This window comes from Cajanus cajan, chromosome 7, assembly GCF_000230855.2.
Source record: "Cajanus cajan strain Asha chromosome 7, NIPB_CcT2T_4, whole genome shotgun sequence".
NCBI classification, from domain to species: domain Eukaryota; kingdom Viridiplantae; phylum Streptophyta; class Magnoliopsida; order Fabales; family Fabaceae; genus Cajanus; species Cajanus cajan.
This window is the reverse complement of record NC_138523.1, coordinates 3156331-3227938: the sequence shown is the minus strand read 5'-3', so window position 1 is coordinate 3227938 and position 71608 is coordinate 3156331. Positions and strand designations below refer to the sequence as shown.

The 71608-nt window shown below is 33.0% G+C and overlaps 7 protein-coding genes across 11 annotated transcripts; 2 read left to right on the top strand and 5 right to left on the bottom strand.

The window, feature by feature from the left end:
- Nucleotides 1-5219: 5219 nt before the first annotated feature.
- Nucleotides 5220-15033, bottom strand: LOC109818688 (Core-2/I-branching beta-1,6-N-acetylglucosaminyltransferase family protein). The gene is made up of 4 exons (XM_020384220.3): nucleotides 14215-15033; nucleotides 12900-12975; nucleotides 12672-12787; nucleotides 5220-6237 (listed from the first exon to the last, which is right to left on the bottom strand). The coding sequence occupies exons 1-4, from the start codon at nucleotides 14861-14863 to the stop codon at nucleotides 5726-5728; spliced, it is 1353 nt and encodes a 450-aa protein (XP_020239809.1). The 5' UTR covers nucleotides 14864-15033; the 3' UTR covers nucleotides 5220-5725.
- A 9965-nt stretch (nucleotides 15034-24998) lies between these two features.
- LOC109814790 (uncharacterized) lies at nucleotides 24999-36142 on the top strand. 2 transcript variants are annotated; one of them, XM_020379307.3, is made up of 3 exons: nucleotides 24999-25251; nucleotides 33807-34198; nucleotides 34876-36142. In XM_020379307.3, exons 1-3 carry the CDS (start codon nucleotides 25220-25222, stop codon nucleotides 35922-35924), a joined length of 1473 nt encoding a protein of 490 aa, XP_020234896.1. In that variant the 5' UTR covers nucleotides 24999-25219; the 3' UTR covers nucleotides 35925-36142. The 2 variants fall into 2 exon arrangements, with proteins under 2 accessions (XP_020234896.1, XP_020234889.1); XM_020379300.3 differs by having other exon boundaries at nucleotides 25001-25251; nucleotides 34870-36142.
- Nucleotides 36143-36735: 593 nt separating this feature from the next.
- On the bottom strand, nucleotides 36736-40348 carry LOC145949612 (uncharacterized). Its single transcript, XM_083060095.1, has 3 exons — nucleotides 39883-40348; nucleotides 38182-39420; nucleotides 36736-36848 (listed from the first exon to the last, which is right to left on the bottom strand). Exons 1-3 carry the CDS (start codon nucleotides 40346-40348, stop codon nucleotides 36736-36738), a joined length of 1818 nt encoding a protein of 605 aa, XP_082916221.1.
- Nucleotides 40349-44462: 4114 nt separating this feature from the next.
- Nucleotides 44463-47559, top strand: LOC109791609 (hydroxyethylthiazole kinase family protein). Its single transcript, XM_020350923.3, has 2 exons — nucleotides 44463-44973; nucleotides 46704-47559. The coding sequence occupies exons 1-2, from the start codon at nucleotides 44533-44535 to the stop codon at nucleotides 47094-47096; spliced, it is 834 nt and encodes a 277-aa protein (XP_020206512.1). The 5' UTR covers nucleotides 44463-44532; the 3' UTR covers nucleotides 47097-47559.
- Nucleotides 47560-47823: 264 nt separating this feature from the next.
- On the bottom strand, nucleotides 47824-48799 carry LOC109805101 (dirigent protein 16). The gene has a single exon (XM_020367069.3). The coding sequence runs from the start codon at nucleotides 48778-48780 to the stop codon at nucleotides 48010-48012; it is 771 nt and encodes a 256-aa protein (XP_020222658.2). The 5' UTR covers nucleotides 48781-48799; the 3' UTR covers nucleotides 47824-48009.
- A 2293-nt stretch (nucleotides 48800-51092) lies between these two features.
- Nucleotides 51093-52546, bottom strand: LOC109805201 (dirigent protein 16). The gene has a single exon (XM_020367214.3). The coding sequence runs from the start codon at nucleotides 52048-52050 to the stop codon at nucleotides 51319-51321; it is 732 nt and encodes a 243-aa protein (XP_020222803.1). The 5' UTR covers nucleotides 52051-52546; the 3' UTR covers nucleotides 51093-51318.
- A 2107-nt stretch (nucleotides 52547-54653) lies between these two features.
- On the bottom strand, nucleotides 54654-63415 carry LOC109795510 (Serinc-domain containing serine and sphingolipid biosynthesis protein). Of its 4 annotated transcripts, none has more exons than XM_029269121.2 (13): nucleotides 63165-63388; nucleotides 62369-62607; nucleotides 60530-60606; nucleotides 59756-59915; nucleotides 59408-59432; nucleotides 59229-59318; nucleotides 58178-58349; nucleotides 57662-57710; nucleotides 56657-56766; nucleotides 56040-56111; nucleotides 55376-55509; nucleotides 55188-55261; nucleotides 54654-54938 (listed from the first exon to the last, which is right to left on the bottom strand). In XM_029269121.2, the coding sequence occupies exons 2-13, from the start codon at nucleotides 62604-62606 to the stop codon at nucleotides 54847-54849; spliced, it is 1293 nt and encodes a 430-aa protein (XP_029124954.1). In that variant the 5' UTR covers nucleotide 62607; nucleotides 63165-63388; the 3' UTR covers nucleotides 54654-54846. The 4 variants fall into 4 exon arrangements, 2 of the variants coding, with proteins under 2 accessions (XP_029124954.1, XP_020210629.1); XM_020355040.3 differs by having other exon boundaries at nucleotides 56657-56726; nucleotides 57662-57735; nucleotides 63165-63383; XR_003802920.2 differs by having other exon boundaries at nucleotides 54870-54938; nucleotides 56040-56074; nucleotides 63165-63415.
- Nucleotides 63416-71608: the final 8193 nt, after the last annotated feature.

The following is a 71608-nucleotide window of genomic DNA, read 5'->3' as shown; positions in this document are numbered from 1 at the left end:
TTAATACAAATTAAAAATATAAATAATATATACGTATATAATATGCTTGTAATTGATATCACAAAATAATATATGAAATATCTACATAGATATTATATTATTAAATATATAATTTAAAATTAATAATATACTATAAAAGTTATTTAAATTGTATATATTACAAACAAATACATTAGAACAAGTAATTATTGTTATGTTTAATAAGACTCTTTGCTCTTCCATTAAAAAATTTAATTCTCATTCTTATTTTTGTGGTTTGTGGTCCCTTAAAAAAAATTGTGGTTGAATTAGTTTGACCTACCGGTTCATTGGTCAAACTGAAAAATTGACTGATTTAATCTGGTTTGGATTGAATGGATAACCGATTCAACTTAAAATTCAGACCAACTGAACCATTGATTCCCTATTCAATCAGTCCTACCGGCCGGTCCAATTCGATTTTTAAAACACTGCTTGAAACAGTGTTTATTTAATGGACATGTCATGCAAAAATGGTAAAAAAAAAAAAAAAAAGCAACTAGAGACAAAAGAAAAATTGCAGGAACAAAAGTTTAAAAAAAATTGTGACTAAAAATGAAAAACGTGTATATTACACGGTCCAAAAAGATATTTATAAAAAGAAATACATATATCAAAATAAAAATTTATTCATTTTACATTTACTAAAACCATATCTAAGCTCATAAATAATATATACATATTTTCATATAAAAAACAATAATAACAATTCTTGGAGATTAAGAAATATTAAATATTTGTGTAAAATATGATCTTTCCATTAATTATATATAAATTTTCCTTATGAATTTTTACTTATAAGTAATTTATAGTTTTTAGGAATGGATTCTTTTAGATTTTTCCTTGTATTATTTTTGATGAAAATTTTTATCATTAAAATCTCAAATATTTTTATAGTATACAAAAAAATAATTTTTAATGATAAGTATTGTTTTTATTATAGAGTATATGTCATTATTAAACAAATTTTTTTTTTTAGTGTTTTTGTTAGTCTTTAAATCTTTTCTCTCTTATTTTGAGTTAAAGACAGATTTTATGAAGAAAAAAATATATATGAAAAAATTCAAATATATATATATATAGGGAGCATATCAAGTGAAAGAAAATTTATTATGAAAGATGAGATGGTTAAAATATAACCCTTGGATTAATTTCTTCTCACTTGATTAAACCCAAATTTTCTCTCACTTGATAATCTAAGAGTTATATTTTAACCCTCTCAACTATCATAATAAATTTCCTCTTACTTTATATGCTCCATATATATATATATATATATATATATATATATATAGATATATTCAATAAATATAACAACAATATCAATTCTTTGTAATAAAACTAAAGGCATTACTGAGATCTTATCTTTCACCAGTTGCATCTCGAAAGAGAAAACAAAAATGCAGTTCCCTCAACTATTTTTGTTCATTTTTATGTTGTTTGTAGTTTCTTGAAATGTTTGTGAATCCCAAAATTGTATCAATCCACCTAAGACAATCACTGTTAGCAAGTCAGGCAACGCAAATTTCGAAACAATTCAAAGTGCCATCGACTCTGTTTCTGAACAAAACTCTCAATGGATTCACATTCAAATTTCTCCCGGTGTTTACAAGTAAAATTAATTTCCCAAATCTTAATATAAGTCTTTCTAATATTTTATGATGAAATTATTAGATAAAAATTGTTTTGAAAAAAGAACTTTTATCTAAGAAATTAAATAAGAACATTTTTGTAGGAAATTTTTGAATTATTCATGCATGTTCTTTTCTTTGTATGCTTGTGTTAAGTTTAATGTGAATTGTTTGATCTTCAACATTTTTTTGTCACATTTTATTTTTTGTTAATAAGCCTATGCATCATGTACTTTGTGAAATTGATCAGAGAACAGGTGCTAATTCTGAGGAATAAACCATGCATTTATCTAGAAGGAGCTGGTAGCAAATTCACGAGCATCGAATGGGGTGATCATCTTAATGCCACTTTCTATTCCAAAGCAAATAATACTATTGCAAATGGCATTACTTTCACGGTATGGATGCTTTTGAAATATTTGTTTACTACATCAATATTATAAGTGTCTTGTAAGAAAAAAAAATTGGTTTCAAATAATTTATATTTTAATTTCTTAATATAATATTAATTATCTTATTTTATTTATACTCCATATAATATTGTTTAAAAAGTTGTTATTATGTTATATCATCTTTAGTAATATAATTTGTAATAACCATTCTCTTTTATTTATTTATTAACTTTTTATAATTTGTTCAAAAAGAATCCTTAAATAATATTTATTATGAGACCGAGAGACTAGTATAATCATTATTTATATTAAACAAAAATATCGTATTTTGTATTTTTTTTATTCTCAGAATACACTCAACACGCCCTTATCAGATGAAATTCCAATCACACAAGCTATAGCAGCTCGAATTCAAGCAGATAAATGTGTTTTCTTTAATTGTGCTTTTCTAGGGGTGCAAGACACCTTGTATGATCAATATGGTCGTCATTACTACCATAACTGCTACATTCAAGGTGGGTTTGATTTCATATATGGGAGTGGTCAATCAATCTTTGAGGTACGATAAAATTAACTTCATTTGATATTCTTTTAATAATTTTTTGAGAAAAGTTGGCAACACACTCTATAATATACTCTTTTAGATATACTTTTTAATATTTACTAAAATTTATTAAAAAAATATATATTTTTGTGGGTCTCACTTTTTAATGAATCTCTCTCTTAATTTTTATAATTTTTAATAAATTTCATCCGATAATAAAGTATGTATTACAAAAAGTGAGTTTCTAATATTACTATAATTTATTTACTATTTTAAAAGTGTATGTTCAATTTAACTTATATGGAGAAATGATTTCTTTTTAGAGGATTATTCTTCAAAGTTGAGACTCGCCTAACATACACAAAGTTTACTTTACTAGTATTGAACCTAAGTAGTAATTGATTGTAAACTTGTTATGAAAATATAGGCAAGTCAAATATATTTTTCAACTGGAAAATACGGTCCTAAAAGGAATGGGTGTTTTACGGCACAAGAAAGGGAGTCAGCAAATGATAGTAGTGGATTTGTTTTCAAAAATTGTAACGTGAGGTAACACCTGAGGGCTGGAATGCTTGGAACTTTGTTGGTCATGAGTAAGATTTTTAAATTTTGTTAAATTTGGATTTAGCTCCTTAAAATGATGTATTATAGAAGATAAAGTATAGTTATAATCATTATTTTTCTTAAGTTTGGATTTTAATAATACACGTTCATGTATATTATACCAATAATAAGCTTTCAATCTACCAATAATTATACTTTATCTTGTATATTATACCCCATCCACTCTGAGTCTGAATAAGATTTTTTTTCTTCTAAATCTATCTTCTATTTTAGATGACATAGTTCGTTGATTAACATTATTTTATACCTTTATGTGCAAAATAAACTTAACTACAGAGAAACCATCACGTTTGTGGAGGAAGGAAACAAAGGACCCGGGGCAAATAAGTCCAAACGTGTAAAATGGATGAAGCACTTAAGTGGACCCGCACTTGATCAATTTTTGGATATCTCTTTTATTGATAAAGAAGGGTGGATTTCAAAATTACCATTGAAGATCTTCATTTGATTGATTGTCGTATTTTGGTTGTCATATTAGTTTACTCACACCTTTTGATATTCGCTTTGGTTGTACTATCTATTACTGAATTAATAAAGATTAATTTCTTGTTAATTATTGTTTATAATTCATTGGTGAGGGTTATAATAATAATAATTTTAATATACATTAATATTTGGTAGGATAGTTTGTTGATTATCTTTAATAAGGTTTTATCTCTAAATCATTTTTTTTCCATCTACAAGACACAAATTGAGACCTTACTTAAAGAACTTGAAATCAATTTCCTTCCTACTAACAATATTTTGATTTAGATATAACAATATAGGTATTATTTGTGTTAATATTTTAAATAAAAGTAGGTATTTTTCAACATAATATCTCCATTACCAATATTATATTTATATTAGTGAATAGCAAATTACTAGTGTGTTAGGATTTCATTTGGGAAAGGGCACATCCCGTAACACCTTGCAAGCTAGGGATAAAGTTTAGTTGACTTATAGTACAAATTAGACTAACCACAATTAAGTGTAACCATGACTAGCTATATTATATTTAAACTAATTAACTTTAATTAAATGTCTACAAATTTAGTTAGTTGTCTAGAAGTTTATAGAGCAAGCTAAGTTAATCCTAATTTAAGAATAATCTAGATTACCTTTAATTAACTTCAACTACCTAACTTAATCATTACAACTACTAGACTAATGATTACTTTTAACAAATTTTTTGAAATGTCACTATCAAAGTCATGTGACTTAATTTGTAGCTTGGATAACAAGAATGGCATGGTTTGGACATCCAAACCACTTGCATGAGCAAGTGGACATCCAAACTTATGGGCCATAAAAAGATTTAGGTCATCCAAACTCAAGTAAGTCTAACAAGACTTTACTAGTTACACATCCCCTAATCTACTAATTACTCTCTCAAGTAATATAAGGACAGAATTACCTACACTACTTGGCCCAAAATATATGGATAAAAATATCATAATACAATTACTACTAAAATGAATTACAAATAAAAAATGTATAACAACAATAAAAATCCTTTAAGGTAGAATAGGCCTCCAAAGATAGGATACCTTATAAAATAAGGGTAAATACCCTACAATTCTTCAAACCAACTTTATCAACATTCACCCTTCTTGGACTTGATACACATCACAACTATACAATATGCATAACTCATCTCCTTGAGTGTCAATCCGCAGCACTGGGCTTATTTATCTCAACTCATCAAAGTATTCATCACAATATACATCATCACATCTCAACCATTTAACACATCAACTTAATAATATCCCAAAACAACTCATCATACAACATCATAGTATTAGCCTATCTAACTTCATCACAGAATCCATCAAAATCATTCAATGATATTTCAACATAACTCTTTGCACATCATTATAAATATTAGTACAACAGATTTCATAATCTTACACATAATTATCCCCAATCGAGTGTAAATGTAACCAATTTAGTATTAGAATGTTCAATAAAGATGAAATGAGAGTAAATGCAGCATGTATATGTATTATACTCATCAGTTTCTATCTCCCCTACCAAAGAAACCAAAATTTATCTTATTAGTTATAAAGTTGTAACTTAACAACTTCATCACATCATCTAAACCCAATATGTTCTCGTGGTTTTAGACACCAGTAACAGAGCATACCTGTGTAAACATTTAAAGCACTTGAAGCTAGCACCTTGGCACATAATTGTAAACACAGAACAGAAAGAATTCCCACCTAGAGGTGCATTTTTGTCCACTTTTTAAAGCGTTCAAGGACGAAGTAATTGTGCTTCTATACTGATATTCATCTTAAATTATAAAAATGCCAATCAGAAATGGCAAAAAATTAATTGTGCTAACAGAATACATACTCATTCATACCTATGTTGTATAAAGCACCGCCCAAAAAAATCCATACCCTGACTATGCTACAAGATTTTTAGTAGATAAGGAACAAACACCATTCTTATAGTTGTTACCAATCCTTTTGAGTTTCTTTCAAGGTGGATTTCTATTCCGCTGCATTGCGAGATGTCAAGCTAGAGTCAGTTCATTCATATATACACTGGCGCGATCGGAAAGTGCCATTTGCCAGCAATTCAACTATTGCCTTCTCAAGTCGTTGAGAACCTGTACCAGGTCTCAAAATCTTGGCATCACCCCAAGTTAAACACGTGCTATTCCCAGGCTCACCTAAGCACCATCCCCCTGGAACAACTGATCTAGGACTTCGACCCAAAAGTTTTTGGTCAATGAGATCAAGCACAGGGTCATCTTTCTGGAACTTTTGAGCAAAGACAGCTCCACTACGAATCATGTCATCAAAATCAGTGGAATTGAGTGGTCGAAGATCGTTTCTACGGCCATCAGGGATAGCATATAATAAGTTTTGATTTATGACTGTCTTGTTAAACTTCCGGGTATTGCAGATAACTGTAGGAAAATAGTTGGACAAGGATGAAGGTGTGTTTGCAAAATACATCAGTAGAATCCTTGGGAGGTTGTCTTCTCCCAAGATGCAGAACTCCATGAACCTGCGACTTAAGATAGAAAAAGGTGAACCTGCACAATAAAAGACTATGATTTACCCAGCTTGTTGTATTGATAGAAAAAGAAATATTATTGGTGAGAACTGAGAATATAGGCAAGTACAGAGCAGGATAAAATATCCTCCATAATATATATATAAAAGAAAATAAATACAAAAAGTAACATGCAGAAGCAGAAATGCTCAAGAATGCAATAAGGCAGCCAAAATACCTACATGTCCGACAAAGAAACTCCTTTAAAGCATTCATGAATACATTACCAATGAGAAAGTAAAAACAAAATTTATAGACTAAATTATACTTTTAACCCTTTATCTTATTTTTTTTATATTTATTTATTTATTATCTTTTAAAATGTTCATTTTGGTCATTTATCTTCTAAATTTAGATTTATTTGGTCCTTTTGAAATAGTGATTATTTTTAATTTTAAGATACGATTTTGAATCTTTTGTTAATAGATTCAAAACTTAAAACTTGTCTTATTAGATTCACCTACATGGAAACTATAAAATTTAATTGATGTTCGAATCCAAGAGTAATAAACATGGTGAAAATCATATGAAAAAGGAAGATAAAGGACTAAAAGTATAATTCATCCAAATTTATAACCTTAGATGGATGATAATATCGTCATGCAGTTTGGTTCAGTTTTTGCCTTAAAAGTCATCCAAACCAAATAAGAAAACTAAATGCGGTTTAGTTTGATTTGGTTTGAATGAATTATGAAATCTAAACCGAACCAAACCAATATTTTGCAGTTTGATTTGGTTTAATTTTTGTGGTTTTAAAAATTAATTAATTAAATATCAACTAAAAATATATAATATTATGTTATTTGTTTAATATAACTAAGGGGATATATTGGATTAGAATTTCAATGAATTTTAAAAGACTGTTTATTATAAAAAAGTCTTGTGATATTCATCAAGACTTTTTTTAATATAAAAAAATCATGTGGTATTCAATCAAGACAATTGGAATTTTTTTAAGAGTTCATAAATCAAAATCATGTGGTATTCAATTAAGATGCTTTTTTTTTACTTAAAAAAAGTGTGTTGGTATTCAAAAATAGAGATTTCAATGGATTATTTTGAATATTGGATTTTGCAAGACTTTTTAATGTAATTTATATAATATTATGTTATTTGTTTAATATAACTAAGGGGATATATTGGATTAGAATTTCAATGAATTTTAAAAGACTGTTTATTATAAAAAAAAGTCTTGTGATATTCATCAAGACTTTTTTTTAATATAAAAAAATATTTGGTATTCAATCAAGACAATTAGAATTTTTTTAAGAGTTCGTCAATCAAAATCATGTGGTATTCAATTAAGACGCTTTTTTTTTTTACTTAAAAAAAGTGTGTTGGTATTCAAAAATAGAGATTTCAATGGATTATTTTGAATATTGGATTTTGCAAGACTTTTTAATGCAATTTATATGTAATTCACTCATCAACAATCTCACCAAAACCTTTGAGATTTCACGATTTTTTTCTCCTTCTATTTTTATTCTTTCTTTCTTTTTTCTCTCTTTTATATCTTTTCTTTCACCTTTCTTGCTTCTCTCATTCTTTTTTTTCTCTTTTTCTCTCACCATTCTTGTTTCCCTCTCCTCTTTTCTTCTCTATCTCATTTTCATTTTTTCTTTTTATTCATTTCTTATTTATCTTTTCATCTTCGTCTCATATTTTTTTCTCTCTCCTTCTTTCTCACCTTTCTTGCTTCTCTTTTTCTTTCTATCTCTTTCTTCTATATCTCTTTTCTTTCTCTTTTTATTCATTTCTCTCATTTATCTCTTATTCTTCTCCTATCTTTTTCTTTTATCTATCAATTGATGAACATCAATTTATCAATATATTTTTTTAATTATTAAATATTTAAAATTATTTTTGCATTATTAAATATTATCTATTGTTAAATTTTTTTAATTATTAAAATTTAACAGTTTATTTTTAATAAAATTTAATATTAAAATATTTATTAACCCTCAAAATGAAAATGATGTTTTCAATTTATGTCATGCATCCTTAATAAATGTGATTGAGAGAATATTTAGTATTTTTTAAATCATGCTTCACAATTTTTAAATCAGAACCTCTATTTTTATTTAAAACACAAGTTGAATTTGTATTAGCATGTAACATTACATAACTTTATTTGCAAAGAATGTGATGAATTTTCAATTGAATTAGTGGAAGAATCTTCATCTTCAATATTACCAGTTAATGAAAACCATAATTTTAATTATATTGTTTGGTCTCAAGTGCATGAAAGAGAATATGTCAATGCATGGAGGACAAATATAAATTTTGATATATGAAAAATGGTTAGTTAGGAAGACATTAAAGTGAATTATTTATCAAAAGATAGAAGTAATTATTTATCAAAAGATAGAAAATTGTATTGGTTTTACTTTTTTATTATTTATGTTATATTTTTTTATTAAATCTTGTATTGCAAATCCATATTTTCCTATGAAATCCATAAAATCTTATAATATAAATCCATCAAAACCCATTAAAATCTATATTACAAAGCCTTGATTAAAATCCAAGTTTTAAAAGTCTTTAAAAACAATCATAAAAGTCATGACATTCCTACAAAGTCTTTAAAAATCCATTAAAATACACGGTACTTTTTCATGTTAAAATTGTCTTTTGGAATCTCAATCCAATACACCCCCCTAAAAGTATGCAAATATTAAAATATTCCGATCACTTAATGTATTTAACACTAATTATTATCTTATTATTTTAGTAAAAACATTTTTTTAATACAATTTTAGTTATCATATTATATATTTTTTCTTATATATATATAGTTTGTCACTTAAAAAAATTATATTTGAACATTATAAATAAATCATAATTTTCATTCAAAATTTAGTTTAGTAACTTACAATTTAATAAAATACCTTTGGAGAGAAACATGTTTTAATAGCTTACAATTTTATAACACATTTGATGTACGTTATGTGTCAATTTCGTATACATGCACTATGCATATGAAAAAATTATATACTTACAAATAAGTGAGATTTGGTTTGGTTTGGAGCAGTTTCAAATTTCAATCTGAAAAACAAACTGCTAATTTGCAGTTTTCTATTAGTTTTTGGTTTTTTGTATTGGTTTGTAGTTTTTTGTTTGGATTGGTTCAATTTTGAACACCCCTAGATGATAGGTACTTTGTGTGATCATAGAACACCTATAAAATGTATGGATCAATATTCTAGGCATTCAATGATACAGAAAACAGAGATGAAGAACGCATAAATGAAGATGTTGCAATATATGGGTATGTATAACAGTGTGGATAAGATTAGGAATGAGATCTCCACAAGGGAGGTTTGAGTGGCTCCTATAGAGGATCAATTATGAAAAATTGCTTAAGATGGTTTGCTCAAATAAAATTACCTATACATGGAAATGAGAAAATACAGACAAAGCCTTTCCAAATATGTTGAATTGGCATTAAACAACATACTGGAGGGTGGAGACTACTGAGAAGGATCTATGGCACATTGTGTTCCATGAACCTATCGTAAAAAGTACAGCAAGCAAGCGAGAACCCTAATAGCAAACTCTACTTGGTTGGAATGGAATAACGCTTTGTTTTTGTAATTCTACTCCATTTGGTTGGATTTCAAAAGTGTAAGAATACATTTGGATTCAATGTCAATCTATTAATAGTATAGAGTTCTATACTAACAATGAACCATATATGAAGTGTTTAAGAACTAATAAAAGCTATTGTTGCAAGGACACACGAAACGGTGTCATATGATCAGTTGCTCCTGAATCAAGAATCCAAATACCTGAGACGCAGGACCAACAATATTGAGACAAATCTTACCTTTCATGAACAGAGTACATGATCCAGAGGGCTTACTCATTGATTCAACCATTGCTTTCAAGCGCTCGAGTTCCTCCTTATAAGCTTTCATATCAAGATCTGGTGGTGGTGAAGTACTGGATTGATTGGTGGCTTCCTGTTCTGAGGTAGTATGATTTGCCCATCTTTGAGCAGACCCTTTGTTGTTTCCCATGCGCTCGAGAACAATATTTCTTCCATGGAATTTGAAGCATGTTTCCTTAGTATGTCCAGATCTTCTACAGTATGAACAATAGTCTCCACGATTACCTTTTTCAAACGACTTTCCTCCGGCATTTGCTCTCTTGTCTTGTGGACCCCCTTTCCAGTTGTCATGGCAGAGCCTGTGTTGGAGATCCCCCATCAAGCATGACAACTCTCCGAGTTTCTTCTCCTCTTACCATAAAAAATACTTCTGATAGGGATGGTAATTTTTCTCTTCCTAAGATTTGTACCCTGATTGGGTCGTACTCATGATTCAGGCAATGGAGAAATTTAAAGATTCTTCCTCTTTCCATGGCTTCAGCATGTGCGGCAGCATCTATTTTACACATCTTTATTGTTTGGTATTGATCTAATTCAATCCAAAGTCCATTCAGGATTCCATGATATTCTAATACGGAAAGAGAGCCTTGTTTTGTATTAAATATCCTACTTTCAATGTCATAACAGGCAGCAAAATCCTTCTTTAATGAAAATGTACTCTGTAAATCATCCCATATCTCTGGCAGAAGAATGAAACATATAATTTCGACTTATCTCAGGAATCATGGAATGCCAAATCCAAGTCATAATTAGTGAATCTTCATTGTCCCAAATTGGAAAATTAGAGTTGTTTGGTCCTAGCCCTCCACCATCTATGTGATCCAGTCTTGAACGTCCCTTAAGAATCCTTCGGATATACTAACTCCATTGTAAGAAATTCCGACCATCCAACCGATAGGCACCCACCACATTTGGAAGATCATTAGGACCCAAAGGAATAATTTTTACCTCAAACATCCTTTGGAACGCAATCTGGTGACCCTATCTGAGACGACGACGACGTGTGGGCTACACCGGAAAAAGGAGCAGAACTCAAAACTCAAATCTACTCAAATCTGAGCCAAATGGGACGTCACTGACCCGTGAAACGAACTCAGGAGGCTCCGGCGACTCTTTCTGTGATGGCGACGGCGAGTGGGTCTCGCCAAAGCTAGGCGCATGAGCTACACGCGCCGGCAACAGTGGCGGCGCATGGCAACGTATTTCTCGAAGCGAATTCTGGCGTTGTGTTAGCCGGAGTTGGGCACACCTTTCTGCCCTATCAACAACCCAACGGCTATGTTGGCAGCCAGAGTGGCCAGACAACGAAAGCGGTGACTACTGTTGCAGCAGAAACGGAGCTCCCAAGATCGGGAGCTCTGATACTAACTTGAAAAGGAGAATGATTTTTTTATTATCATTCATGCATATTACATTTTCCTTATACCTATTTGTAATAATCTAATCTTCCAAAATAAGGAAATAAGAAAAAAATATTCTGAAAAATAAACTAGAAGATTCTACCGATATTTTCTCTAATTAGGAAGATTTTCCTCTAATTACAACACATACTTCCCAATCGTATCATTAAATAAAATTCCACCTTTTCACAATTCACTCTGCCTGACAAACTTCTACTATGGTCCATTTTACTCCTAACTGAAATTGCAATCCACATTTTATCATAAGTTGTGGTTGTGTGCTTGTGTTCAGAAAAAAATGATGTTGCAACTCATGAAGATTGCAACCTCAACACATGCTAAAAAGCAATTAAAATGAAAAATCCTTCTATCTTCAGAAAGATACTCTTGCTGCTGTTCACAAAGATTGCAGCCTCAACATAGTCTTTCTTAAAGAATTAGTAACAACCAAACTTCTATCTATCTCAACTCAATTACTTTCAAACTCTTAAAAAGAGCTGTAACTAGATCTAGCCCACATATCACATTCAGCTTGATATGGATGCCACAAGCTTTATTAAGAGCAATATTTTTAATAAATCCATTTAGAAGATTATTATTTACATTGATTTATCATATTCCTCTGCTTAATTTAATCAGGTTATCTTCCATTTGATCAATTTTATAATTAGAGCCTTTGCTGGTCTTTTACTCACATGTTCAACTTAGACAATCTTCTCATGAGAAATGCTAGTGACATGCTCTCTCTATTATTGGTTGAAACTTGAAAATCATAATTTCTGTAGGTCCTACCACTAAATCAAGAGAAATTCATCAAATAAGATGCAAGACCCACACAATTTGTAATTTTCAATAAGTTTCAGTCAATAATAGATAGACTATTAGAGAGTGCCGCAAGCATTCCTCTTCTCTCATTTTCCTCGATATACGCTATTCCAAATTTATCCTAAAATGTAAAAGCATTTGATCTTGATCTTATCTCTTTCTTTCTCAATGAATGTCATTCATCCATCCCCACTATACCTATTTTCCACTCCTGCTGTTGTTGGCACTCTCTAACTAAATAAAATGAAAAGCCAAAAATATGCAGATAATCAAATACATTACACTATAATCCATCCATACCTGTAAACACGCGATAAGCACTAGGGAGTTCTCTTTGCTGAGTCGCATAAAACATTTCAGTCCCTTCAGAGAGATACAGACCCGGATCAACAATAATCAGTTTCAACTTCTTTGCTCTACCACATCAAAAAACATGGAAAACAAGTATCATCCTTACAGTACATATAACACCGACCACTCAATCAAGATAATCCCCTATGCAAAACAAAATAAAGAACACAAACTTACTCTTTCCATCCAATATAACTTGAATGATTCACAAAGTTGATATCCTTAGGCAGAAAAGACAATATGTGAAGAAGATCTGATACACCCACAAAAGATTCATCAACAGAAAATCAAAACACATGATTATAACCAACACATACATATCACATAAAGAGAGCAAAACATTGTTTTAGCACCTAAAAGACGAAAATTACCTTTTTCATCCCTTAAAAATGAAAATGTCCATCAATATAGTTCCTTATTTCAACATCAATTTAGACCTTAAAAATGACTAAGTTGACCAACATTCCCAAATTTCGGACATTAAAACAGCGATTTCCATCTTTCAAAGACCACTGACTTCAAATCTTTCAGTACCTAAAAGTAACATATTCATATCATATGGAAACCAAAACATTATTTTAGTACATTAAACATTTAGAGTAATTACTAATTAGTGTATGCACTGGCAATGTAAAGGAATTTTTCACTATCATCCAATTACAAACTATGATGAATGGAAAGTTTGTTGATGTTTACAATAACTACCTTAAAAGTCATTTCTATCATGATTTCTATTGGTTAACAGTAAACAAAATTTTACAGTGAGTCACATTAGTTCAAAAGATGAAAGTTTTCCATTTTCACCCCCAAAAAATAAAATAGTCAACAACAATGTAATCCTTAAGAATAACCAAATTGATCCACATTTCATCTTTCAAAGACTACTAATAACTTCAAATCCTTCATGCATCAAAATGGTACGTATTTCACTCCTCAAACCACAAATTGAATTGAACATCGTAGCATGCATACTATCTTGGATAACAAGAAGGTAAGCATTGACGCTAAGGCTAACAAACTAGTCCCATTTGCATACACCATTTCCTCAAAGATTCAAAACATGATTGGATAAACTTCTCCAGAAACACTTCTAGAAGAAGACAAAAATAGGAAGTAAAATCAAAATAAACCCCTCCATAAGCTAAAGTTAATTTATGCATAAGATTTTGAAGCTAATAGGATAAAACTTTAAAACTATTACAAATTAGCTTATACATAAGCCAATTTTAGCTTACGGAAAAACTTATTTCACTTTTCCTTGCTATAATTCTCTCCAAAGTGAAAAAGTTTATCTAATCAGTAGTCACATTAATGCAAAAGCTGAAAGCCACCATTTTGATAGCCAAAAAAATAAAAAGAACCGATCAACATAGTCCCTAATTCCAACACCAACCTAGCCAAAAGAACAACAAAAACCTATCCACATTCGACATTTCCATCACTCAAAAACTACCACCAACTTCAAATCTTTCGAATCGATTCAGAGCCATACCATCCTGCGTAACAAGAGGGTAAGCATCGGCGGTGAGGCTAACGAACCAGTCCCAGCGCGGCGACAGGCGGAGCAAAACCGCGGCGGCGCGGAGGTTGAGCGAAACGGGCGAGGAGCCTTTGGGGTACGCAAAATCGGGCTTCCCGACGACGTGCACGTTCTGCGCGGCCTTGAAGACGGGGTGCGCCTGGACGGCGAGGGCGAGGCGCTCGCGGTCGGCGTGGGGCGCGGAGGGGTCGAGGTGGAGGAGGTAGACGTTGAGCGGGTGGTAGGCGGCGTGGAGCAGGCGGAGGATCCGAGCCGAGTCGCCGCGGGAGCCGGAGATGAGGTAGGCGAGGGAGGGAGGCGAGGGGGTGGCTTTGTGGGTGTGGTAGACGAGGCGGTGGGTGTGGGTCGGGTAGAGAAACGGGTCGGGTCCCGAGTGAGGGGCGGAGGAAGAGGGGGAGAGAGAGAAGGAGAGGATGAGGGTGAGGGAGAGGAGCGAGATGAAGAGGAAGGCGTAGAGGAGGAGGGAGGGTTTCGGCTTTGGATCTCGGAGGCTGTTGAAGAATGGGAGTGAAGAAGGGAAGTGGTGCGATGGAGGGGGTGCTGCTGCTGCTGCTGCTGCTGCTGCTGCTGCCGGTGATGGTGAAGATGATGGGTTTTGCATTTTCGTGTGTGGTGTGATGAGATGACTGATGAGATTGAGATCGTTAGGTTCGGTTGCGGTGGTTTCTACTGAGATCTCATTGCTTTGCCTTTTACACCCTTTCTCGTCTCATCTCCTTCTTTTCTTTCTCTTTCCCTTCTTCAATTTCAAACTAGTTGGAGTAGCTACCAAGGATAACCTCATTTATGGGTTCTTACATTCTTTTTTATTTTTTAATGGATCTGACATTATTATATTACATCAGCTTTATTTAAGGAAGTTGATAAAAAAAAATTTATAAAAATAATTACATATATTATTTATAATATTTTATAAATTAACATATACTTAACTCATTTAAAAAATGAATTTTCAATATAATTTAATATTTATAATGAAACACTAATTTATTTGTTAATATTTTTAGTAATTTTAATTTATAAAAAGGAAAGAAAAGTAATAATCTCGAATAATGTAGTAATCAAAATCTTATTTTTTGAAATTAAAATACAAATTTCAAAGTAATTTCATATTTCTAAATAAATTGTGAAAAAATAAAATAAAATAAAATAATTTGACATTTATATAAAATAATCAAAACTAGAAAAATATTTTTTATAAAAATTAAAATAATTACTTTCTAATCAAATGTTCTTATTATTGTCATTTTCGTTATATTTACTATCATTTCCTTTATTTTTTATATATAGGTTATAATATTTTTTTATGAAATTTAATCTTTTTTTTTTATTTCAATAACATTTTTTATTCAATTCAAACAAATATAATATAAATTCTTTATTATAATAAAATTTCTCAAACTAATAATTCTACAATAACATTTACATATAGATTCATTTTTAAATAATTGTATAATTTTATGTATTAACAAATTAATTATAAATAATATAATTAAATATATTTTTTAATTACATAAAATTATATATATATGAAAAAAAACGGGTTTGAGGCCTAAGGTAAAGGCTTTATTGATCTTATCTTAAAACTGGTTGGAAGCCTAAGATAAAGGTCTTATTGATCTTATCTTAACCTTAGCCACAATCCTAATGGTGAACTCAATTGAATGGACTTAAAAAGCGTTTCATCACTTGGTATTTTTTTATCGACCAAATAAAATATATTAATGGGTATAAGTTGTACCATAAATAATATTACAAAAGGTATATAGGATACTTGCAATTTTGTCCTGCCAAAATACATGTAGTCTCTTATTGAGAGAAAAAAAAATATATTGATTTTCTTAACCGAAAAAATCCTATTGAATACAAAATAAAAGAAAGTATGTGTAAGGCGTAGTAGTGAATCCTTACTTGAGGTTTAAGTTGATACATTATTCCTTATAGCAATTACAAACCCATAATGTAACTACAATGTCTATTCATAAGATGTTGTCTCTTATAATCAATCTTGAGCTTTCGATTGTTTTACAAAAGTTCTTTACATTAAACATAAAGTATTGCCCACATTTTGTTTTACTAGCCAGCCATGACCATATTCTTCTTTGCATCAAATCCCAACTTTATATGAGCCCAGCATTTCATTTTAAAACAAATTTTGTTTGTGAGTCCACAAACTCCATATCATAGCGAACCATACAAATTCTCATTTAGCGTTCCCCTCCTTTGTAATCCACCATGATAATGTTGTAGCAAGTGGAAAGTGGGATTTTGATGTGAAGTGGTGTACAAACCCACCCAGGTATAACATTCATTCCATAACCTTGAAGCAAAAACACAAGTGAACAACAAGTGAGACGTTGACTCTTCCTTTGAGAAATAGAATGGCCAAAACACCTCTTATCATTGGGTCAAAATATTTCTTTTTCTCAAATTATATGTTGTTTGCATCTTGTCTTGCACCACACAAAAAGTCACATTATATGGTATACGAGATTCCCAAATACTTGTATAACTTGGGACCAGTTCCAATGGAAAATCATATTGCCTTAATACTCTATACGCATTAACCAAGTATACCCCTAAAGAACATCCTTTCATATCCAAGTGTCACCCTTATGCACCTCCATAAAGTTCTCTTATTTCAACCATGATGAAGTTGTCTAGCAACGATAATTTCAAACTAAACCAATTTTGCCTCTATATAAAACCCCACTCCCATTTTCCATCCCCCCATACACCCATATCCCCCCACTCTACAGTTCTTTTGTCTTGAATTTGCAAAAACCTTGGTATGCTTGTGAATAAAGGGTTGATTCCCAACCATTTTTGGTGCCACATCTCCACCTCCCTCCCATTGCCTACTTTCCATTCAATATTTGTCTCAAACCACATGTCACTTTTAAAACCCCCACTAATTTCAATAACATCTCTCTACCATATAGACTATTTTCCTACTTTCCTCCTCGCGCCCTTTTTGTGGAGAAAATGAGATACTAGAAGGGGGAATTTAATAGTGATAATTCACTTTTTGAAACAATGAAGTAGTAGCTTAACTTTAAGAGTATAGAAGATAAGAAAGGATAACATAAGGTGTTTTTATACTAGTTTGTATCAATCACTGAGATTACATCTAGTTCTTAATTAACCCAATCAAGTTTTACTATCTTTTTCAAAGATACAAATATTCTTTTAGAAGTCACTTCTGGTTCAACCTAAGTATTCTTTTGCTTACCTCTTCAAATAACTACCCAAGTATTATTTAAACATAAAGTCTTTTCACGCTTTAAACAACCAAGTAATTTTTGAACACAAAGCCTCTTTAGACTTCAAAAAACCAAATATTCTTTTATAGTTAAGTCTCTCTAGATTCAAAGCAATAACACTAAATTAAAGTTGGGTAAGATAATAATGTTGTTTTGTCTTGCTACCAAAACATGATACAACCAAATAAATACAAAGCATATTAACAGAAAAAATAAATTTTTACAATATGTTCTCTATGATGGTTCTCTTCTATCTAAGTCTTCATGCTTCTTTGTATAGGTGTTTCAGTGAAGATGACCGTTGCAAATCTTTGAGCGTCTCACCAAGCTTGCTTCATTTGTCTTCATTTTTGTTCCTTGTGGAGAGAAGTGTTCTTTGGTGCATTTAATTCATTTACCAAATTGTCACTTCTTATCTGATCAAGGAAGCTACTTATATCACCGTTTAGGTACTAAACGAGTGGAATCATGCGTTTGTTAGGTCAAAGTAGCTTTTTATGAGGAATTATGTGATTTAAGGGATCTACTCATCTTTTTTTTTTAAAGCAAAACATGTTCTTTTTGTTCCTTTCGTTATTTATGAACTTCAAAGAAGTTTTTTACTTCGATTTGTTAATGAATCATGTGAACAAAGATTTATTTCGTTATCAAATATCATAAATGATATAGATTCAAAATAAATATCTTATAGATAAAGTGCTTTATTTGTTAGACTTAATATCAAGATAACTAATCATCTTAGTAGATCATCTTATACCAATTTGTCTTATTGATTGATCTGAAAGCTTTTCTCTAGAAAAATATCTATGTTCATTATCATTAAAACTTAAAGCCTGAGGAATCTAAGATCGTCTTTTGACTTAACACCTTTATAATTAATATCTCCATACTTAGATAAAAGGACTTTACGCCTGATGAGCCTAAATTATACTTGTTTTTATACAAGATTTAATGATCAAATTCTTCCATTCTTTGTATCATTGCATTTTAATTGTTCTCATTTTGGTTTCTTTTGTATATGCAGGTATTCAAGTAGAGAATTGAGGATAAAAAGGCCATTGGAGTGGAAACTCAAAGAATTAAGGAGCAGAGAAGGCTACCGCGCTGAGCGCGCCAGAAAACGCGCCGAGCGGGCACAAAACAGAGAAAACTCTCAGCCTTTGGAGCTTCACGTTGAGCGCGCAAGTAAAACGCGCTGAGCGCGCTCGAGGCCGAGAGCAATTGGAGCATCAGGGAAAGCACCCGCACTGAGCGCGCAGCTTAACGCGCTGAGCGCGTAAAACCTAATCTGTCTCCCCAAATGCGTATAAAAGGCAAATTTTGAGGGTTTTCTCCCTCATTCACTCAGGGGCGCCTCCAGGAGCTGTGGAAGGGATTCCCAGAGCTTGGGAACGGCCATGGTGGATCATTCCTTCGGTTCTTCCTTTCCTCTTCCATCTCTATTTTATTTTTCCCCTCTTTGTTTTGAGAGGTTCTATCCTTTGTATTGGGGTTTTGATGTAACCAACAAACTTTATTGTAATCCTTTTGTGTTAATGATATATATATGTTTTGTTTCATTCTTTGTTGTGTATGATTCCATGCTTAATGCTTGCTTTGGCTTGATCACCCTTTGCATGATTTAAGGTTTCATTGAGTATTGGGAAATATCCTTGAAACTAGTTCTGAACATATGCCTAGTGTGAATTGTACCTAGGGATAGGGCTTGACCCATTAGTAGTCTTAAAACCCTAACCGGTAATGCGGGTGGAGGTATTGAGTACTCAAGGGATTGATATTCAATATTTTGCACCTAGGCTCTTTCTCTAAGGAATTAGGTCTGAGTAAATTTATGGTTGACTGAACAATGGATGTAACAAGAGACATAGGATTCACTAGTGTTTGTTTGGTGAAATCAAACCCCCACAACTTCAAGTGTCCATTTTACCATTTCTCACCCCATTTCATTTCTAATTCATTTATTTGTGTTTTAACAATTCCAGTAGTTTTGTTCTTAAATTCATATTCATATTTATTGGGATTGTTCTCAAGTCACAAGTAGCCAATGAATGCTTAGTTTACCTTCTAATCCCTGTGGATACGATATTTTTACTACTTGTACGGCCGGTACACTTGCCGTGTTTGAGTCCGTTGAGGGAAGTAACCTAATCTATAATTATAATAAAAAGTACTTCAACGGAAATCTCAACAACGCCACAAACTAAAATTATCTCAAGGCTAAAGTCTTTGGTAACCCTTCTACTTTCTGCCTTAGACAAGGTACATCGTCTATAATGCAATTCTAACAAATGCTACTTCAAGTTGATCAACAAGCTCCAAGTGAATCTTACCTCAAATGATGAGGACTCAACTCTGAACTAACTTTTGTTGGTGTCAAAAGGGGAGAGAAATAAAATTAAGTAGAAAGTAGAGGAACAAAAATGAAAAAAAAAATGAAACTAGTAGTTTTTTTTTATATTGTTATTGAAACTTTTTGGTTATTTATGAAGTTAGCGGAAAAACACATAGAAGGAGGGGTTGAATATTTGTGTGTATGAACAAAGGTATTTTAAAAATGTTTTCACAACAGTAGTGTTCTTTGTCCACTGCACTTTTGAATATCGGATGATTAAATAGAGTTTGTTTAACTTACTATCAATGCGTCTAAAGGATTTATCGTCCAGTAGGGAAGATGTTCTGTAAAGATATTAATTGAAGTTCTTATATTTTTCTTTTCAAAATAGTTTCGTTTAAGTATAAGTGGCAGATGAAACTTTTAATGTAATAAGTTTGTCAAGCAAAGTCAGTGTCTTCGTCTAAATTTTTTTTTAAAAGATACATAAACATTGAACGAAGTTTTTCATAAAAGTTTCATTAATAAGGAAGATTTGTGTCTAAGTAAGTAGAGGAATGCAATTGTTTTATACTGGTTCGCTCATGTGAGTTACGTCCAATCTCCTTCAACTTGAAGGGTTCCACTATATATGCAATGAAGTACATGAGTATTGTCATCCACTCCTGGACCTAAGTATTCTCGACCACTCCTGGCCCAAGTATTCTTGACCACTCCTGGCCCCCCAGCTTCACTCATCAGCGCTAATATTTTTATACCACTTCTGGTCCAAGTATTCTCGACCACTTCTGGCCCGTTGGCTTTACTCACCAACACTAGTATTCTTAAATCACTTTTGGTTCCCCAAGTATTCTCGACCACTCCTAGCCTGTCGACTTCACTCACCAACACTAGTATTTTCTTATCAGCCACTTCTGGCTAGCAGTGAGTATTCTTTGACAAGCCCCTCCGGGCTTTACAAGTATTCTTTTCCTAGCCTCTTCAGGCTTTACAAAGTTGGCTAAGTATGTTTGGTTTGAGCGTTTACATGACTCTCACAGAGAGGATTGAGAATTACTACACTCACTAAGGTTTGCTACCTTAGTTTTATAGAGACTCGTGTTTGAGTGTTTGGGTTACTCTTATGGAGAGGATATGTAGGTTTACAACACTCACTAAGGTTTTGTTCATGACTAACATTTTGAACACCTTAGTTTACAGAGATAAAATTACAACATTACATTGTACATATGATTATGAGTATCATCTCTGATCTCTCTGTTTCGTGGGCTTGACATCACTCTTCTTTTTCTAATCAATTAGCCCTTGGGCAAAGCTTATGAATATTCTTTTATTGCCTATTTGCCCACACCTTCAGGTTTGATGACATTGCATATTTATAGGCCTATAGAATTTGCCTGTTGCATTTGTCCGTTGAAGCAGATATATTTGTTCACGACTAGTTTGATCTATTCATTTAATGCATTTTTCTTTGCATTAAATGTTGCTTCCCGTTTATAGACAATGCGCATATTTTTCTCTGTATTGTTGCAGTAGTGTTTGACTTTATCTGAGACCAAGAAATTATTTGTCTTTTTCTAGTCTTGCAGAAATATAGTTGTTGTCCTCTTCTGAAAAAGTAATGTACTTTTTCTAACACATGCATGTTCTGCTTTTGCGTACTTCTCTTTGTTTCTTCGTATGCATTTTACGTTGAGTGCTCTGGGATTTTTATAGATACCTTCGCTTGTTTCTTGAGACGTGATTCCTTGTTTGCTTGCGTCCCACTCTTCGTCTTCGTCTAATGGTCCTATGCACTTCAAGGTTAACTTGTACTTTAGCATCTAAATTTAGTGCTTTGATTTTTCTTTGATCTGATTCACAAAGTGAATGGGAAAATATTGTTTCCTTCTGGAGTGTCTCTTAGTCTGTGTTAACTTTCATCTGATGTAGGATTGACTTTCTTCGAGCCTTGGACACATCCCTCGTCTGATTTGTACTTTAGAGTAGTTCCACTTGACATAGCTTTGTCTGAATATTTTGTGATCATCTGGTACATGTTTGTGTTCCAACTATTTATCTATTGATGCTTGATTTCCTATGTTATTTGCTTCATCTATCTCGACTTTTGTTGGTACGTGTCTTGCCTTGGCTATTCCTTGTAGTCTTTGTCTGATACCTTGATGTCTCATTTTGGTAATGACAGACTTTGTCCTTATGCTTGATTTCTTATCATCTGATTCTCTCATTTGGTTTGTACAGTCTTCATGAAATGTGACATTTAATGCTTCTGACTTAGCATTTAACGTTTGCTTGTTGGATTTGCACTTCTCGAGATTTCTTGTACTTTCTTAGTACTGTTGCTGTATAGGTGTTGTCTTTTCTTGGCTGGTAGGTGTACTTGCTCTAACACACACTATTTTGATTTGTGGATAAGCGCTTATCCATTTGTCTTATTTTCCTTCTTATACTTTAATGACTTGATATGTTCTTCTAAGAGTGTGGACATTAGGTAGTTTATCTCGTTGTGTCTTCAGACGCAATCCAGCTTCCGTGATCTTCGTCTGTGTATTCGAGTCTCCGTCTGATTGGCTATTGTAGATACTTGACTCTGTCTAGGGTGCTTTAACTTAGTTTTGCCCATCGTCCACGGTCTTGTATCATCTGAGGCTTCACTATTTTACTTCTTGTGTTGGGCTTGATTTCGTTTGATTGCTTGATCTCCTCATCCCCCGTCTTGTTAGCTTTCTCCCTTCATTTTGGTTGTTCATTCTATTTTTATGTCTTCGTCTAATGTATCCCCTTCGTTTGCTCAGCCTTTATCCAATGCTTGGCTCATATCTCTTATATTTTTTGGTATGGATGTATATTCTCTATTCTTCAGTTTACCTGTACTTATATCTGAAATACTAACACACTTGTTAGTAATAACAATATGTATTATATTTATCTCATTCAAAACCTTGCTGGGAATTACTTCCGTCTTCGTCTGACTTAACAATTTATGCTCCATTTAAGGATGAGCCTTTCTCCTTAAATTGTCTTTAAGATATGCATTTAACATGATATTTATTCTCTCTAATATACATATGTTACGAATGTATGATCATATATTGTATGAATTTGAACATTTATAGATATTATATGCTTAACAACTTAGTTTCTTAAAAACGTATTTGTCACCATAAAAAGAAAAAGATTTTTAGATTAAAGAACAATTTTAAGACTAAAAAATTGTGTTTTAATGATAACAAACATAGGCATATTTGCATAGTAGAAAAAGATCAAATTCTAAAGAGGATGACACAAATCACATGATAAAACCATACAACACGATGTATATACACATGATAGCTCATTAGACTGAACATATTGTTTACCTCTTATGAATGCCTCAAATACCACATTTAATATGTTTGATATTTATATCACCCATATTCATTATATTCCTTAACAGATATAAATATTAAAAGCTTACTTGATACCTACAATATATAAAGGAACAAGATCTTGCTTTTTGTTAAAAAAAGGACAAACATATATATCAAAATATGCAAAGTCAACCAAAAGTGGTTTTCAACTAACACATGGTATTATTTCTTTCATATTGTACCTTAAAGGTGATAAGCAACATATTTTATTAGATAAGAAGTGACCATTTGATAAAACACACTTAATGCAAACATTTATTACACCAATAGACATATTGCTCTACAAGAAAGTAAGATGAAGTAAAATAAATTAATATAAAAATACCTTATGTTATTTTCTTTTTAATTCATTTGCATTTTTTTTTTGGTTCGTTCCCGGAGTATCCACCGCCGATAGCAATGACTAATCTCCTCGCTACGTTGGAGGCACCTCAAAGGGTGAGATAGTTGGCCCCAAGATTTAACGCGGCTGCATACACAAGGCAGGATTCGAATCCCTGACCTTGCTTAAGCGTGAATCAACCCCTACCGCTGAACCACACGCTTGGAGTTTCATTTGCATTTCTTTGATCTTAACTACTTATTCTAATGTCTTGCGATAAAGTATTGAGTTTTTAATAAACATTGTTCAACCCTTCTTTTAATGTTTGTCTTATTTTTTACAATATTTTTATGTTCTATTAATATATCTTAATCAAAAATTCAAATCATATTTTCTTTATCCAATCAAGATTATCTTAATATAATAAGTTAATCAATGTCGAAATATAAGTATTTATTCATGATCAATGTTGTTTTATTGAAAATGAATTAAAAATCATAATATTTGTTATAGTAAGTCGTATTTATTAAGTTTTTATACTTGTGTGTCCTATTGTCTTTATCAAACTCTGTTCTATATGTTATTCTATTCCTCTTCTTGAATTATATGTATTATTTATCTTAGTCTTATTCAAAAATATACAATTTCAAAACACTCTTGTTAAATTGGAAACCTTGTTGTTAGCTTACCCCAAAAATAATCTACACAAAAATTGAGATTATTATCCCATTAAATGAAATATATTTATTTGTTGGATCTTCATAAAAAAAAATTATTTTCAAAAATTGATTATATTATCTTTACGAAAAGTCACCTAAAAAAAATTCACAGAATTAATCTTATGTTGACAAAGATGAAAATTATTATTAAAAAAGAATAAAACTAAAAGTCTTGGCAGAGGAAGGATGTAAGTAAGATGGAAGAAAATGTGCAAAATAAAAGGAAGTGAGTGTCACAGGAAAAAAGATTTAAAATAATTTATATAAACTGGAAACTTTTTAGCTAAAAATAAAATATGAGAATATTTATAGAAAAATAATAAAATAACAAATAAAAATTTATTATTAAATATATAAAATGCATATATCAACAAAAATAAAATAATCAATTATGAAAAAATTATAATTATAATTGATTTTAGTGAATTTTATATGTAAAATAGTGTGTTTTTAAGCATTTAATCGATTAATCATGGAATCACTCTAAAATAGTAATTTAATATGAAAATCCAAAAGTAAATTATGCTATTTTTTATTTATTATTTGTTATCTCTCTTTTTTTCCCTTAAAGCAGACATTTTAATTTCAATCCAGATTCTCATTTATTTTCATTTATTTATTTATCTCTTTCCTATTTCAACATACTCTATCTTCAACTATTTTTTCTTTCTTACCAAACATACCATTAATTTATCTGTACACTCCATTAAAAGGAGTAACTATTAGTTACATTTTCATCGGAGCATTTCTGAAACATCTTTGGTCTTCCCCAAACACACCTAGTCCTCCCCAAGTCGTTCCTCTTTCATGTCTCCTCTGATTTTCGCTAAGTGTTTCTGATTCTCGCGCAGTTGTCTCAACCATCGGCGATTACTTCACTCCTCACATCAAGCACTTTCTCAGCACACGCAATGGATCTCCCCGAACCTCGCACTCCCATTTGGTAAAGTTTTTGCTTTCTCCACTCTCCATTCCTCTTTTTTCGCTCCTTCGTGTTTGGGAATTTTCCACTTTTTTCTCTTTAGTTGGAAAAAAGACGAGTTTTCTTTTAGGGTTGCGTGCCTAAAATAGGGAATCGGGTTGAATTGGGCTTTGGAAGATGTTATGTGGAAGCTTAGACTTATGATTACAGGATTAGAAGTCACGCCTCTTTGGTTGGACCACGGAGTTTATAATGCTTGCTGCGAAAACCATGAAATTCTGTCCGTTATTTCAGATGTTGTACGAAATTGGGTTGTTCATGTCAATTTCCTTCTGTTCCGTGAAGATTTAGTGAGGTCTTACCGGTTTCATGTTTCAAAGTTTTGGTGCTTTTGTATAAAAATGTTGATTGTTGAGAAATTGAAGATAGTCTTGTTTTAGGCCTTGGTTATTTGGATTTAACTTTTTGAGATTTTATTTTTCCATTTGAAAAAAGTGGGATTGGGCTTTCGATGTTGTTGTTGAGGAAGTTATTAAGAGGATTGTCGAGGTAAATAATATCTCTGAGTATTTGGTCTTGAATCGAGTTGAATGGTGTTATGTTGTGTGATCTATGTGGTGCTTGTTTGGATTTCAGCTGAGAGAGCTCAAAGGTATCTTTACTCTCAAAGAAACAAATTCTTCCTTCTTCATTTTATCTATTGGAATTTGGAATTGTGTTTTGAAATTCTTTAAAGTACTTTTCAGCTTGTATCCAAACGTAGTTGTAGACAGTAGACTTCAACTTGTAGTCTACTTCACCCACTGGAATAAGGCTTTTGTTGTTTAAAAAGGTGCTTACTTTTAAACAAAATAGATTTTCAGACTACGTCTTTAATTCTTGGAGCATCATGCTGCCTAACACAACAAGAAAGACGATCAATATATGGTGACTGAGTAATTATTGAAAACCCATGATGCTTTTTTTTTCCCCCACTACAAGTCTTTCACATTGTGAGCTTTGGATATCATATTTATTTTGCTTTGTTGGAGTTTGGAATTTTATTCTGTGATCAACATTCACCTGTGTACTCAGTATTTTGTGATCATCCTCACACTAGTTAGCTCACATTTGCAGTGTCCGTGATTTCTGTAGGGTTTAGTTTTGAAGGAATTCCATTTATATCATCAAATTTATTCTACAAGCACGTGAATGTGTAAACATTTTATTACATGCTAATATACAGGAAAATGTAAGCAGTTGTGTGTTTGTATGTGTTAGAGATATAGTCTCTGCAATGCAACTATATCTGTTAATTTGATTATGATATAGTGGTTGTATAATTTCATTGTAGTCTCTGTAACAGATATATTCTTTTCTCCTTTAGTTGGTTAGGCTGTTACTGTTTCTGCTGTATTTGTGCTGAGTCAGCATCTACTGTAGCTTGTTTGAGACTCTTCTTGGACTCTATACATAAATGTAGTCCACTCACCTTTCAATTAAGAAATACAATTTACACTTTCAGATTCCATCTTCTAGTTTACATCCCCTCTGTACTTCTACTATTATGGCTACTTCCACTATTATACGTTCAAATCTTGAGAGGTTCTTTTTATGGCCTCCGAGCTTTCTTTTCTGAAAAATATGGGAGCAACACTGTCAACTCCTCCTCTTCCACCCGATCCAGTCTCGTTTCCTTCACATGCATCTTATGCAGGTTTTGCTTAGTTGTTTCAATTGTCTCAACTCACAACCCAATGTGCCAATTACTTTGTTGTTAAGGCACATCATCTGCATCACTTGTTGTTATCCAGAGACTCTGATTCAATTCCTCTCTGCAAATCCCTAGGAATTGAAAATGTTACCTATCATGCCTAGGAACTCCAGGATCAATTGTTACTTTCCTGACTGCTGTCTTCTCTCTCTGCAATGATTCTATCCAGAGTCATTGGTTGCAAACACTCTTTTCAGCTTTGGGACAAAATCCATTCACGCTTCATTTTGTAGACTGTTGAGAGTAATGGTGAATGGAGAGAACATATTCCTTGTGTATTGCAAAGCACAAGATGTGTTTAAATACAAAGTAGTGGGCCTAGACCCATAAGATAAAAACTATAAGATAAAAACTATAAGATAAAATTATATCTAACACTCCCCCTCAAGCTGGTGTATATAGATCATATGCACCAAGCTTGTTACAAATATAATCAATCCTAGGACCCCGTAATGATTTGGTGAAGACATCTGCCAACTGATCAGTAGAGTTAACAAACTGAGTAGTAATGTCCCCAGATAAAATCTTCTCACGAATGAAGTGACAATCTATCTCAATGTGTTTGGTCCTCTCGTGAAATACTGGATTTGAGGCAATATGAAGGGCAGCTTGGTTATCACATATGAGAGTCATCTGTGTAACTTCGCCAAATCTCAGTTCTTTAAGCAACTGTTTGAGCCAAATAAGCTCACACGTAGCAGGGGCCATGGCACGGTATTCTGCTTCTGCACTAGATCTTGCCACTACATTCTGCTTCTTACTTTTCCACGAAATCAAGTTATCGCCAATAAAGACACAATAACCTGAGGTGGATCTCCTGTCAGAGGGAGAGCCTGCCCAATCTGCATCTGAGTATCCCACAACTTGGGTATGATTGTTGTAGCCATATAATAAACCTTTTCCTGGAGCACCTTTGATATACTTCAGAATGCGGATGACTGCATTCCAATGTCCTGCACATGGAGAATTGAGAAATTGACTCACCACACTAACCGCAAAAGAGATGTCAGGACGAGTTACTGTGAGATAATTCAATTTCCCAACCAGTCTTCTGTATCTCTCGGGATCTGAGAAAGGCTCCCCCTGACTCGGTAGAAGTTTGGTATTAGGATCCATAGGTGTATCAACGGGCTTGGAATTCATTAGCCCAGTTTCCTCTAAAATATCCAATGCATACTTTCTTTGAGATATTACAATTCCATCTGTAGATTGCGCTACCTCAATCCCCAAGAAATACCGAAGTTTACCAAGGTCTTTTGTCTGAAAGTGATGGCAAATATGTTGTTTTATCTGAGAAATGCCATGATGATCACTACCGGTAAGAACAATATCATCAACATACACTATCAAGTAGATACACCCAGCAGGGGAATGTTGATAAAATACCGAATGATCAGCTTCGCTTCGAGTCATACCAAACTGTTGGACTACAGTACTGAATCTACCAAACCATGCCCTTGGAGACTGCTTAAGATCATAAAGTGATTTGCGGAGACGACATACCAAACCGGAAGACTCCCCCTGAGCAACAAACCCAGGAGGTTGCTCCATATAAATTTCCTCAAGCAAATCCCCATGAAGAAAGGCATTTTTAACATCCAGTTGATAGAGAGGCCAACGGCGAAGAGCAGTCATGGCTAAGAATAATCTGACAGAGGTCATCTTGGCAACAGGGGAGAAAGTGTCACCATAGTCTAATCCAAAAATTTGAGTATAACCTTTGGCGACCAAACGAGCTTTGAGTCGATCAATGGTGCCATCAGGACCAACCTTGACTTGAAGATCCATCGACATCCAACCACAGACTTCCCAGGAGGCAAAGAAACAAGATCCCAAGTACCATTGTTCTGAAGAGAACACAGTTCATCAAGCATGGCTTGTCTCCAACCAGGGTGGGCCAAGGCATCACCTACATTTTTAGGAATAGACACAGAGGAAAGAGAAGAGAGACAAGTATATTGGGAGGGGGATAACCGGTGATAACTCAGAGTAATATAATGAGGGGAAGGATTACGAGTAGAACGATTACCTTTCCGGAGGGCAATAGGGAGGTCAGACTCAAGTGGTGGGGCCGGAGGAGACGAAGGAGGTGGCACCGAAGTAGAGTCGGGTGGGAGTCCAATGGGAAGGCTAGAGCGTTGCCGACGATGATAAACTTGAAGTGGAGGCGGAGGCGGAGGTGGGGGGTCGGGTGACATAGCAGACACAGGAGGAGTATCAAAAATAAGAGGTAAGGGTGAAGGGGCAATGACAGGTGTAGGAGAAGAGGAAGAAGATGAAAAGTAGAGGGAAGACTCAAGAAAGGTGACATCAGCTGAAATTAAGTAGCGACGAAGGGAGGGTGAGAAACATTTATACCCTTTTTGAGACCTAGGATACCCTAAAAAGACACATTTGTGAGACCGAGCGGATAGTTTGTCAAGACCAGGACTGTGATTATGGACAAAACATGTAGATCCAAAGACGCGAGGTGGTAGAGGGTGGAGAGGTTGAGTGGGAAATAAAATAGAGTGAGGTATTTGGTTGTTGAGGACAGTAGATGGCATTCGATTGATGAGGTAGCAAGCAGTGAGGACAGCATCACCCCAAAAAGGTTGAGGAACGTTACCATGAAGTAAGAGGGTGCGAGTGGTCTCAATTAGGTGTCTATTTTTACGCTCAGCCACCCCATTTTGTTGAGGGGTATATGCACAAGAAGTCTGATGAAGAATGCCATGGGAAGCCATGAAGGCTTTAAAGGAGTGAGAGAGGTATTTACGAGCATTATCACTACGAAAAGTACGAATAGAAACACCAAATTGAGTTTGAATTTCATTATAAAAGGATTGAAATATGGAAAATAATTCGGAACGAGATTTCATTAAAAATAACCAAGTACATCGAGAGTAATCATCAATAAAAGTGACAAAATACTGAAATCCTAAAGTGGACTTGACCCGACTCGGCCCCCAAATATCAGAATGAACTAAAGCAAAAGGAGACAACGCTCGGTTGGGGACACTCGGAAAAAAAGAACTACGACTATGTTTGCCTAATTGACACGACTCACACGACAAATGAGACAACTTAGACAGACGTGGTACAAGTTGTTGAAGCTTGGCAAGGCTAGGGTGACCTAATTGAGCATGGATGAGGGAAGGGGAATCTGCCACCAAACCAACAGGAGCAGAGGTGCGTAGGTGATAAAGGCCATGAGACTCACATCCGGTGCCAATCATCCGTCCCGAACTCCGGTCCTGTAAGAAAACAGAATCTTTAGTAAAAGAGATAAGACAATCAAGAGAGCGAGTAAGACGACTAAGGGATAATAGATTAAAGGGAGACTCTGGGACATAAAGGACATTGTTAATGGAGAGAGAAAGAGAAAGGTGGACAGTACCAACACCATGAGATGTGGCGCGAGAACCATTAGCCATAGTGATAGAGGTTAAAGAAGCAGAGGTAGAAAGAGATGAGAAAAGAGACCGATTACCAGAAATATGATCGGTTGCACCAGAATCTAGGACCCAAGGGCCAAGAGAGGTGGAGTGAGTGAGACCAACAAACGAAGGACCTGTGTGCGCAACAGAAGCAGTGGAATTGGAAGCTTGACGTTCTTCATACCATTTAAGGAAGTCATTGAAGAGAGCTGGGGGCCCAGAGCCAGAACTATCAGAGGGGGTAGCACCAGATGCAGTAGAGACAGGAGAGGCAGTGTGGGCAACAACAGTAGTAGGGCGAGGGGGACGACCATGTAAGACATAGCAACGGTCAATTGTGTGGCCCAGTTTGTGACAGTGATCACACTTGGGACGACCTTTGCCCGGTTTGCGAGAACGCTGACGATCATCACGTTGAGAAACCAAAGCAGAGGAGTCGCTAGTGGGAGCTGAAGAAGGTATGTCAGGGGAAAACTTGCAGGGCACACGCAACAGAGTGGACCAAGCCGAGTTCAAGGTAGGCACGATCGGAGATCCCAAAATCTGATCACGAATGGAAGAGTACTCATCAGGAAGCTCATACAATGCCATCAACATAAAGAATGTTTGGCGTTGCTCTAGTTCCTTGGCAGGAGTGTCAGCAGGAGGCAAAAGTTCATTGAAGTCATGTAGGAGGCCATGAACTTTGCCTAAATACTCAGCCATGGAGCCATCAAGACGTCGTGGGGAGATGATATTCTGGAGGTTTTGACACACACCATAGAGACGTTGAGTTTCATTGGTGTATAACACTCGGGCTTGTTCCCATACATCAACACATGTCTCATGGGCACGAAAAATTTGCTTTAAGGAGGGATGAATAGTCGACTTAAGGACACTACAAATTTGAGCGTCAATTTTCAACCAACGAGGACGATCCTTCTCATCAAGAGAAGCAGCTGTTTGGGTAAGGTGAGCAACATAATCCTGTCCCTTAAGCCAAAGTTTGATATCCGAAGCCCAAGTATCATAATTGGTGGCATCTAACTTGTCAATGGAAAGAGGGACATTGACATAATTAGTGAAAATAGCAGAGTCAGGCCGATCAGCGGAAGAGGAAGCCATAAATGTTGTAACAGGAGAGAGAAACAACAAGAAGAGAGAGAAAAACGGCCCGAGAAGGAAGACATCCGGGACAAACGATGGCCGATCACAAAACAAATCACAGATCTGGGTAGAGGGGGTCTGGGCGAGTCTGGCGCCGGTGATCGTCGCCGGAAAAGTCGCCGGACGCGCCGCCACGCGTGGTGGCCGACGGAGAGGAGAGAGAAACTGCGCGAGCACGGAACCGGCGCGTGGGGGCGCGTGCGGCCTCCGTTTGCCACGCGATTGGCGGCGTTGGGTTTGCCGGAGGAAGGCGAGTTGGGTGAGGGGGTCGCCGGCCGGAAAGGCGGCGGCGGCGGCAGCGAAGAAAAAACCCTAAAAAAAATTGCCGGAAGGAGACACGACAGGGTGGGTAGCTGGAAAACGGAATGAGACACGTTCTCCGGGTACCGATGAACAGTGGGTCCACCGGGAGGTCAAGGATTAGGCTCTGATACCATGTTGAGAGTAATGGTGAATGGAGAGAGCATATTCCTTGTGTATTGCAAAGCACAAGATGTGTTTAAATACAAAGTAGTGGGCCTAGGCCCATAAGATAAAAACTATAAGATAAAATTATATCTAACAATCCAGAGACTCTGATTCAATTCCTCTCTGCAAATCCCTAGGAATTGAAAATGTTACCTATCATGCCTGGGAACTCCAGGATCAATTGTTACTTTCCTGACTGCTGTCTTCTCTCTCTGCAATGATTCTATCCAGAGTCATTGGTTGCAAACACTCTTTTCAGCTTTGGGACAAAATCCATTCACGCTTCATTTTGTAGACAAAGGCCAGATCTCATCAGCTGCATACTGAACTTTGAAAAGAAAGGTGATAGGTCTATCGCTGAATTTCTCTTGCATATCAAAGCTGTAGCTAATTCATCAGCATCTGTTCCCACTTCTTGCATTCTCCTGCTTGGTGTCATACCTTCAGCTTTACCTTATTCCCCACCTGTCCCAATCCCTTCCCACGAAGGCCATTGCTTTGTTGTCTTCTATACAGCATGCTACTCAACTATCCCCTTCTCCCTTTGCTTCCTCTATTGAGTCTTCACCCTCTGCTGCATCACAAACCTTGCCTACAGGTTCCTGTCTGTCTTTCTCTTCTCTTCTCCACATTCTCCTGTGAATACTCACCCTATGCAAACTCGTTCCAAGTCTGGAATTTTGTCAAGCCCCGTCTTAATGCCATCCTTCTCTACACTGCAGTAGATCCATCCACTGTTATACAGGCTTTGGCTTCCCCTCCTTGGTGGGAAGCCATGCAGGTGGAGTATGATGCTCTTCCCACCTATGGTACATGGTCTTTGGTTCCACTTCCACCTGGCAGAACTGCCATTGGCTTTAAGTGGGTGTTTTGTCTTGAAGAGAATCCAGATGGTAGTATTAACAAGTACAAGGCGAGGCTTGTAGCCCAGGGGTTTCATCAGAAATTTGGTAGTGATTATTCCGAAACCTTTTCACCGGTGGTAAAACCTGTTACCATCAGACTAGTGCTCACTCATGTTCTGACTAACCACTTTCCTATCCAACAAATTGAAATCAACAATTACTTGTTGATAGAGGCCATTTACTTTACATGGTTTAGCTGCCAGGCCTTGAATCTGCCAACTCTGTTCTTGTTACAAATTACAGCGGGCTATCTATGGTTTTAAACAAGCACCTCGTGCTTGATATGAATGTCTCACTAAAATGCTCATTGGGTTATGTTTTATTCAAATCAAGTGATCCATCCGTGCTAGTTCTTATGCATTGCAACCATTGCATTCATGTTCTCATTTATGTGGATGATATGATATCATCCTCGCAGGGATATCTGCTGAGTTGATTCAATGTGTCAATGCTCCGCTCAATTCAGTTTTTGCTCTCAAGCAACTTGGTGAGCTTGGCTATTTTCTTGGCAATGAAGTTAAACACCTTAAAGATGGTTCCATTGTTCTCTCTCAAACTAAATATATTCGAGATTTGCAACTATATAGTCTCTGCAACTATATCTGTTCATTTGATATAGTGGTTGTATAGTTTTACTGTTGTCTCTGTAACAGATAATTCCTGTCTCCCTTAGTCAGTTAGGCTGTTACTGTTTCTGTTGTATATGTGCTGAGTCAGCACCTAGTGTAGCTTTCTGATTAAGAGTCTATATACAAATGGTACTCCCACCCACTTCCTGGTTAAGAAATACAAGTTACAGTTTCAGATTTTATCTTTTATTTTACATTCTCTACTTCTATTCTTATGGACTTTTCAGCAAGTGACATTGTCTTCTGTTCTTTGCAGTGGTCTGCATGAAAAGGAACCCTTGGAGGATGACTTTACAATTGTCAGCAATGCTTGTAAGGATGTGAAAAAGGAGAATAACTTCGATCTTCAACCAGTGCCACCCTTTTCTTCTGGCGAAGGTTTGCCATATGCCCCTGAAGGGTGGCCTAATCCTGGTGATGTATGGGGCTGGAAAGTGGCGAAAAGGACGAACAAGGCTGGATATTTTACCGATAGATCCCTTTCTCTTCCAAGATCTCTTCAGGGGTTTCCTCACAAGACAAAGGACTTTCGAAGCAAAGCTGATGTTAAGAGATATGTTGAATCAAATTTTCCTGACATGAAAATTGAAGCATTCTTTGCTTCATTTTACTGGCAGGTTCCCTCAACTGATCAAACTCCTATAAAAGGTTAGCTCAAAACAATTTTTGAAATTTTATTTTCAACCCAGTGTTGCTATTTTCTAATTCATTTTTGCCTAGGTTTTTTTAATTGTTTGCATTTGTGGTATTTTCTTGATTTTCCGTGACTAAGTCTTTCAATTTTTTTCCTGCATAAAAGTTCTTCTATTTGTCCCAGTTTACTTGGTCTTTGTTGATGCTTTTCCTCCATGATTGTCGTGAGCTCCTACATTGTTCAACATTTACTCCCACCAAAATGGTTCATGACTTTTATTATTTGTTTATGGACTTTCTACCGTCATACTTCTGTATGAGGATGGTAATAGGATGCTAGTGATGACTTATATTTTGTTTATTTCCTCTTTTTTAATGTATAGTGGGTCAGTTGTCTTTCTGAATAGCTAGGAAAATGATGGTAATGAGGTGAATATCTTAGTCCTTGAAAGGAACAAATCAAGAATATTTTTCATCTGAAGCTTGTGAAATAAGTTGGGATCCTCTTATCTGCTACGAAGTAACTAGACTTCTAGCTCATACCTTGCAACTTTTGTTGTCCCTTCATTTTGTGTTTTTCTTATTGTTTGATGTGTATGGCTTTGTCTCCTAGCTCATATCCATGCAACATTAGTTGTCCTTTCTTTTTATGTATTTCTCATTGTTTGATGTATGTGGCTTTCTAGCTATAGCTATACAATCTTTTCCAGCAGAAGAGGCCACAGATGAGATTGGCACCCAAAGAAAATTAAAACGGAAAACACAAAGGTTGCCAGTGGAAGATGCCACAGAAGAGATTGGCACCCAAAGAAAATTAAAACAGAAAACACAAAGGAAAACGCAAAGGAAAACACAAAGCCGCAGTCGCAGTCGCCCAACTAAGAAATCTTTTAGACCAAATCATATTCATCCCCATTTAACACCTGATCAAGGTGGGAACGCAACTGAGAATTTAAAAGACATTTTAGATTTTGATGAAGGATCTGGTATGCATATGACACAAGAGAAAAATCCCATTATAAGTGTTACAGGGGATTTTGATGACTATCTTGATAACTTGGAGGACATGCTTGTTATTGTGCCTCATCCTGAGACTACATCTGATTATGTGATTCCTTCTACCTTTTTGGATAATGAAACAATAGAGTGCTGCAAGAAGAAGCTTTCTTCCCTTCTTGCTATGGACTTCCCTTCTCTGGTCTCTTGTAGTGATGTTGTAGAAGTCGCAACACTCGCATCACAAGTTCGTGAAGATCCTAGCCTTAGTATTGATCAACTGGTAAAATTGAAGTTAGTGGAACAAGTTCCGTTGGCTGGTGAGGCTTTTCTTGAGGCTAAGGGGAACATTGAAGAGGCAGACAGATTCTTAGCTGACCTAGAGGCAAAGAAACTTAAAGTTCCTAGTCTCAAAAATGAGTACAATGAAATAAAGGAGAAAGTAGCCAAGAGGGAGACTGAAATTAACAAAACAACTCAAGCCATTCAAAAAATTGATGACCAAATTCGGCAACTTCAATCAAAACGGAACGAGATATCTAGTTCCCTTGAAACCTTGCAGAAGAGTAAAGATGAGTTGACTTCTAGGCTAACAAATGTAGCCAATTCAATTCCAACCCTTGTTCATGAGATTCAGCTTGGATTATGCCAGAAACCAAAATGGGAGCTGAGAAGAGCCAACAATGTCAGGCGTGTGGCTGAGATACAAGATAAGTTCATCACTTTAAGAGGATTGACATTTTAATATATCTCTTCTAGCTCATCGTAAAAACAGATATTTGTAACTAATGAGTCTGCATCTATGCAAGTTGGGCATATGATGTGGTCTTGACTTTGTGGCAACACTTGTAGTTGTGAAAATTACAAAAATGACATGTTTTGCAGACCCCTTTATTTTATTTTATTTTAAAATGCTCTTGTATTTTTATAAGTCTTTAACCTCTCTAGTCAAGTATTGTTCTATTTCCCTGCTGTTTACGCATTTTCAGCTATTTGAGCAGTGTTTTCTTCTGTATCTTGGCATATTAAGATATAAGTATAAATTATTCTTGGTTAGAAAAAAAAGGAATGGTAAATGGTATATATATATATATATACATACCATTTTATGTTTAGTTATTTTTAAAAAAATATAAAGTTGTCCAAATATTGTACATATATTGTATGAATATTGTCATGTTTAAATAAAAGGTTAAATTATATTTTTAGTCTTTTTATTTTTTTTGATTCGTAATTTAGTGTTCTTATTTTAAAATAGAGATATTTAATTTTTTTAATTTAAAAATATGAAAATTTGGTTCTTGGGTCAGTTATGCATCCGTTGGACGTTAAATATTAGCGTTGACTCGTGACATGTTATTGTTCTAGTCACATGTTATTATCATACTGTGATTAGACATTTATACATTCAAAAAAAAAAAAAACATTGCAAAAAGATGTGTGTGCTTCTATCCCCTTGAAACATATTTTCTTTCTAAATTCTACACAGTACCCGTACCCAATTTTTATACCCGTAAACCCAAACCACCATTGGCTAATTTCATTTAGATACACTTTCATGACGTGATGTGTTCATGAGGATAGAGACGAGGCATGTCATTGAAAATCACCAACTCATCATGTAACTCAATGCCAGTGCTCTCTTGTTCTGAAGTATTGCGATCAATTCCTGTCGTTGTATTTACATCAGAAGAGTGACATAATTATTGGAAATAAAACTAAAATCAACTGTTTAACACAAAACTCAAACAAGTTCGTAACAAGGTATTTTGAAAGATGGTTAAAAATGAGAGGAGGATAAACATATACGCGAATTTAAAGTTGATTTACTAATTCACCTAAAGAACCCACATATGACTTTCAAATCCACATATAATTGGGTTAGCTTTAATGCAAAATCTACAATAAACAATGTCTTAGATTTTAAGGTAGTGTCTAGCTCTGATATTTGAATTGGCTTAGCTTGAGCACTAGATTGCTTGTTTAAGCTAATATGTTTTTATTATATTATCCTTTCTATGAGTACTCCTAATCATCTAGCTCATAATCTATCATGACCTTTTTTTCTTCCGGTGTTGAGCACTTGCACATATATTGGGGAAAAAAATTATATTTTAGTTTACATTGGTCATTCTGAGATGTGCTTTTTAAGTTATAAACCCTTTATGATAAAAATAGGTAGCAAAATCATTTGCTAATTTCATCAAAAAAAAATTGAAAAGAGAAAAGAGGTAGGGGTGATGCGCAGCAAAATTATCATATACTACATAGCCATTAGCTTGGATACAATCACCATCAAAGTTGTTTAGTTGTTTTGTTTAAGGAGAAGGAGAGGGAAAGATGTAAGAATGTAAAAGAAACATTGAAACTTTACACATACTTCATTTCAATTCAAAATCAACAACCTTATAACAATGTTAGTCAATATGCTTATAACAAACCAAAACTTGGAACCATATCAATATGCCCACACAGTTTTGGTCATACCAGTAAATTCAAGCATTTGCAACTGATATATTATAGACACCTTTTAAGTTTCTATTTACACACTTCAAAATCATTTTTCAATTATAATTTTCTATTTTACAACTTACCAAGTTGAACAAGAGAAAAATTGACTAAAAAAGGATTAGCTTACTTTTGAGTAAATTGTAGAAAAACTAAGAGAGACGAGTAACACTAAAATTGTGGGTGATCGTAGCAACTCACTGTAATTTTTATTGAATAAGAGATGACCTTTAAATAGCCATTGTACAACGTACTGAATTAACAAGAAGATAATAAAATATCTTATCAAATCAAAACTTACCAAAAAACTATCTTATCTAATCTGAAACAAAATAACTCAAAATCAAATAATTCCAGATAACTAAATCGGATATCCCGGATATCTTGGATATCTCGAATATCTCGGATATCTCGGATATCTCGGATATCTCTAGAAATTTAAGATTATCCAACAAAACTCCCCCATAATCTTAAATTTCTCCTTCTTCTTTCACCTCTCCTCATGTACCCTAGAGGTTGCTCCACGTAGACTTCTTCCTCCAACACCCCATTCAAGAATGCTGACTTCACGTCCATTTGTTGTATCTTCCATCCATGCTGAGCTGCTAAGGACAGTAATAATCGAATCGTTTCCATCCTTGTCACAGGTGCAAAAACTTCATCATAATCAATGCCTTTCTGCTGTTTATAACCCCTCGCCACAAGACGAGCTTTGTAGCGCTCTACTTCGCCATTTGCATTTGTCTTCTTTTTGTATACCCACTTCAAACCAATTGGCCGAGCTCCTGTGGGTAAATCTGTCAGCTTCCACGTCTCACTCTTCTCAATTGATCTGATCTCCTCATCCATTGCTTTCTTCCATCTCTCATCAAGTACCGCTTCTTCAAACTTTATATCTTCTGTGCCTGTCAATAGACATACTACATGTAACTCGTTAGTGGAGTTGTAGATGTCTTGCTCCTTTGCTTTGTACTCGGACGAGCTCGGAAAACTTGTTCTTGAATACCCAACACCACGTAGTCCATGCACCAACTCCTTCTTTGATAGCTCGGTCAAACCTCCAATGTTTAAATGCCCAAAACGAGAATGCCTCATCATTGCTTCATCCTTCACGTCTAGCTTTAAGCACTTATTTTGAATGATGTTCATCTCCAGTTTATACATCCGATTCTTTTTCATCTCCACTCGGGCTATTAAACGATCATGCTTGTCCTTCAAATAAAGCACTCGATCCTTCATCAGAACCGAGTTTCCTTTCTCCATCATCTGCCCCATGCTTAAGATGTTATTCTTAAGCTCGGGAACGTAGTAGACATTCCTTATTTCTCCAACTCGTCCATCCTTCTGCATAAACTTGATGGTTCCACGCCCTTTTACCGCCACCTTGGAATCATCCCCAAATGACACGAATCCAGCCTTTACCTTGATGAGTTCGTTGAAGAAACTTTCTTCTCCACACATATGATTGCTCGCTCCAGTGTCCAAATACCAGACCGAGTTGTTTAGGCAACTTGAATCAAGCTCGGCTTCTGACTTCTCATATGAGCTTGGAGGCTCAATTGTTGATCTCTCGACGCAACTCAAGTTTAGCTGGACCTCGGAGGCAGAACTCGGACGTAGCTTGGTCTCCGAGCTCTGCGTCATCATCAAAATTCCTGCTTCCTCGTCCTCTTCTTCTGTGAGAAGATTCTTCCCTTTTTCTTCACTTCGGCTTTTAGCTCGGCAATACTTTGCTATGTGACCGTATTTGCCACAGTTGTAGCAATTTGCCGATCTGCATTCCTTTGCGTAGTGGCCGAGTTTGCCACACTTATAACATTCCACCTCGGACCTCGGCTGACTTCCTTGGCTACGATCACCTCGTCCTTGTCCACCTCCATGGTCACCTCGTCCTCGACCTCGTCCTTGATCACCTCCATGATCACCTCGTCCTTTGCCTCGTCCTCCATGATCACCTCGTCCTTGTCCTCCTGATCTTCGGCCCTGAGTGTTCCGAGTTTCATTCAAATCAAGTTGCGCCTGTACTGCTTGATCAAGAGTATTCTTCATCTTCCTCCTCCTTTGTTCGTGGGCTTCGAGTGACCCAGCGAGCTCTTCCACTGAGAGAACTGACAAGTCCTTTGACTCCTCAATTACGCATGCAATACTCTCGAAATCATCTGTTAATGATCTCAAGATTTTCTCCACAATTCTACTTGCTGGCATTGGCTCCCCATTCCTTCCTAGTTGGTTAGCCACCTTCTCCACCCGAGTTATGTACTCGGATACTTGTTCCTTATCCTCCATCTTCAAACTCTCAAACTCTCCTCGGAGAGTTTGAAGTCGGATCTGTCTGACACGGTGGTTACCTCTGTGCGCAACCTCTAAGATCTTCCATGCTTCCTTTGAAGATGCAGCGTTTGCAATCTTCTCGAAACCTGACTCATCCACGGCATTGTACAAAAAATACAAAGCCGATTTGTCCTTCACTCGTGTCTTTTCCAATGCGGCAATCTGAGCCACAGATTGGTCTTCGTCCTCCTCGGGTTCTTGGAATCCCTTCTCCACTATGTCCCATAGACTTTGGGAACCCAACAGGGTCTTCATTTGTAAACACCAATTATCATAATTGGTTTTCTTTGACAGTTGTGGTACGGTCATTCCATTCACAACCTTTGCCATTACTCTCTCTTTCTTCTTTCTTCCCCCTTCACAGGCGCACACTGTTTTCCTCTCACACTCGGCACTCAGAGCATATAGCTCTGATACCAATTTGTAGAAAAACTAAGAGAGACGAGTAACACTAAAATTGTGGGTGATCGTAGCAACTCACTGTAATTTTTATTGAATAAGAGATGACCTTTAAATAGCCATTGTACAACGTACTGAATTAACAAGAAGATAATAAAATATCTTATCAAATCAAAACTTACCAAAAAACTATCTTATCTAATCTGAAACAAAATAACTCAAAATCAAATAATTCCAGATAACTAAATCGGATATCCCGGATATCTTGGATATCTCGAATATCTCGGATATCTCGGATATCTCGGATATCTCTAGAAATTTAAGATTATCCAACATAAATTAGGAAATTTTAGTTAAAAACCGAGAGAGAGGGAGATTAGTCATGTGCACATCAAGTTATATGATATCCTTAAACTTTGGTAGGACTTTAATGGATAATCCATCACCGTAAAACCAGTTTAAATATGTTTTTTATATAACAATCTTAATGAGAAAATCCATGTTCATATTTCATATTAATTAGAGAATTGATTCGTAAACTAACTATATTGTTATTGAGATAGAACTTATTATTTTATTTAAATTTTATTATTTTAATAAGTTATAGTTACTCTATTCTGTTAATATTAAATTTAAAAATATAAAAATCAAAATTAGAAATTTTGTATAGACTAAAAGAAGATTTACCCTTTATTAAAAGTTTTGGTTATATTTTGAAAGAGACTTCAAAAACCAACTGGAATACGCACGACGGTAACTAGTAGGCTTACAAGGTCATAATATGCAGTAATGCATATGGCAGCAAATAAACAATCATTGAGAGACAATCCGGTGTCAATTTAAATAGAAAAAATAGTATAATAGCAAAAAAATTAGTACCATGTGTAGGTGGCGTGGGTGTTTTACCAAATGTATTAATATGATAAAATAACATTACCTATGAGATCAATTTATCCAAGTTAGCCCAAGGAACTAATAAAAAGCTGGATAAAATCTCAAAGTACAAAAGTAATGTCTATGACAAGTCAAGCAATGGATATTAAGGCAAGAAGTATGTCAATGACGTGCCTGTATTTGTCTACTACTTTTATGGAAAAATTTGACATATTATGTCTCAATGCAATCACCTGCCTAAAAAGAGATCACCTAATGTCTTCAAAGTTGAGGACTCGATTCTAGTTGGGTATCTAAAAAGAACATGATTCATGTAGCATATATATCTCTTTGATAGCAAGGAAAAGGAGTTCACATTACATGACGATAGAAAGTTGTATATTCCAAAGCTTGAGACCATAGAGTGCTAATCAAGTCAGTTTTGAAGGAAATCATAAAATAGGGGAGTAAACCGGTAACAATTCGTCCACAAACTCAAACTATTCCAACCAATCCAATTACATTTTTTGTGGGTTAGGTTGGGTAAATTTTATGTTACCCGATTATAATTGGATTCAGTAAAGTGTCAAGGGATTTTCTACTCAATGAATCCAATTAAACTTGACATATAGTAAATAAGTAAACTAAATCACAAAATACTACACATAATCACACATGAAATGTATTTCTTGCGAGAAAAGAAAGATATTAGAAGAAAAGTTGAATAATATCAATCAAAAACTCTATACTTTTTCGAAATAGTGAAGTAATAGTATAAATCTTTAGGATTGTAGATGAAGCAAAAATAAAGAACACAAGGTATTTTTATATTGGTTAGTTTCAAACACGACTAAGACTACGTTCAATTGATCAACTTAATCAAATTCTATTATATTTTACAAAGATTAAAATATTCTTTCACAAACCACTTTTAGCTCAACCTAACTATTCTTTTATTTATCTCTTCAAACAAATTACTCTAGTATTTTTTGAACAACAATGTTTGTCCAAGCTTCAATACCAAGTAATCTTTTTAACTAAAAAAAAAAAACTCCAAGTTTCAAGCTCAAACACACATTTAAAGCTTTGGTAAAAATAACAATTGATTTGTCTTTCTCTCAAGACATTATATAACTTTTAAAACAATAATTTTAAAAATTACAAGAACTAATAATAATAATTTTAAATTTAAGAGATCAAAAATAAATTTATCTTAAATTTGGGAGACTAAAAACATATTTAAACATTTATTTTTTATATTTTTTTGTGGACTACTCTTATTCTACTTTTTTTAATAAAATTAAAAAAAACATGTTATAAAAATTCTCCTACTCATAGGTATATAACTTTTTTGAAATAAAAAATACTTGGAAATGTTGTTGCAAAACCTTCTAACAAACGCGCTTATAAATATCTCCACATGAATAGAGCAAGATGACCCGAAATAAATGCCCCTCAAAAGTAACTATTAATAGATTTATTTATATGGGTGCATAAATTTTGATATAAAATAATATTTTATCTCTCACAACAATTTAATGCTTCCTCCATTCAACAATGATTGGAGTTTTAACAATTGAAAATGCAACAAAAAAAAAAACAATGTTGTTAGTTTTAATGTAATATTAATTAACTTTTTCTTAAGAGAAAAGATTCACTCAATTCTAAGAATAAGTCTTAATAGAGTTATTTCACTCAACAACTTATCTTCTACATCAAATTTCAATGATCTAATCGTTAAATTAAAAAAAATTAATATATAGATTAACTTTACAAAAATTTTAAAAAAAATTAAAAATATATAATACTTCGTTATATGGATTCAAATCAAGATATAAAATATCTTTTAAAAAATTTATACATTTATGTTTTGTTTAAGAGACGCAAAAGAAGAGAATGAGAGAGAATAAATAAGAATTGATTTGATAACAACTACATAAAAAAATAGAATAAAATAGAGTGAAATTTGTAATTATTTACTAAAATAAAATTAATATTTATAATTATTATTTTACCCTCATTTTATAATATAACTTAAATTATTATTATTTATATATTATAATTTTACATATTTTACAAATTTCACGAAAATTCTCTCAATAAAGAGGATATATAAAATAATGTAAATTTATTTTTAATTCTTTATAATTCTCTTTAAATACATTCCACCAAACATAAATAATTTTTTTTTAAATTTATTTTAATCTTCCCTCTTCTCTATTAAATCACTAGCAAACAAAGGGTTAATATATTTATTAATGTGTGTGGAAATTTTAAAATGTAGTTATTGCGTAAGTAGAAGAGTAGTAAATAAAAAAGAAAAGAAAAGGGAAATTTGATATAATGATTCTATATTGTTTGGTGCATAGTTTTAAAAATCGGACCGGTCATCGAACCGGTTAAGGTACTGGGTCAGTGGGTCAAAGGTTGAACCGGTGGGTCACTAGTTGAACCGCATGACTCAGTTTTTATTTATTTTTATTAAAAAAATATTCATATTAAATATATTTTATATTTATAAATTTTAATAAATTTATATTTTATTTTAAATTTCAATTTTTCTATCTTATTTAAAATTATTTTTATTTTTATTTTGTAAAAAATATATAAAAAATTACATATTAAACTGTATATTAATACAAATTAAAAATATAAATAATATGTACATATATAATATGCTTGCAATTGATATCACAAAATAATATATGTAATATTTACATATATATTATATTATTAAATATATAATATAAAATTAATAATATACTATAAAAGTTATTTAAGTTGTATATTATATAAACAAATACATTAGAACAAGTAGTTATTGTTATATTTAATAAGAATCTTTGTTCTTCTATTAAAAGATTCAATTTTCATTATTATTTTTGTGGTTTATGGTCCCTTAAAAAATAAAAAATAAAAATAATAAAAAAAAATAAATAAAAAAAAGTGGTTGAACCGGTTTGACCCACCGGTTCACCGGTTAAACCGGAAAATTGACCGGTTCAATCCGGTTTGAAACGGGTCGACTGCATAACCGATCCAACTTAAGGTTCGGACCGGCTGGACCACCGGTTCCCGGTCCAACCGGTCCGACCGGCCGGTTCGGTCCGGTTTTTTAAACACTGGTTTGGTGAACCCTTTATGACGTTGACGAGGCAACGCTGACAAGCGGGTGATTTTGTGTTTAGGTTGTTTGTAGTTGTAGCTTGTTCTTTGTATTGTTCCCATACATCTCTCTTCCTATGGACCCTCAGGCTGAGGAGCAATGGGGTTCCAAGGCATGGCAGCTTCTGTCTCTGGTCCGAGCCCAATCCCCTCTGGTCCAGTGCATCACCAACTTCGTCTCCATGGACATCGTCGCCAACACGCTCCTCTCCGCCGGCGCATCGCCCGCCATGCTCCACGCCGCAGAGGAGCTCCCCGACTTCACCCCACGCGCCGCCGCCCTCTGCCTCAACGTCGGCACCCTCTCCCCCTCCTGGCTCCCCGCCATGAACGCCGCCGCCAAACTCTGCTCCGAGCTCGGCACGCCCTGGGTCCTCGACCCCGTCGCCGTCTCCGCCTCCGCCTTCCGCTTCGACGCCTGCCGCCACCTTCTCAGCCTCAGGCCCACCGTCGTCCGGGGAAACGCCTCTGAGATTATCGCGCTCGCTTCCGCACAACCACACGCCAACGCCTCCAAGGTCATCACCACTCCCTCAATTTTATTTTATTTCTGCAAACACAAGGAATTTTAGTTTTTATGGTTTGGGGTTTAACATATGTAGATAAAGTGAATTTATATTTTAATTTCTTAATTTTTCTGGTCTTGATTTTTCATAAAATTATTACTTTTAAAATGGTGTCTGTTACCGTTTATCTAGTGTAGTGATAATGTGACACTTATGTTATCATAAAATCCTACTTTAGTCCACATACATACTCAAGGAGATTCCTTGTGTAAGAGGTGAAATTTCTATAGTTGACCTCTCCTTAATTCGTCAAGTAAATTCTGAGTTAAACTAATCAGTGTTAAGCTTTAACTAATCACTATGGTTGTATTTGTGAAAAATTAACGTAACTTGCTTTTGATCAAATGGAACAAAAGAGTTGTTTCTACGTTTTGTACATTGAAATGTGTGAAAATCCATTAAATACTTTTCAAATGATAAACCAAACACAAACTAAATGGATAGTGGTGTTATGTCATTTGAATCATATGAGGGCGTCATCTCCTATCTACCATTTTATAGATAAAATAAGTGTATTGATAATGTAACTTATGAAAGAGGCAATTTCTAGCACATTTCTTTCTATTTGTTAAAATTTATTAAAAACTATAGAACAAAAATTAGTAATGAGAATTATTGATTAAGAAGTGAGACCAACAAGATTTTCTGGTTTTCAATAAATCTTAACTAATAAAAAAGAGTATATTCTAGGAATTATTTACTTTAGCATTCATCATCTATGGAATAATTGGTGGTGCATGTCATCACTAATAGATGATAAAGATTAAAGACTTTCTAAATTCAGGTTTAATATCTTTTTCTTTATAAATATATAGAGACAAAAATTTTATAGTCTTTTAATTTTTTATTTTAGTCTTTATAAATTTTAAAGGTTTTAATGCTTCTTATCATCATCTAATGAGGATGTGACATTTAGTGCATGCTTAAATTCACATTAGATCATTAAAAATTACGATGACATACTAACTTATTTAGCTAATATGATCTCGGGTAATTGTTCATTTGTTTGGCTCTACATCGACAAATTCATTCTTGAGTCTAGAATTAATTTTGAATTAAAATAATTTTAAGTAGTTTTTGTGTTGAATAAAAAATTTATACTGAGTTTTACTACTAACTTGTTTTAGAATGATCTCACAACGGTGGGACAACTGGTTAAGTGTCTTTACTCTTATTAGATAGGATCTGGGATCAAATCTAGTTTCTCCTGTGTTTTATATTCTTCCATGTGAAATTGTGCTAAAGATAAGGCAATGTGATCCGTAATTCCACTAGAAATCTTCTAAATGGTTGGTGGTTGACTCTGGTCTTGTAGGAGGTTATGCTTTGTCTGATCTAAACTTTTATGGATAAAAAAAACTTGTTTTAGAATAAAAATCCAATCATAAATTACATTATTTTAAAATCAATTTTATTCAAAATCAATTCTGCAATGACAGGTTTACTTAGATACGTTAAGTCACATTGCCATTTTAACTTGATTTTGGTTACACGCATTGCTAGAGTATTAGTTCTCTAACATTAAACCTTAATTTAGTTAATATTTCTTTGGAAAAAAAGAAAAATGAAGTAAAAGAGGATATTTGGGACTCAGCTAAACGTTCTTTACTTGTTCTCCCCACTTTAATCTGAGAAAATTTGTCATTGCACTTTGTAACATAGCTGGCACTGTTGTAATATAGGGTGTGGACAGTGTTCATGAGTCGATGGATGCAGTTGAAGCCGCAAAGTTGTTAGCTCAGACAAGTGGTGCCATAGTTGCAGTTTCAGGAGCCACTGACATTATCACGGATGGAAATCGAGTTGTTGGTGCTCACAACGGGGTGGCGATGATGCAGAAAATAACAGCAACTGGTTGTTCAGTCACTGCACTGATTGCTGCCTTCGTTGCTATTGACAAAAGTCATGCTTTGGATGCGACAGTGTCAGCATTAGCTGCATTTGGTATTGCTGGTGAGCTAGGAATGAAGATGGCTAAAGGTCCTGCATCGTTGCGAGTGCACTTGATCGATGCCCTTTATGGACTTGATGAAGCTGCCCTGAATTCTCATGTTAATATCACCAGTTTGTGTTGAAATTTGAAGATCTGCATGCAAAATGGTAATTATCATAAAATTCATATGTATCACAGCTGTCTATATCAATGGTGTCCAACAGTTGAAAAGGGACCTGGATCATTAATTGGTTGTCATGTGGTAGTAGAGACCCTCTTCAGTTTATGTCAATAATCACTGGTAGCTACCATTAGTTTTTATTTTATTTTATTTTAATAACCAAGTTACCTCTAGTAATAACAGGATGTTTATATAGTTTAAAATATCTCATGGTTTTAGCCCCTGCCCCTAATTTATTTCGGTAAACATTTTGCATGTATAGGTTTATTTTCCAAAGTTAACTCTTCATAATTTCTGTTTGATGTATAGCAGTATAGGAATTGGTTTGGTGGAGGTTGTTTATGAGCTCCTGATGCATTGTAAATCATATTGTCAACTGGTAGAGACGTAGAGTATATAATGTAATAAGTAACATTTTCTTCCATTTCATGATTCGTATGCAGTAAACTTTGTCTTTTTCTTTGTCTGAGTTTTTGTTGATTATTTTCCATCATACTTTGTTTTTTCCTTTACAGCTTATCTTGACGTCACATCATAGCTAATAGATTCAGCACTTGATAAGAGCGTATGACTGATTTGCTTAATTTTTAATTTTACTTGTAACCTGTCATTGTCTGAGTTTGAGGCATTTATTGCTTCTGCCTGTATTAAAATATCAAAATCGGACCAGCAATACTCCAACTCCAAGTGCCACAATTTATCATTTTCTTTAATAAAAACAAATCACCATATGGTTTCTTGGGATTACAACTAAGATTTAAAATACATTCTGATTCTGCAATCAAACTATCAAACTGACAGTATACAAGACCAATCTCACAGTCATCAGTAATCAAACAGCACCCAGTTGCTTTTACAATTTCACACTACAGTTTTAGTATTTCAAATAGATAGTGATCCTCAGCAGTGTCTCTGCACCATCAGTTGAAATCTGGCCCGGTGGGATAAGAGCTCTCAGTTCTGCAAACCCCCTTGCATTCTTGAACTTCCCTGTGCCCCCTATAACAGATATTTGTGACATGGTGCTTCCTATCTTGTACAGGCCATAGAAGTTCAAGCTATCACCATATTCCCCTCCTTCAAACAGAGCTGTAAATGTCATCATCTGTCTAGTTCCGTCTGCTGAACTTGCCACATACACTCCTTGAGCCTTTCCAATTGTTTGGGACCCCAGCTCAGGTTGAGAGGTCAGTATATCATCAATAACGGTGATTGTACCAAAACCCAGTCCCAGTCCATCAGGTCCTAACAGTAGCTGAGCATTGTTTTGGTTGTTGTTGTTTGAGTTTGGTGCAAATGAAGTACCAGCCAATCCAGTTCCTAGAGGGATACCAAAAACTCCATTGACAGTGGGGTTAGCACCATTGGCATTGGGGATGGCAGTTCCTCCTTGGGTGTTGAATCCTACCGGCGTTGCAAATGGTACTTGACCGCCATAAATGCTTCCCAGCAAGCCAGTCACCGGCCGAGCGGTCGGGTTACTACCCCCTAGAATGTCATGCATGTATAGCTCGATAACAGGCTCTTTCCCAGTGGCTGCAATGGGGTCAACTGCTGCTACAGACATTGCCAAATTTGCAAAGGCAAGCAACATTGCCATTCCCATAGTCATCTTGTTTCCAAGTGTTTCAGATTTAGATTCCATTTCTTCTATATGGTAATGAATCTTGTGAGGATGTGGAATGAAATGCATGTCTTGGTATTATATAGGAGGGAACACAGAGTGTGTTGGAGTGGTTGTGAGACATGGATGATAATGAAGTTGTTGGAAGTAACAGGGAAGTAGATTAGTTGTGCTTTAAACTGTTCCAAGATAAACGAGTCAACATTTGGGTGTAATGGCATTGTTTAGATGTAATGAAAGAAATTAACTGTGCTATGAGGTTCATTGTGTAGAATCAATGGGAGAAAGTAATAGTTTGGTGTGTCAGAATCGCTCTTTTTCAAATGCTTTAGTAATGAAAGATCTTTTCTACGACTACTACACAAGGCTTTGCAAGAAAGTCAGAAATTTGAGAAGTTGGAACAAGTACAACTAAACCAAAATCTCAACACGAGCTAATTAATTGATCCTCTAATGAGAGGGAAGAATAAGACTTGCAAGCGTAAGAACTATGTGTTTTCGAACATTATTAATGATCGATATTATCATTATCTTTTGTTAAACCAATTGAAAATTTTCAATTGAACTCTCATTTTTAAGGTAAATTATAAAAGAAACCTTTAAGCTTTGTTCAACCATATTTGCCTCTTAATACTTTATGCTAGTTCAATTTATTCCCTTCATTTATCTAATTGTGAAAATTAATAATTGTAACATGATCTCGTATAACTAAATATACAAACAACAACGTTATTGGACCTGATCATTAATTTTCAGTAAAATATTATTTAGAGTTAAGTATTTTGTATATATGCTTATATCAATATTTTCTCGGGTAATTGTATTGTTTTATTTCTTTTAAATGGATCATATTCTAGTTTGTATTATAGCTTATTTTTCTGGAAATTCCAAGCGTGTGGTTCAGCCGTAGTCGGTAGGGGTTGATCTACACTTAAGCAAGGTCAGGGATTCGAATCTTACCTTGTGTATGCAGTCGCGTTAAATCTTGGGACCAGCTATCACACTCTTTGAGGTGCCTCCAACGTAGCGAGGAGAACTTATTTTTCTGAAATCTCTCTCTCTCTCTCTCTCTCTCTCTATATATATATATATATATATATATTCCGTTTGTACAAACTAACTTGTTCAAGTGATTATCATCTAAATCTCAATAGGCCACTTGAATTTTTTTGTCATATGTTACTTGATAATCCTGTATTTTCATATATAATTTACTTAAAATGCGAATAATAATAATAATAATGGTATCGGTAAGCATTAACCTTCAAATCCTAGGATACGGTACATTTTTAAACCATTAAAAAATTAAAAAGAGTAAAATAAATCGTCCAAATACATATTTTTTAAGCTTCATTTTCTCTTTACTCTTTTACGCACGACACATCAAATCAATCGTGCTTCTTCTCGTGGAAACGACAATAACATATGTATTATGTATGCTACTCATCTTGGAGTTGTTTTATTATTTACATTTGAAGCAGGTCAAAGTCAAATTGCGACTCCGTGAGGCAATCAATCGCCTAAGAAACTTTATTCACTTGATCTCCTTCTATGTACTTGATTTTATTGGTTCACGGTTCCATTAAGAAACTTTGATGAGTTATTTGGTTGGAAAAAATTGATTGAATCACGGTTCCATTAAGAAACTTTGATGAGTGATTTGGTTGGAAAAAATTGATTGAATTTTTTAAAATAAGAAAGATGATATGAGATTGATATATCGTGAAAATTTATAAAAATTAACAAACTTAATTCCTTAGTTTGATTAAATAATAGTGCACAAGACATTTACATCTACATATATTATGGACATGTTTGATAAACTTTTTCTAAAGTACTTATAAAAAAGAATAATAAGAATATTTTTTCATAAATTAAAATCAATTAATGCTTTAGTTAAAAGCAAATTTTGGAGAAACTAATAGAAAAGAGCTTCTACAAATCAACTTAAGTTTTATTTGAGTAAATTTCTCCATAAACAATCATATGAAAGAAAAATATGAAAAAAAAATAAAATAAAATAAGTTTCTCCTTAAGTTAAAATTAATTTATGCAAAAATTAGTTTATAAAAGTTTTATTCAACTAATTTCTCTAAAATTTTATTTTTAACTTTGGTAAAAACTAATTTTAATTTATGAAAAAAATTATTTTAATTTTTTCTCTTAAAAGTGTTTCTAGAGCTTATCCAAATAGACCTTTATACATAAATTAATTTTAACTCACATAAAGAAATTTATTTATTTATTTATTTATTTTTATCTTCTAAAATTACTTTTAGAAAAGTTTATCCAAACACATCATATATATTCGTTTGCCTTTTATGTACAGAAGATTAACCGAGTTGAAAGCTAAAATTAATATAAGAAGTAGCCAAATTCTTTCATCAACCTAGGGCAAGTTGCCAAATTCAAAAGGATGAACACCCCCAAAAGGTTTTCATGATGGGATTACAACCAAGATTCCAAATACATTCAGCAACCAAACAGACAAAAAAAATACAAGACCAGTCTCATAAAAATCATCATCTGTAACACATCCACACCACCACAGCTTAATTATTAGTAGTGCAAATGAACAGTGATCCTGAGAAGTGTCTCAGCACCATCAGTGGAAACTTGCCCTGGTGGAATAAGAGGTCTGAGCTCAGCAAACCCCCTTGCACTCTTGAACTTCCCTGTGCCCCCTATCACAGACAACTTTGACATGGTGCTTCCAATCTTATACAATCCATAGAAGTTCAAGCTGTCACCATATTCCCCTCCTTCAAAAAGCACATTGAATGCCATCATCTGCCTGCTCCCATCTGCTGAGCTGGCAACATACACCCCTTGAGCCTTCCCAACAATCTGTGACCCCAACTCAGGCTGAGATGTCAACACATCATCAATCACAGTTATGGTTCCAAATCCAAGCCCTAACCCATCAGGCCCTAACTGTGCATTGTTGTTGTTGTTGTTTGGTGCAAAGGTTGTGCCAGCCAAGCCAGTTCCTAGGGAAATGCCAGTGACAGCATTGACTGTGGGAATGGCACCATTGGCATTGGGAAGGGGAATGCCACCCTGTGGGGTGTTGAACCCTACTGGGGTGGCAAAGGGCACTTGCCCACTGTATATGCTGCCTAACAAACCTGTCACTGGCCGTGCTGTAGGGTTACTGCCACCAAGAATGTCATGCATGTATAACTCAATCATGGGTGTGCTTGTTATTGCCATGCAAATTGGCATTGGCATGAGTACTAGGGCAAGCAACATGGCAACACAAAAAAGTGTGGCTGCTGATCTCATTGACATGTTTTGTTATGGAGAATTGGATGGAATATGGATGGTTAGAAATATCGAGTGAAATGCAATTCAACTCTTGGTCTTATATGGTAAGGAGTGTAGTGTAGTGTGTGTGTGGTGGAGTAGTTGTGATCTATATATGGGTGGTAATGAAGTTGTTAAAAATGTTAACAAAAAATTAAGAATATATATACTAATAGATTAGTTGTGGCTTGAGCAAATTAGATTAGCCGATTTTATTTTTGGTTTCATTTTTGGAATGGATCGGAGTAAACCAACCGTGCAATGAGTTTGTCTTCTTTCTTTCAAATGTTCACTCATGTTTTGTTTTTTCTTCTTAGATTTTGTTTATATATAAATTAAAAATGTTTTTTTTTAAATTTATGGATTGAAAAAAGTTATTTATTTTACATAAAAAATTCTTTTAAATTTGTATATAAACACACTCTTAGACAAGTTTTATTGACCCAATTAAGTGTTATAATAAACATATTAATTCTTTTGGTCTATACATGTATTTTGAAGCAATTTTTTTTTTTTTTGTAACTTTCTTGTATGCAAAGTATGTATTTAATTTAAATTTCATAAAAACAAACTAAAGTATAAAATTTAATTTACAAAATTTATAAAGTTCTGCACTTGTGAACATTGAAGTCCCATATAATCGTTGGTAACCCCCGGTTCAAAAATTCATATAATAACAGAAGTTACAATTACAAGAGTTTATATCAGAAGTTGGCAACTTTCTTTAGACAAGATTTTAAATACTTTTCCAAATATGTACTATAATAAGCCTGATACATATCAAATAAGTCCCTGGAAATTGATTGCTTAATTAATTCTTTCCTTATCTCTTAATGGACCTTGCACCTTATACCATTCCCAGCGAGGAACTTTGTCACTGTCTTAAATAATTAAAAATTAATGAGTTTTAGTTCATATAGTCAAACACGTGTGTAAATGTTGTAAACTCTTTTATATGTGTGTTTGATTTTCATGGATAAAAAAAATAATGAGATTAACAAACACTTGAAAAAATGCTACCAACACAACCCGTAGTTTGTGGTCCCACTACAGCTAACCAATCACGACTAGCTCGTATTATTGTATATACGTTAGATTATAATATTGCTAAGCATGATTTGGATTTAAATACTGTGAAATGATATCAGCTAATTACAAGAACAAAGTGAGATATAAGAGAAAATGCTACAATCTTAGAAAATATATTTCAGTTAGATTAGCAACCCAAAGCAGAATATTTTTATTATCATTTTATATTTTAGGATTCTTCATCGGTCTAGACAATTCAATAAAATTAATGATTTGAATTAAATTAATTAAACTTTTTTTAATTAAATCAATTAAATTTAATATTAATTAGTTTAGATTATAAATTACATTTTACAAATTCAATAATCTAAAAATCAAACCATTTAAAATTGTTATTATTATTATTATTATTTGCTAGTATAAAATTAAGCTTTTATGATCATAAATATGATAAAATTATTTGTAACGAGTGTGGTTTTACTAAAAAAAAAAAAAAGAACTTTTTATATCAAATGTAATTATATCATGGAATATTTTGGTGAGGTCAACTTTTTAAATTGACTACAACCTTTCAATGAGAAGTATAATTACACCTATTATAAAATGTGTTACACCTATTATAAAATGTGTTACACCTATTATAAAATGTGTTGATTTCTATGACAGATATAGTTACATGCAACATAAAAAGTGTTTTATATGTCATGTAATGTTACACTCGACACTAAAAGTATGTTCATAAATGCAACACTACCATACCACACTAACTCTAACAATATTAATTACAATAGTTCTTTTATGATATTTTTATTTTATAATATTAATATTTTTATAATACTTTTATTTTATTAGCTACCCTGCACTCCCATTACAATTATAATACACTATTTGTACTTAGACCAAATGTATGTTTCTAACTTCAATAATTTAATTATAAAGATTAGAATATCTTAAATCTCAAATTTTAGACTATGTTAAATTACTTTAATATTATTTTTTTACATTGCTTTCTTTATTACACTTGAATGTTATTTACATTTTTTAATGATAAATTTTTATTTAAATTTTGAGATAAAGTAAAGTATTTTTTGTTTCACAAAAATCAATGTTTGCCTTTTTTTTAAAGAAAAACAATTAATTTAAATCAAATTAATCCATTATTGATTAATTTGATTTAGTTTAATTTGGATCGCAATAATTTTTTAATAAATCCAATCTATACCAAATTAATAAAGATTGATTGATTCAAACTTTAATTTACTCTAAGTTCAAATCAAAGCGGACCATGAACACTCTTATTTTATTTTATTGTTGACATTTATCTTTCAATCATTACGATTAAGTGGGTTGAAAAATAAAATACAAAGATTAAATTTCTCATTTTATCTTTGTTTTTATTTAATTTGTTCTATTTAATTACTTTATTTTTAAAATATATAATTTAATTTTTAAAATTTCTAAAAATATCTAATCTTCTTCCCTCCAAATCCACACTAACAACATCAAGGGAAAAGTGACATTGTCAATTGTGAAAATGGAGACGTCTAACCAGACTAATATTGTTGCTGTCAAACCGATGGAAAGGAGACATTGATGATTATTTTTAAAAATTAACAGACCAAATTAAGTATTTTAAAAATAAAGAACCAAATTGAATAATTTAAATAAAAAGAGGTATAAAAAAGCAATTTAAATAAGGAATAACAAAAAGAAAACTGAAAGGGAGAATGTCGATGACTTTGCCATTGTCAATCAAGCCATAACTGAGTCAGCTGTCTCCTGAACAGTTCCATTATTATCCATAACTTTGTTCTGTCTCACAACTGGGGAAATCAGCATCCAAACTGTTCAAATCAAATAAAATGAAAGAAATTAAGATATGAATTGGAGAGGTAGGTGCCTTATCAAACTGCCTAGTAGTACTTCACTTTGGCAATCCATTACAAGCTATTATTACTATCATGTATTGATCATTACTTGTACATCTCAAGCAAACATTTGTCTTATAAATATCAACAAGATTATGGTTGAAGTTGAAGCTATTGAAATATAGGAAATAACTGTTTCTATGTAAGTAATAGTCATTCACTTACTATAAATTGTTGCTGCAAACCACTCGTTGATAACTTTCACCCATGTACTTATCCAGCCAACATCAATGCTCCACCTGGTGGTTTGATGTTTGCATGATTCATAAAAGAAATAAAGAGCATATAAGATGTCAAGAATCATCACACATAAAAAAGTACATTGATGGATAACATTGGGTTAGGTTCCTTACTTCCTGGCTGAGTTGTTTAGATCCCAACTGATGAATAACATTGCAAAGTACATTGCCCCCAAGGAGAATACCATATGAAAAAATCCATAACTGTAAGGAATATCATCTTCATGCTCAACTTTGTTATTTGAAAACTGGAAAGGATCAAAAAAATCACTTCAATATGTAGGATACAAACATCATTTTTACGATTTTATCTATCACCCTGATTGTTCTCTATCTGTCACAATAAGTGGCTTGAATTCAACAATGCTGATTTGGATATTGAGAAGCTGATGAAATGACTATGATCTGTCTTTTTTTTTTTTTTCAGTTTAGTAAGATGGTATAATTTCTTCCTACCGAGTCGGCCTCTATAGAGGTAAAGATGACTGTGTGCCCAAGCTGGAGATTAAACCTCAATTTCCTTGATAAGGGATACAAATGGTGAATCATTTAACTTAACGACTTTTGGTAATATAATCTATCTTTATGGATATCTTATGGAGGGAATTATTTTCTCTTGACTTCTAAAAGAACATTTTACTTTAGTTGAGGTGTCTTGTTAGATCAAAGAATGGAGCTTATGCTTTACAACTCCCTAATTTCTAGGAAAGGGTTGATAATGGGATTTTGAAGAAACATTTTCTGAATTTAGTGGAGAAGACTCTGAAGAATTATTCACCTGAAAGCATTTTGAATCAATGCCTGTGGAAAATGCTGCCATCACAATTGCAAAAATGGCAATAAGGAAGCCCTGTTAAGAAAATAGTATATAACACAAAATAACAGGATGACTAAAGCATTCACGTAAAGATACATCCATAGTATGAGATAATATGTATTTTAATTCTAATTCACAGACACACATAAACTGCATATCCAAAGATAATGTAGATTGCAGAGTCAGCAAAATGAATGCAGAGGGCTAGTAAAAAATCTAACAGTAGCATTGGTAAAACTTGCTCATGCAAGAAAACTAGACAGCATATGGTATAGTATATGCCAGTAAGTGTAAACATGATCAGTTAATCTCTATGCATCTAATTCTACGTACTATTTTTGTTGTGTTGAATACTTCTACATACTTTATCCTTGTAGGAGGTTCTCGCTTTTATTACAACACTGCGTTAAATATGAATTTAGCATAACAATTGAAGTATTGTGATTCCTAAACTGAGACAGACTAGGCTAGATACTATATCTCCCCACTTTGGCTGATCCTACAAAGTGACTTTTCCCTATCCTTAATTACTAAGCAATTTTAACAAAATGTTCATCAACAATGAGTGAAAAACTTACAAGTATAATTATCCAGCCACTGTTTCCTTTCTCATGATTCTTTGTCTCACATCTTATGGTGGCAGGTTCACTGAAATTCCATGATGGAGATCTCTGTAAGTATACCATCTCTAGAAGAAATTTCAAATTAAAGTATATCATTTGAAGTTGACAATGAATCAAGTTAGCGCATATAAAATCCAATAGAATATATTTGAAATTGTATACTCTTCAGCGAAAACAAAGTAATAATTATGGCATCAGCAACAGCTGGGTGAATTACATTGCAAGAAGGGAATTTTGTTATATCTTCATCCAAATAATATATGCTAACGTGACGCACCACTTGATACACAAAAGGGAAGTTTTATAAATTTTATTAAAACTCAGTGTCTGGAAAAAAAAAAAACAGCATTTTAAGTGGTACAAGACACTTTCTCCCTTCCATTTCTATTGTTCAAGAAAAGCTGCCCTAGACACACCCAACACGTCAAAGGATAGAATTACTTCCTCAAAATAGTGGAAGAGACCCTCCGAACTATAATTATTCATCAACATCAAAATCAAGTAATTATAACTACATTATTCTCGCGAATATATATATATATATATATGGATTATTAAAGAGAAAATTCATGATTTGGAAAAAAAAATATTCATCTTGAAAAAAAAAATTATAAAAATGCCACTAAGAAATCATCTAATTACGATTGTAAAGAACCAATTTAATCACTATAGAGAACTTTGGAAGAGCAATTGGAAATTTTTTAAGTGACTACAAATATTAATAAAAGAAAAAAATTAATAAAAGAATTTAATTAAAATGCACCGATGTTATGTATAGTAAATTTGTTAATTATTATAATTTAGTGTTGGAATGTTACTACATTCTACATGGTTATTAATGTGAGAGGTCGATACCATAATCATTCATGGTAAAAATCTGAAATATTATATAGAAGTGATATAATGCCAAAAATTAGTCAAGGAATCTCTATAGAGATGTTTGGGTTAGAGAATCCTGACCTTCTGATTGCACACCAACAAAGGAAAACAATGTAAGAAGCCATGATTCCTGAAGATAAAAGACCTCTGTTAACCTGTAATATTTAATCATATAAATGACAGAACATAGATTTTAATTGTCTTAATGGAAATCATAGATTTTGAGTCACCACTATATTCCTTTATAAGAACAGACATGGAAACATTTTTTTTATCTGAGAGACAAATTGGGTGTCAAAATTTAGGGACGACAAATATGGTAACATTTAGGATTTTAAGAGACTTATTGGAAATCATTTTTTTTTCGAAAAGCTAATGTGAAGACATATTTTGGAAGACTAACTTTATGGTTTACCAAATGAGGGTAAAGTTAAAGTCAAAATGTGCATTTTTCTCTTGAGATATTGTACATTAAATTATATCATCTTAAGGATAAAGAAAGAAAATAAGGACATGAAAAATAGTTTTTTTTTTCTTTTGTCACTGCAAACTATTAAAAATGCCACTAGCTGCAACCCAGTTGTCAAAGCAGTGTACCTTTGAATTTAAGGATATAACCATCATTGCAGCAAGTAGAATTACTGTCCATGTGATGAAAAATAGATTGAGAGAGCATGAAATTCTTGAGGCATATGATTCGTACAGATAGACAATACCGCATATAGAGGCAACATAGAACAACGTTGACATTAAAAGTCCAAGGGAGCACCTGTGCCAACACAATAACATGCTAATGTATCCAGGTAAATGGCATAACAAAATGGTCATAATGTTATATGATGACACATACTTTTACAAATTCCTCAAGAAAGTAAACTATCAGACTGGCTTGTATTTTATGATTCATAAGCATTAAATTATTCACTCTTAATTGGGAGCATATTTTATAAAGTAATATGGCCAAGAAAACTATTTAAGAGATGCAATCTTACAAGTTAAGTAGTAGGACAACACCACCGTTATTTGATCCAATATCCTTGAATTTCTTACAATTAGTAAGATTGCTTTTATGGGATTCTTATAGGATCCAATTGCAAGGTATAAGACTTCACATTAAAAGTATGAGACTTATAAGGCCATGAGCTCGCCAGCTATAATAGTTAGCTTTTGTGGTGTGGTTCTCCCAAAGTTGTTATTAGATGCATTGAAATCCTTAGTGAGCTTAAGATATGAACTTGATTAAGTTAAATTTAAGCATACTTTAAATTTGTTTTTTTGTGTCTTTCAGAATAATTTTATATTACAAATTTGTTTTTCTAATCTCCAGAGTGCATGGTAATACTATTTTCAAATAATAAACAAAGTTAATGTCCACTGTAACAAACTTTAGGAAAACAATTGATATGCATCCCATGGTAAATATCTAGATCATGATGAATATTTTTCATATAACCTTGAAGTCTTGAGATCTTTAAAATTATGTAAAAACAAGTCTTTACTAATCTACTTACTGGGCACCAAAATAGCCAGTACACAATTCTGATTCAGAAGTCAGAGGTAGGTTGTATTCATCCTAAGAAGTCAGAACACGTAAAAAATGACTTTAGGTTGTTTATCTATGATATATTTCAGCAATAGTGATGAGTACCTCTGCTTCCTTTCTTCTTCTGGAGTCCAGTACTTAGTCCACCAAGTGATAAAATGGATGACACTCACAAGTTGTAAAAGAAGAAAAATTCTGTATAAACATGAACCACAACATGCATGTAAGCAACAATCTGCAGAGAGAAAAATAAAACAGATACCGGTGAAGGATCTGAAGCTTACCCGGCACCGATACGAGCAACCTCACCTGCAAGATTGTAGCAGTGTTATGGGTCTTATTCAATAATATTCAAGGAAAAAAGAAGAAAAGAAGAAGAAAGGAGTTATGTTTGAATAATGATAAATAATAGTAAACAGAACTTTTTTAATGATAAAATAGAACAATTTCCTGATCAAATTGTTGGAAGACAGACTTTTATTCAAATGAATCATTTGTAATTGTACAAGAACTTCTCTTTTTGTTTTTTGTATCCCAAATTGTTATATAAAAACCAATTGCAAAATTCAAACGATCAATTATAACTAAGATCCTAAGGCATTCTGCCAAAATTATGAAGAGAAGAAACTTACCATATATTTGAACAATTTCTGATGGGAAGAAGAATGGGAGTGCCATTGATACAATCAACAAAACAGACTTCACTTCCCACCATCCAGAATGCCACCAATTTCGATGTTCACATAATTTTCTTGTTTTGACTGTGGTGAGAAACATAACTGAGAAAAATATCTGACTTCATCGTCAAGGAACATAGTTCTTCTTACTAACCAACAATTCTGAAGATTATATAGAGAATAGGGATAATTTTTTCTCAAGTATCAAATGCAACACCTCATAACTTAATATAATAAAGAGGAACAGCTGCTGAGAGTTGCAATAAGTAAGATTTGGAGGAATGTGGTTCATGTTTATTTCGAATAACACTCGAGGTGTGCATAATATCTGTTTTTTTTTTTTTTCTGATTACCTACGCACGGAGGATTCTAATCCTTACTTGTTCCTTGCAATATTTTGTTAACATATTCTGCTGAGAATCCAGTTCTGAAAGTAATAACAAAATAAAATAAAAAAAGTTGTAACCAATATATCTGTATGTATTTATGTATGATTGTGTGTGAGAGTGTGTAGGAAACTATCATGTTTAGATCCCTTTGAGTTTAGGCTTGGTCATTATAAATATTGTTTGCATTTCAAGAAAGTCGGCACAAGATACAATTTGTCATGTTGTAAGTTATTGAATAAGAGTTTTTTTGTTCATAGGGTTATATGACTTATATCCAGAGATACAGTGGCAGTACATAATGATTCATCATGAAGCAAAAACTCTGATAACTGAAAGATACATAGCATCCTAAACTCACACGAAGAACTCCCAATGAATGAAAACAGTCGTCTCCTTCACTTCCACAAACTTTGATATCTGTAGAAATTAAAACAGTATCACTTGTCAAGTCCTACAAGTTCGTGAAAAAATGTTTAATGGATTTGTTTTTCACTAAGAAAGCTTCATCATCAAGAGATTTGACTATATAAGCTTTGACAAATATATATATATATATATATATATATATATATATATATATATATATATATACGAGGAGGGATTTTTTTACTCTAAGAGTAAGTCTACCTAGACTTACTCCGTTCAATAACTCATGTTCTACATCAAATTTCAACGATCTAACCGTTCAATTTAAAGTTTTTAATGCATAGATCAAATCTACAAATTTTTAGAAAATTTGAAAATTATTTGATACTTCATTTCATTAATTCAAATTGACAGATAATCATAAAATTATTTTATACATTGATTTGAATTAATGAAACAAAGTATCAAATGATTTTCAAATTTTTTAAAAATTTGCAGATTTGATCTATGCATCAAGAACTTTAAATTGAACGGTTCAATCGTTAAAATTTGATGTAGAACATGAGTTATTGAACTAGGTAGACTTATTCTTGGAGTAAAAGAATCCCTCCTCTATATATATATATATATGTGTGTGTGCGCCTATGAAACATTGACACATTTACAAAATACTGTGTCAGTATGTTTAACATGTTTCTGACATGATAATTGTTAGACACGGTATGAAACACACACAACACATGTACATCATGTCATCATTAAAAAAAAATTGTTTCGATACCTCTCTGACACTATTTTAACACCTTCCTAACACAACTTGAACATTAATATAAAGAGTCGATTCCTTCTCCTAAGTAAACACATATCTAACACTTTTATTATAAAAAAAATTAAAAAGTCAACTTATTTATAAGACTCATAACATTTTTATTTTTTTTAGTGAGACTTATTTTCATAAGAATTACTTTGTTTTAACTTTTAAGAGATATGATTTATTTTCTTATAGTGATTATCATATAAAAATTATAAAATTTATATATACATGTTGTATTCCAGTGTCCTACTTTTTGGACATTAATCATATCCCAATGTCCGTATCCATATCGTGTTAGGTGTTCATGTTGGTGTGTGTGTGCACACATTAAAATTATATAAAGCAACTGTGTATAAAATCATTTTTTGCAGTCTACCTTATCAACTTTAAAGTATCCATAATAGACGTGCAAAGCTTAATAATTTTAATGAGGATTTAGATTTGTTTACCATGGGATAGAAGATGGGGTTTTTCTTAGTTGAAGCATATACAGAGACCAAAGGATATGTGTCATACGGTCTAAACCACTTGATGACCTCAAAAATTGTAAACATGCAAAATTGATCTATTTTTTTCGGAAAATGTTTCACCATCAATGTAAATGCAATCCAGCAGTTAAATTGTTCTTGAATAGTCACATATCTGATTGTCCACTCTCCAAATATTCTATTCATTACTGATCTGTAAATTGAAAATGCCTGTTGGGTACAAAGTAAATAACAATATGTGATTTGTAGATGATATGATTATATGGGAATTTACTATCATCATAAGAGTGAATTTATTTTGTTTAACAGTTCACATTTAAATATGAATATATGATAATATGAAAATGAGTATGAGGCCATGATCATTCATAGTTACAAATTAATACCAATTAATTTTATAGTTAAAAAGAATGAAGCTAAATTATATTGTGATAACTGAAATTCATACTGCCATGTAAAATTTCTGGTGGTCTGAGAATGGAAAATGAAAATGGATAGAAAATTGACTTACAATGAATAAATGGTAGAACACTATGCCCATAGTCACGGAAAAACCAGGCAACAAGATTCATTATCAAGAATATAATGCCAAAATAATAGCGAGCTCGTAGTGATTTCTTTCTTTCCATTGCATAATCAACCTTGTTTAACTCCAAAGATGCAATCACTTCTTCCTGAAGCACACTCTGGCTGTCCCTTAAATTAACATGTACTGCAGTTGCTTCAGCTGTTACCTCAGATGCACTCATTCTAGATCAAACCAAACAACTAGATTAACCACTCTCAACATCTTTTATCAAACAATGATAGAGTTACACAAACATTATTTTAACAAAGATGGAAATTGATTTGGGAGTACCAAGTCGATCTCATATATCCCAGAGCAGACCTAAAAACCTTATATTTAAGTCCAAAAATAGTGAAGTATGCTTAAAAGCTAGAAACACACAACACAGATGCCGAGAAGAGTTCGCAAGCTAATAACAAAGACTAGCGAAAGACAAAGGTTACTCAAAACCATAAGATATTAAGTGCATCACATCTCTTACATGCATATTTTTTATTGAATCATTTCCTAACTAATGTAGGACTAACCACTCACACTAGATTTTCCAATAGAGGCTAATCATACAAACTACAGAAAGAAGACAAAAACGCACTTGCAAATAATGCTCACACAAGAAACATTCAACAAGCTGTAAGGAAAAGAAACCTATGATTATAAAGTAGAACATACAATGCTGTTGATGTTATGAACATAATGCAGGAAGGCCTGTTAATGCACGAATCAACTTCAAAATTCTCACCTTATTTTGGTTAAGAGTGCACTCGCTGAAGCTAGGACACACCTGAGATGGAGCAAGAGAATAAAGGTTTTGGTCCTACTTGTACCAGTTAAAAGAAAAATGCTCCTAAATGTCAGTTCAGAAGCAACAGATTGAGAAGGGTATTTGAAGACTGAAGGAGGCTGTGTGATGAGTAGTTAAATGCAACTGGTGTTCACACCCGTTGCATTCATAGGCATAATTTTGTTGGTGTCCACATTTGAAATGTTGTGATACTTTTGCATATCAAATATTTTTTTTTTGTCTTATCTTTTTGACTTCTGCATCATTGTAGTAAATCTTCATATTTTGGTGCAGCTCACTTGTGTAGAAGTTTCCTCCTCTTTCAATAATATTATTTTGTTTAGTTTACAGAAAACCAGCCAAGAAATAATTTTAACAAATCTAGTTACCTTTTCCAAGTAGAAAATGCCAGCTGTTTGATGAAATTGTCACAAGATGTAATACTATTTTGTGTCCTCCTGTTCTTCCATCTCACAAGTACTTTTTATACTTGTTCAAACTCCTAAAATTGTACAAGTCCTCTCTATTATATCTAAACTTGACCACTAAAACTACATTTCTGAGTGCACAAGAATGTACATTTCAGATACAAATGATTTGAATAAAAAACTTACATGCATAGCTTGCTGATATCTGAAAAATGCTATATGGGCATTTTTATTTTAATATTTATTTTTCTTAGAAATTTCGATCGAAAGAGTTAGGAATCTTAGGAGTTAGGATGCTTATCCAACCTTGAACATATGAATCACCCTTCAGCCCTTCTACTTAATTTTATCCAACCATTATCATTAATATATTATTTTTTTTATTTGGGTAATTGGCCAATAAATACTTGATAACGTTTTAGTAAAGTGTTAAAAACACATTTTTTTAGAGCATACATGTATGTATGTTAGAGTGAGAAAATTGTTAGAGCAAAATGAATGATAAGGGGAATGGTTTAGGAGATAGCGGGAATGGTTTGAATTAAAAGAATTTGGTGGCATAAAATAATAAAACATGAAATAAGGACAAAGAAGGTCAAGACAAGAATGGGTAGCCCCATGAAGACCTTTTCCAGCTTTCCAATCCCCACGCGTCTTCAATAGGTATTAGTAACCGTTCAATATGTTTGTCGCGTGCCAATTCATCTACATTATTTTAAGTTGTTAATTTTTTACTTTTTTCCATTACCAAAAAATATTATCATCATCTATAAAACTAATCTTATTCAAAAGATTAACAAATATTGAATAGTAAGTATCTGAAAATAATTCAAATCCTACACCAACTAAAAATAAAATAATTAAAAAGTATATAAATAAAGAGTAATTCTTATTTTGTAAGTTAATTTTGTAGGATTAAGTTAAACTCAAATTTACTATTTTAAAAGGAAGAATTCATTTTCAGCTTGAGTAATGCTTTTTTTATTAAAATAAAGATGTATAATTTTTTCTCAATTTGAGTAATGTTTTTCTTTTTATTAAATGACAAGTATAACTTTTTTTCCAACTTGACTAATTTTGAAATTTTTTCGAAATCACACACAAAATGATTTGACTAAGGAGTATTCTTCCGGTGGCAAGCTATTAGATTAGACTGGTAAACATATATCTTCCTTTTTTATATATAAAACATAATTATCAAATTTTTTGATATTAAAAAGTAGTTTTCGTCCCTTTACAATTATGTAAGATGTTTTTATGATTAATTATTCTCTATTTTGTGCACAAACATAAATAAAGCCTATATTTGTGAGAAGAAAGAGAGAAAAAAAATTAATTGTAGATAAATAATAGAAAATAAATGAGAAATACCAACAGTAAAATCAAACTAATTAGTTTTAATTATCAAATGTTGCTTATTTATTTGAAATTCGGAAAAGTTATAAGGCACCACTAAATTAATATTACATTAACAATTTCTGTTTGAAATTTTCACGATTGATTTGAAATTTTAACATAAAATATTTTTACACGCTTCTTATTAAAGTGATTATAACATAAATGCTACAAAACGATAATTTAAGAAATATATTCTTTAAATACCAAATCATGTAATCAACACTATCAATTAGAGTCTAACATAAAGGACTGGTATCTTATAACATGGTTAATTAAGATGTCCAACACTACATCAAACAAAATTGTCTTACAAGAATGAAATAAATCATGTAATCAAAGAGTTGTAACATTAAAATTGGTTTAAATTTTATTATTAATTTATAAAAATGTTTCAACAATGCATCATGTATTAAATAATGATTTAATTCATGTATCCCCCTTTTCCATTGAACCTGAGCTCGATCATCATTAATTTAATTTGCTCACTTCTTTGGCATTCCATTTTTTTTATTAATTCTTTCACGTTTCATTAGAAACAAGTTTTCTTGTTCTATACTTTGGCCGTGTTGTAGTGTATTTGTGAAATGATGATGCAGATTAGGTTTGGTGAAAGTTGATAAGAATTGAATTTGGAAAAATGCAATATTCTAATAAATAAAAAATAAAAAAAGAATTCTTCCAGGAATAACAATTGATTAAGGTGAAACTATTGTTAAAAGGTTTCTATCAATCAACTATATATTATTGATGATTTATTCTTGAATAACAAAGTTGAAGTTGATAAATTACTTGCAATAACAGTGGTGTGAAATTGGCTTGATGAGTCAAATATTTGATTTACATCTATATCGATTATGACATAAGATGAATTGTTTTTTCTTGCATTGTCGTGGTGATGTGAGATAAGAAATTGTTGTGTTGTGTGTTCTTTCATCAACTGTGCAATATGTGATTTTCAGATGGCTCACAATGTTACCTAACACTTATTGTTCATAAGAGCATCTACAATGGGAGTTGCTTATAAGCAACTCCCAACTACTTTAAATGGGTCCCACTGTGCCACGTCATTCATAAGCAACTCATACTACATTTTTACAATTTTTGCTCCAATGAGAATTGCTTATAAGCAACTCTACTTTTTTACAACTCATACTACACTTTTTAACATCTTACACTATATTTTATTATAAATTTTTGATACCACATCCTTTTTTATTTATTTATTTTTTTTCTGATGCACTCTCAACGTCTCTCAATTCACTCTTCACTCACGCTCCACTGTCTCACTTATCACTTACGATCCACTCACGATCCTCTCGCTCTTTACTCACTCTCTTCACTAGCGGGCGGAGGGGTTGCGACCAGAGTGGTTCGCGGCCTGAGGGGTTCGCGGCTGGAGGGGTTTCGCGGGCGGAGGGGTTCGCGCGACGGCGAGTTTCGCGGCTTGAGGGGTTCGCACGCGCGCGGGCAGAGGGGGTTCGCGGGCGGAGGGGTTTGCTCGCCGGCCAACGGGTCTGGTTGAGAGGAGCCGCGTGCGGGACGGAGTGGTCTGGTCGCGCGCGGAGGGGTAGGCCGTGAGGAGGGGTCGCATGCGGAGGGGACGGCCAGGCAGAGTTGGTCGCGCGCGGAGGGGCCCAGCCGTGCTGAGGCGGCCGGCGTCAACAACCCTCCCCGGACAGAGGTCGAAGAGGTGAAGGATGTTTTATTATTTTTTTATTTTGAAAATTTCTGTTCATATTCCACCTAGATACAAGAGGACCAATCAAATTTCTCTCTTTCAAGTTTTTCAGTGCTAAGCACCGTTGCTAGTAGAAGCGATTGTGAAAAAAATTTAAGCAACTGAGTTGCCACGTAGGACTACTCCAATGGGAGTTTCTTGGAAGTTCCGTTGCTTATTCTTAAGCAACACCATAAGCACCTCCGTTGGAGGTGCTCTAAGAATCTTGTGCATGAAAGATTTATTTAACTGTCTATGTAACAATCCAATCTTTTCCCCTTTAATTTGTGTTTTATTTATTTTTATGGGAATTAAATTATTCTAATTTAAGTAATCAAATTTGGTATTATAAAGTTTTCTTAAAATGAAGTGTATGTTTAAAAGAGTGAATGAGAGTGAGAAAAATTAATTGATTCGTTAGTTAATGTATTTTCGGTAAATTGGAAATGTTTAAATGAATAATATTCATTTAATTATTTCAAAATTTTAATTAATTAATATATGTTATTACAAGATTTAGTTAAGTAATTTTATAAGGTTCTATGTAATGTTTCATGGAATATTCCTTAGTATAATATCAAGAAATTATAATATATAGTTGGGCTTGGGCTGACCAAATAAATTGGTCTAGCAAGAGTGAGAACCTGTGATTTATGGGTTGTCATAAACCCAATAGGAAGGGTTTGAATAATTAAGATCAACCTTTGGAAAAGATCATAAAATAAATTTATTCCTTAAATACATCCTTAACACCTAAAGCTATAAAAATTAAAATATAGAAAGACAAAGAAAAAAAAAAAAAAAAGGAAGGTGAATAGGTGATATGAACCCTGTTCGAATCAAAATTCCAGCGGTTCACATAGGAATATATTTAGACAAATTTTAAGAAAATATAGAAATTAAAGAAAAAGGTGGATTAGGGTTTGAAATAGAAGAATAATGCTACAACCCATAAGAATTGATAAGTTGAGAAAAATTTGTCACTAACCATGAAATTCAGAAATTCAAAATATAAGAAGTAGTTCCTAAAGAGAGTTTACTCTTACAATGTTTGAAGCTTCATTCTAAAATGAGTAAAAATTAATTAAAAAATTATGATTTGGCCAATTTATAAAATAAACCTAATATCTAATGTAGCTCATTATGATGAAGTCCACTAAAAGATGAAATGAAACACCTCCAAACAACTCAATAAAGATCGAGTAAGTTGTTAATTAAAAGGGCTTAAGCCAAATACAAATGATAAGGTCAAAAAAAGCTTAAACACAAAATATTCTCAATCTATTGCTTCTCTTTAAGTTCTTTCAAGTGCAACCTTTTGATAGGTTTTCATCATTCTCTCCTTTTTGTAAGAAATTTTTCCTTGAATTTGACACTTTGTTACTTGCATGAAAAGAAAACACAAGTATTAGTTTATATGAAAACAAAATCTCAATTTTAAAGAGAATTGAATTCCTTACAAAGGGTAAAACTCATACTAACTTTTGTACTAATTATAAGCAATATTGGACAAATCATTAATTAAGACCAAGAAAAGTAATTAAGTTGGTTCTTTTTAATTAATTCCTTCATAAATTCCAATTTTATTCAAAAGATGAAGCTCATTATTTTAAGTGGTTGTTATATTTAATATTAGTTATAAGTGAATGAATAAGAAATAAAGTTAGTAATTAATTAAGGGTATAAAAGAAATTTACCTTGAGTAACTTTAAAAATCAATGATTATTATTTATAATTAAGACCAAAGAAAAATCTAATTTATTGCTTGTAATTAGGATCAGAGATAGTACTATTTATGTTTACTTATTTATCCTCTCAAATCAAATATAAGCACAAGAAAATCACCAAACAATACTAAAAGAAAATCCTTTCTTCTCTTGGATCTTTTGCACTTTAGCACAAATTCCATTGTCACACTAAAACCAAAAAAAAATCTAAAATCATGAACTAAAATTTATCCCTTTTATGCACATTCTATCTTTCACTAAATGAAACTTATCTTGCATAGCAAAATCAAAAGTTCAAATTTAATTAATCACAATATTTCTCATATGAAAGAAAATAACCCACAAAATTACTCCTAAAATCAAAGAAATAGATAGAAGTCCTCCATGATATAAAATAACCCACAAGTGTTTAACATCGTCCATAATATAGGGAAACTCAAAACAATAGAAATCTTATTCTAAGTATCCTAGTGTCACATCTTATCAAAACATAACATGACATCCTACAAGATTCATGCCTTATCTCCTACATCATCTTCATGGTGATAATTACCTGTAAAACACTCAACAAAATAGAATAACAACAAAAAGGGAGTGAGAACTCCTCACTCTAACATAATCACACACACAACTCAAAAGAATATAAATTTTAATCTAAGTTCCCTGGTATCACATTATATCAAAGCACGTGACATCCCATAAGGCTTATACCTTATCTCCTACATCATCTTCATGATGATCATTACCTACAAAACACTAAACAAAATAGAACAACAGCAAAAAGGGAGTGAGAACTCCTCTTTCTCTCTCTCTCTCTCTCACAACACATTCATAGTCCACAATCTCAACCAAATGAATTCCACTTCTTTTTTAAACTATGCATATATAAGTACTTTATACCTCAAGGCCCTAAACACTATACTCATGGCTCAAAGGCGAATTCTCTTAGCTTAACGATAATTACTTATGATTTGAGGGTGAATATTCATGGTCTAAAGACGAATACTCGTACTCGTGACACCTATCTCTTACTCGTAACACATGTCTTATACTCAATTATTTTCAAATCACACGCCACATAAATCTCCAATGAATCATGCCATCTCATTACACATGTCATAATAACAACTCATTCACATTTCACATCACACTCTACTTTACCCATCACACTAATTCAACCATTAAAGCATAAAGACCCTTATCACACATTTACTAATGTAAAGATACACTTTTCATTGTAACCATACTTACAAGTACATATCACACTTCACAATCCTTACTTTACCCATCACACTAATTCAACCATTAAAGCATAAAGACCCTTATCACACATTTACTAATGTAAAGATACATTTTTCATTGTAACCATACTTACAAGTACATATCACACTTCACAATCCTTAGTGTCACACATGATGATACTTATCCTACACCCGACACCAACCTCATGGAGAGCACACATTGCTCTATGAAAGGACCACACTCGACGTGACCTAATTCATGCCCAACAAATTTAATTGATAACCTTTTTAAAATTTTGTTAGTTTTATGCAAATATCAAGAAATGTCAATTTGATAATTTGTATTTTGTTGATTAATTACCTTTTTATTTTGCTTAATTTTGTATACATTATTTTTATTAATTTTTTATGTTATTATTTTTTATTTTGATGTTTTAAATGCATCAAATTTAACCCTTAATTTTAATATACTAATTACATCATACAATAATATTCCTTTCACGTTTAAATTTAAATTATATTTTAGTTTTAAAACTTTTAAATTATTTATAAATAGCTATTCACATATACATAATATATTTAAAAATAGACATATTACACAAACTAAAGTATTAAATTAAAATTTTAAATTATGCAAATAAAAAAGTTATGTTTTTTTATTTTTTTCATTTTTTTGTAGTCTTTATAAATAGATATAAAATAAAAAAATATATATATATCAAAGAATTTAAAAATTGAAATATAAGATACTTTTGTGGGTGAAATTGATTGTACTTATTTGATTTATTTTAAATTAATTTATATTTATTTCATTCTTCATGTTCTCTCATATGAGAATCTTTCTTTAAAAGAGTACTAAATCTATGCGGTAAGAGTTAGAAAGTATTTATGTGTGTGATTTAACAAGTGAAAATTGTGTGACAAATGGTTACTTAGTGAAATTTGACTATTATTTTTTTTATAAATAAAAATGAATGATTTTGTTTTTTGATGACTTTTAAATTAAAAAAAATTACAACCTGTAAATTCAAAAATTCTGCCATTGATGATCCTAATTTTTTATTGAACCAGAAATTAAAAAAATAAAGATATCGGTCCAATCCATTGCAAGTAGATAAATCAAAAAATATTGAGATCAACAATGAGATGGAAAAAAGTGTAAAATGAAACAAACTTTTTAACTCAAAATCGCCTAAAATATAATATGTTTCATTATAAAAATAATTTAAGAAAAAGTTACATATTTTTATCTAAATTAACATCAAATATAATAAATATTCCTCCTTAATTATAGTGAATATATATAAAATAATACACTCAATAAAAAAGGAGAAAGAGAAATAGAAGGAGAGAGAAAGAGAGGAACAAAGTGAGTGAGAGAGATAGAGAGAGAAAGAGAAATAGAAGGAGAGAGAAAGATATATTTTTGTTCTAAAAAAAGATATTGTATTCTTTTTATATGTTAAACTTTTTTCCCAATTCAAAAAAGTTGAATCCTCACCCTTTTGAGAATGTTTTTGTGGGAGAGTCGAATAAAAATTATTCTTAGAAATCTACATTCATGGAATCTTTTTTTTTTATAAATAATTATCTAACATAAAAAATTAAGATTCCTAGAAATATAAAAATAGTTCATGTATCAAACGTTCCCTTAATGTGAATAGATGCATGTTAAATAGTGAGAATGTTTTACAAACTAAATAAACAAACAAAAGAGTGGTGGAATAAATGTTTTTTTAAGAAAATAATAAGATAAATATATTTTTTTTAAAAATAACTAGTATTTTAGTTTGTGTAATGTATAAACTAAATATTTATTATATGTAACTAAAATTTATATTAAATTTTATATATAAATAAATATTATGCTTAAATATATAAATTATATTTA

What these genes read in the sequence shown, in the direction of transcription:
- LOC109818688 (XM_020384220.3), bottom strand. Translation starts at nt 14,863, where the DNA reads ATGCAAAACCCATCATCTTCACCATCACCGGCAGCAGCAGCAGCAGCA. An exon ending in CCCTCTTGTTACGCAGGATG is followed by an intron (nt 12,976 to 14,214) that starts GTATGGCTCTGA and finishes TGGGTGTATCAG; the next exon opens with ATCTTCTTCACATATTGTCT. An exon ending in TGCTTATCGCGTGTTTACAG is followed by an intron (nt 6,238 to 12,671) that starts GTATGGATGGAT and finishes TTTATTGTGCAG; the next exon opens with GTTCACCTTTTTCTATCTTA.
- LOC109814790 (XM_020379300.3), top strand. Translation starts at nt 25,220, where the DNA reads ATGGATCTCCCCGAACCTCGCACTCCCATTTG. An exon ending in GAACCTCGCACTCCCATTTG is followed by an intron (nt 25,252 to 33,806) that starts GTAAAGTTTTTG and finishes TGTTCTTTGCAG; the next exon opens with TGGTCTGCATGAAAAGGAAC. An exon ending in TGATCAAACTCCTATAAAAG is followed by an intron (nt 34,199 to 34,869) that starts GTTAGCTCAAAA and finishes GTGGCTTTCTAG; the next exon opens with CTATAGCTATACAATCTTTT.
- LOC145949612 (XM_083060095.1), bottom strand. Translation starts at nt 40,348, where the DNA reads ATGGCAAAGGTTGTGAATGGAATGACCGTACCACAACTGTCAAAGAAA. An exon ending in TGGGGAGCCAATGCCAGCAA is followed by an intron (nt 39,421 to 39,882) that starts GTAGAATTGTGG and finishes ACGGTCACATAG; the next exon opens with CAAAGTATTGCCGAGCTAAA. An exon ending in TCTAGGGTACATGAGGAGAG is followed by an intron (nt 36,849 to 38,181) that starts GTGAAAGAAGAA and finishes ATACAACGACAG; the next exon opens with GAATTGATCGCAATACTTCA.
- LOC109791609 (XM_020350923.3), top strand. Translation starts at nt 44,533, where the DNA reads ATGGACCCTCAGGCTGAGGAGCAATGGGGTTCCAAGGCATGGCAGCTT. An exon ending in CACACGCCAACGCCTCCAAG is followed by an intron (nt 44,974 to 46,703) that starts GTCATCACCACT and finishes GTTGTAATATAG; the next exon opens with GGTGTGGACAGTGTTCATGA.
- LOC109805101 (XM_020367069.3), bottom strand. Translation starts at nt 48,780, where the DNA reads ATGGAATCTAAATCTGAAACACTTGGAAACAAGATGACTATGGGAATG.
- LOC109805201 (XM_020367214.3), bottom strand. Translation starts at nt 52,050, where the DNA reads ATGTCAATGAGATCAGCAGCCACACTTTTTTGTGTTGCCATGTTGCTT.
- LOC109795510 (XM_029269121.2), bottom strand. Translation starts at nt 62,606, where the DNA reads ATGAGTGCATCTGAGGTAACAGCTGAAGCAACTGCAGTACATGTTAAT. An exon ending in TGTTCTACCATTTATTCATT is followed by an intron (nt 60,607 to 62,368) that starts GTAAGTCAATTT and finishes TAATTTCTACAG; the next exon opens with ATATCAAAGTTTGTGGAAGT. An exon ending in CTAAACAACTCAGCCAGGAA is followed by an intron (nt 55,262 to 55,375) that starts GTAAGGAACCTA and finishes TCAAACCACCAG; the next exon opens with GTGGAGCATTGATGTTGGCT.